A 71,567-nucleotide genomic window follows, 5' to 3' on the forward strand; every position below is an offset into this window, starting at 1 on the left:
AATCATGTTCCCAGTTTCATTTAACAGGGGAAGGGGAGAGAAAAGAGAGGAAAATATAACCAAATATAACTATATATTCATCCTCCCAAATTGGAGAGAAAATTTTCCTTCCCCTCCTCTCCTCTCCCCTCCCCTCACCTCACCTCCCCCTGTTAAATGACTCGGGAACATAGATGAAAGATAAAATGGGTTTAGATATTTCAGGAGTTAGGTTGGACGGTATGGGGTTAGTCCCGGTGCGTCCAGGTTCGGCGACGAGGCACACACCGTGCCGCCCCCACGTCCTCGTCCTCCCCGTTCTCTGCCAGACGTTTGCGACGGTCCATAAAAGGACAAAAACTATCCCTCCCCCTCTCTCACACGCCTATACATACAATATATGCATATACTTTTTAGGTTCATCACCCCATTTTCATACCTCCATCCTCTTTGCTCCATTCTCATGCCCATCCTACATGACGCTTACGTAAGGGACCATCCTCCAAGGGAGGAATATCACCATACCGTGTAGCCTTATGACCGGATGACCGGAACACCTCTTTAAACCGTTTTCTAGTGAGTTGAACCTCACTATTATCATCGTTTTTAGTTGATTAGCTCTTAAAGCATTCATAAACCTTGAGAAAATCACATCGTTTTTACAGGGTTAAAAAAACCTTTGAATTTTCTCACAACCTACAAAATTGTATAAATCACATTAAAAATATTATTTAAGTAGAGAAAGGTTATTGTAAAAGTGGAAATAATTGTACGAAGTGTAGAAAAACTCTTGATTTGTAAGATTAATGGTTGAGATTAAGTGGTCCCCAAATATAGAATTCACATAACTAAAAACAACAGAAACAAGTGGGAAAAAGGATAAAATAGGAAAATCAATATTGTTGACTTATAAACTCGCTTCCTCTTGATTTTCAGACGGCTATAACTTTTTCATACGTTAATAATTTTTATTAAAAATTACACCGTATTAACGAGCATTTCATTCTCTTTAATTCGAGCAACATATTACTATATTTTTCTTTAAAAAAAATTGTAGGATTTTGAATACTCATTACGTGATTTTATATACTCAGTAAGTGACTACGTGATTTTGAATACCCATTACGTGATTACTTGATTTCATTATAGTATTTTATGTGAAACCCCAGTAACTGATTACGTAAGTACGTAACAATAGTTGACTATGTATTATTACGTGACTACATGATTTGAAATACTCATTTCGTGATTACGTAATTTCATTATAGTATTTATGTGAAACCCTACTGAGTGATTACGTAAAAAAACATGTAATATATAATATTTTATTATATATGGCCAAATTGTTTTTCTAGTTAACAGAATTACACATAAAATGACCGAATTGCCCTTCTGATTAGCTGAAAAAATGGATGAAGTTAACTCAGTGGACTAAAATGACAATCATGAAACCTTTTTGGACCCACATGAGAAAAATAAAACCTTTGGACTAAACTGTCAAAATGGCCCAAACTACAGGACCTAAAATGTCATTTAACTCTTTTTTTTTATTCACTTTTTTTACCTATTTAAAAAGTATATTAGTTTTATTTTTACATATTTCGGTCCACTTTTTTGTATTTTTATTTTTTAATAATATAACATTATATTTTTTGTATTTTTGTTGCAAATTATCAAACATCACCAATTTTTGGCAAAAAAATCGTGAAACCTTCTTTAGAGCGATGGGTAAAGATGAATATCGGGACAAAGATTCTATTTCTAGCAAATGGACCGATATAAACCATAAATGTCATCAGTTTCAAGAGATCTTCCAACGCACTAGTGACAACTGGGGAAGCGGACAAAACGATGTGAATATTTTAATAAGAGCGTTGGAAGAACACAATCAGACGAGAGGCGGCTTCACATATTTGAGATGTTGGAAGCTTTTACGAAGAAGTCATAAATGGTCAAACGTACCGACGATGACGTCTAGCGGTAGACGTAAAGCAAAGCGGTCTAAAATATCATCGTCGGTTGACCTGGACACACCCACTTCAAATGCTTGTAACGTCGACTTAAACATTAATTTGGAGGACGACGAGGATTTGGAGTTGCAACGACCACCCGACAGAAGAAGTGCGAAAAATAAGGGGAAAAAGGCGGAGTTCTCTCCATCTAATCCCGACATAATGAAGGAAGATTTCGAAGAGATGAACCAACGCCTACAAGACATTCGAGATCTCGGTCATAGGCGTTTAGAGACTATGCATAAAAGAAACGCTGAAAACAAAAAATTTGTCGCGATACAAGAATCGAGGCAAATGGAGAAAGATATAGAATTTTTGTCTAAACTCATCGACCATCTCGTAGGCGACTCGTTGATCCTAGCGCAAATGCGTCGGCAACAAATCCGTCAAAAATACGGACTTTAGATTATTAGTTTTTTTAATTTTTTTCGGTTTTTTTTAGCATTGTAATTTTTTATTTCTTTTTTCGGTTTTTATTTTTTTAGCAATGTAATTCTTTTTATTTAATGAAATTTTATTAGTTTTGATTTAAAAAAAAATAATAATAATTGGGTAATCATTGATAGGGCATTGTTGCCCATTATCCCACTACACCCGTTTATGAAAACGCCTCATCATGCCCCTTTGCTGACTGGACTGACACGTGTCGCAAAACACCCAAGGTGGGGGCATTATTTGGTTGTACCACTACATATGGTCTAATTTTTGAGTTTTAACTTGTGGATCTCACCCTCACTATGTGTCGAGCAATGCCCCCAACCCAATTCCCTCCATACCCCATAGTCTTAGGGTCTTCACCTTCAAGGGCCCCCAAATTCCTTTTAAGATTTAATGAGTTGCAGTTAAAGAAATAACGATTAATCTATCAGATATAGTCGAACTCCGTTTGTAGTTGTAATCTCCAGTTTTTCATACTAGTTTGCAAAAAAATTCATTTACATTTGATTAGATCATGACTTGATCAAGATAAACACTGTCTTTTGGTTGATTTTTCGAAATTTGGTGAAGGTGATTTAGTTGATTACTTGATTAGTTAGATACTATAATTGTGTTGATGTGTTATGCATATATGCTATTTTTTTTAATACCCTGTCAACTAAAACTTTAGTTTATCGTTGTCGTTCCTAAGCCCGAGTAAAAGAGAAAGGTTCATATAAAAAACTCTAAAAAGGCCCCACCTTTTTAGTTTATTTTGGGTGTAAGGAGTGTATGTCTAAAGAGATTAGACAAACTTTTCTCTCACCCAATCATATTGTGCCATGTATTTCCTCTCTCATTCTTGCCTAAGACTATGGGGTATGGGGCTTGGGTTGGGGGGAAACGCCCAAACTACCACCCCGGGTGGGCTTGGGTTGGGGCGTGGCCCTTGGGGCTTGGGTTTGAAGCCGGGCGTGGGGCGGGCTTCAGATCCGATGTGGCAGCCTCCTATTTGTTGTCCACTGCCATTCATAGCGGGTGTTTGTAATTTTTTTTTAACAAACGGCCAAGCCACGCCCCCAACCCAAGCCCCGTCATACCCCACGGACACGTTACTCACCGATGGGGTGGCTCCAACTCCACGTGTCAACTCATGCCCCCAACCCAAGCCCCACCATACCCCACGGTCTAATGCCCAAAAAAATAAGGGGTGCCTAAATTGAGATTAGGCAAACTAATTTAAAAAAAAGAAAAGTGATTGGGTGACAAGATATGGGCCCACCCTTACCCTTATCCTCTTATTTGCCGCATGCGGCATGTCTTCCCCGAATTTCTCCTTCCTGCGCGGCATGTATGAGACGGGGGTGGGGTTGCCGATCGGCAAAAGAGATTGCCGAACTTTTGCCGAAGGCACCCCGTACACTCTTAAAACGTTAGACCGGCCCTGAGTTCAACCTCTGTTTTTAGTTGAACAGCATTTAAAGCATTCATAAACCTTTACAAAATCACATCGTTTTTACAAAGTTTTTTAAAAAAAACTTTTATTTTTCTCACAACTTACAAACTTGTATAAGTCACATTAAAAATATTATATATGTATACGTGTGTGTGTTTTTATGTGTGTATGTTAGCGGGGAACAAGTAAGAGAAGTCGGACCAAAGTACACAAAACCCATGAACGTGGGTAGCAAACTCAATCGTTTGCAACAATGTCATGGACCTTGCCATCTCATTCCAGACTTCCATAAACTATTACATTATGGATGCCCTTATCTGATTGGTTAGTACAGATATGTGTATTGTTTTATTATTTTTATAATATTTATAAAGTCTCTGGATTTTAAATGAATGATAAATAGGCGTATATACAAACCGAACGTTCCTAAATTGTTTTTGAACTTGTTTGGCGGTAAGTTCGTTTATGCTCGTTTCGTTTATTAAATAAATGAACAAACATGAACAACATTATTTGTTCATTTAATTCATTAAATGAACAAACATGAACATACGTGTTGTTCGTTCATTTATGTTCGTGAACGTCAGTTTATGTTCGTCTATATTTTAATAAATACATATGGGCTTATATTTTTATTTATATAAAAATGAGATTTCTAATATAACTTATCGTAATTAATCAATAATTTATATAAAAAGGTACTTATCGTAATTAATCAATAAGCGAGTTGTTGGGTTTTAAGCGGGTTATCGATTAGGGATGAGCAAATGGTACCCGGTATCGGTACCGAACCGATACCGAATTTACCAAACCGGGTACATTTTTGGTACCGATTTGGTACCGACTTTTGACATTTTCGGTACCGGTATTTACCGGTTTTTATCCTCAAATACCGGTACCGAACCATACCGTACTGGGTATATTCGGTACCGGTACCTACTCTTGAGGATTTTCAGTACACGTACTTTCGGTACCGAGCTTATCCCTATTATCGATAACATGTTTAATGATGAGTATATGAGCATGACAAATAAATAATATAATGTGTCAAAATTAACATTATGATAACTTATCATGTAAAATAGAAATGGAAAAACCAAAAACAAAAATATAAAAGATTTTTTTTCTAAATAGTTAAACGGTTTAGTGAGTCAACCCATTTTTATACAGGTCAACCCGACCCATTTTTAATACGGATCAACCCGAACCCAACCCGTTTTATTAAACAGGTCATGTTAGTCGACCCAAACCTGTTTTTTCGTGTCAGGTTCAGGTCGGATTAATGGGCCGTGTCAAGAATTGTCGCCCCGACATGTTTTTCCTCTAGAAAAAATACATTAAAACTTGTAATATTCCCTTTTTAAAAAAAAATCACCACAAATTCTTAAATGTTCAAAAATACCTTTTGTAAAAATATTAAAAACATAAATGTTCAAGTACAAATTCTTATGTAACATGTTAGACAAACCTCACTTGCAACTATAAGCTGAAATGGTAAAATTAAAACGGTAAAATGTTGAAACATTAAACAACGAAACGGTATAATGTTGAAACAGTAAATATTGAAACAGTATAATGTTGAAACGATATAACGTTATATATTGAAAGTTCGAACCGGGCCGGTCCTTATATAAAAAAAAAATCGTTACGTATAGACCTCGTATAAACCTATAATCAAGAAGCACACAATTAACACTCCAAAAATTCAGTTGTTGCATATAGGACTCGTATAGACCTATACGCAACAAAAGTGTCCAAATAACTTTGTCCACTTCTAATATTTATCAATGAAATTTCTCACTCTATCCAGTGCGAGGCTTATACGTAGCAAAAGTGTCCAAATAAATTGTCCACTTCGAATATATATCAATGAAATTTCTCACTCTATCCATAATCACTAAATGCGTTAAAAGGGCATTTTCCAAAAAGTTCTTTGGGCTATGTTCATGTGCGAAGCAACCAGGGTGCATTCGCAGGGTTGTTCTCTCTTCAATTTCATAAATGTATGCATTTTGATTCAGGTCGTATTCTATGGTTACGATTTTATCATATATGTCTTTTTCATTTCGTCAAAAATCTATTTTATGGTATAGAAGGATTTGGACTAGGCTTTGTGTGAGGTTGTCAGTTGGATTCCCAAGCCCAACCGGGTTTTCGTCCCACCGTGTGTTACGCCAGAGAGTTATGCTCTTGTGGTGGCACAACGACTGTCAAGTGGCAGCCGGCGGTATGGTTTCTCGGGGGAACGCCCCAAAAAAAGCCAAACTTTGAAGCCAGTATGGGTTCGTTTAAGACAACATAGTCTGGTTAAAGTACGACAATACGAGGCTCCGATTTAAAAAGTGGGGTAACCTTATACATAAAGTTTACCATTTAAAAAAATGATAAATTTCATAGAATTGTATGCTTTTTAGACTAGTTAATATCTTTAAAAACTTAATAACTAAGTGTACCAAAGTTCATAACATTTGGCTTGAAGTTCATTATATATACTAATACTAATACTAATAAAAATAGAAGTGAATGAATAGTGCTACTTATTTATGATATTGCCATTTGATATATTAATTAAATAAATAGTGATTTCAACATATACTAATTAAAACAAATGTATTAATTAAAACAAACTAAATCAATAGTGATCTAGGAAATATAAGAATATGGGGTATGGGGCGGGGGTTGTGACGTTGGTTGGGTATAAACGGCCAAGTCACCACCTCGGGTGGGCTTGGGTTTCGGCGTGGCCCCTTAGGCGGGGGTTTCAGCCCGGGCGTTGGGCGGGGCTATCAAGATGACATGGCGTGATCTCATTGGCCAAGACAAGTAGCCGTTTGGGCTATCCGTTTGCCAACGGCTATGTGTTTAAAAAAATCTAGGAAATATTAGAATATGTGGTATGGGGCGGGGGTTGTGTCGTGGGTTGGGTACAAACGCCCAAGTCACCACCCCGGGTGAGCTTGGGTTTCGGTGTGGCCCCTTGGGCGGGGGTTTCAGCCCGGGCGTTGGGCGGGGCTATCAAAATAACATGGTTGGATCTCATTGGCCAAGACAAGTAGCCGTTTGGGCTAGCCGTTTGCCAACAGCTATGTGTTTAAAAAAAAGATTTAGGAAATATTAGAATATGGGGTATGGGGTATGGGGCGGGGGTTGTGGCGTGGGTTGGGTACAAATGCCCAATTCACCACCCCGGGTGGGTTGGGGTTCGGCGTGGCCCCTTGGGCGGGGGTTTCAGCCCGGGCGTTGAGCGGGGCTATCAAGATGACGTTGCGGGATCTCATTGGCCAAGACAAGTAGCCGTTTAGGCTAGCTGTTGGCCAACGGCTATGTGTTTAAAAAAAAGATCTAGGAAATATTAGAATATGGGGTATGGGGCGGGGGTTGTGGCGTGGGTTGGGTACAAACGCCCAAGTCACCACCCCAGGTGGGCTTGGGTTTCGGCGTGGCCCCTTAGGCGGGGGGTTTCAGCCCGAGCGTTGGGCGGGGCTATCAAGATGACATGGCGGGATCTCATTGACCAAGACAAGTAGCCGTTTGTGCTAGCCGTTTGCCAACGGCTATGTGTTTAAAAAAAAATCTAGGAAATATTAGAATATGGGGTATGGGGCTGGGGTTGTGTCGTGGGTTGGGTACAAACGCCCAAGTCACCACCCCGGGTGGGCTTGAGTTTCGGCGTGGCCCCTTGGGCGGGGGTTGTATTTGAGGGTAAAAATCGGTGAATACCGGTGCCGAACCGGTACCGAAAATACGTGACGTTTTAGTTTGAGTTACTTTTTGTTATTTGACATGTTTTGTCATTCTTATAGAACGATTTGGTTTAGCGCGCCGCAACGCGCGCGCATGGTAAACAACTAGTTATAATAACAAATGTATTTAGTAAGATAACTTCTATAGTCAATTTGTTTTAAAATGTAAAAAAAATGATTAATGAGCTTTGTATTTGTATCCGAAACACACACATATTATATTATATATGTATGTGTGTATATATATATGTGTGTGTGAACAAAGACCAATATATAATTTGTGGTTGTGATTGTCAACCTCATGTGGCACATTGTGAGTCAAACCCCTCCATGTTTCGAGATCTTCATTGAAGCAACCATGTGTTCCTTCCCCACTCATTTATTGCTTCTTGTACTTCAATTCTTTTTCTTAATCAATATTGACTTTTTTCTCACTTCATACACATGACCCATCACCTTCTTCATTCTCAACACCTCTTCTTCACAACCCACATTTCTAAAACTCCCCCAATGGATCATCAAAAGTCAACCCTCCAATCAGATCCATCAACTTCCAATTTCCCAATCTTAGCCATTGCAGCCCTATGCATAGTTGCAACTGCTTTCTTATTAGTTTCTTACTACTTCTTTGTCACTAGAGGCTGCTTCAATTGGCAACAAGTCAACCCGTTAAGGCGATTTTCGATGGCCCGAGAACGACCCGTTACTGACCCGTTATCGTCGGCTTATTCGACTCCTCCTTGGCATGTTAGAGGGCTTGATGAATTACTCATCAGAGAGATTCCCATTTGTCAATACACAAAAACTGAAGGGGACAAGAGGAGTTGGTATGAATGTGTTGTTTGTTTGAATGATTTTCAAGAAATGGACACTTTACGGGTTCTTCCGAGCTGCAACCACGCGTTTCATTTGGATTGTATCGATATTTGGCTTCAAAACAACGCGAATTGTCCGCTTTGTAGGTTGAGTATATCGGGTGGTGCAAGATACCCGAAAGATCAGATAATTGCACCAACTTCTTCGCCTCAAGACCCCCAATCGAGCCCGATTGGTGGGGATCAAGATTTCTTGGTGATTGAGTTGGATCAGGATGGAAACGGGTCAAGATCGCATCAATCGAGAGGTCATTCGCCAAGAAAGATTGGTGGGAAAAGGCTTAAAACAAGAAAAACTCATCATGTTTCTATCATGGGTGATGAGAGCATTGATATTAGAGGAAAAGATGATCACTTTTCGATTCAACCTATTCGAAGATCTTTCTCGATGGATTCAGCTATCGACCGCCATGTTTACTTATCGGTTCAAGAGATCTTGCAAAGCAATGGGACTCTCCAAGAACCTATGAACGATGAGGAGGGAAGTACTAGTGGCAGATCAAGACGACATTTTTTCTCGTTTGGGAATGGTCGAGGATCAAGAAACGCGATTCTACCAATCTAGTTTTAGTATTTTGCGTATAGATGAATCGGGTTTTCTTTCTTTTTTTGATTAATTTTACGTTCTTTTTTCGTTCTTTTATCGGGTTTGTATTAGAAAAGATAGCATAATGTAAAAGATTACACTTACACAAAAAGAAAAAGAATTTGGTTATGGTAAAATAGTAGCATGGGTGTAAGAATGATTGCTTATATTACTTTTGGTTGGTAGAAACTTTCATGAATGAAAATCATTGTATTCTATCTACAATATGCTTGAGTGAGAAATGGACTCATGATGGGATGTACTACTTCCATTACATGATGTACAAATTAGTAAAGCATGATTTTTTTTTTGGATTTGACATTTGTTGGAAGAGGGTATGCTTTAGAATGGGAGGAAATATGATTAAGGTGTCTCATGGTCACTTGAGTAATCATCAAGCAACTTTTATCATGGTTGCTGGTCTTTCAAGATTCTTTTGCTTATAAAGACAGTCAACTCCTCTAGATCCATGCCATATCTTAGGTAGAATTTCAATTTTCTAAAAATTAGCCATCTATCTTGGAGTTACCAAAAATGCCCTGATCCTATCTTTGTGGGAGGATGAGTGGGCGGTTTGATAAGAAGTAGGTTGATTTAACTAAGACAAACTACAGATGGCAGTAGGTCAGGTATTGATAACCATAGACTCATCCTCGATTATAAAACCATGCCTCATACCAGTCAGACATGAACTCACTATCCACCATTTGGCGTTTATGATCACAGGTGTCAATATGCCTGTTCATGATCTTATGTGGTAAAAAACCTTACCCATTGAGATGCCCGCTTCCCGATGTTAAACTCACTTAAAAACCCAATTTAAAATATCAAATACTCACCTACACTTCTAAAGATTGTATAAATTTAATAATTTTAAGTTTCTTATATATGTTAGGATTATATAATATATAAATATGTCAGGGATTTGTTGCGGGTAACCCAACAAGTATCATCTAATACAATACCCATCCTAAACCCACGAATTGTTTTAAAACCAAACATATACCCGTCCGAGAAGTTTCGCCTTTTTTTTCTTTCAGGTTCTTTTGTTATCACTTAAACAAAGACGGGTCAAAGAGATTGAAAGTTGTTAACTTCCTTAACTGATTTATTGAAAAATCAGTAGATTTATAAATCAAGTAAAGCAGATCTGGTCTGTTGCTAGGTCAAAGGGTATATACATGAACCATCCATGATATATATTGTATACCAAACATTTAGAGAAAAGACGTGCATAATTCAACTCAATTAAAACAACAGTTGAGTAGTCAATTTGACAATTTCAGTGCATTAATTATCAAAGTAAGTTTTAAGTTATGTTTTGTTTTAAATGGGTCAAATAAAAAATATAGTTAAAAACAGGTGACAGAAGATGAAAAATTGCCCAAACTCTTTTAGGTGCATATGATCTCCAAAATCATTTTATTAAAAGTTATAGAGAATGTTTTAAAAACCGGTTTTTAAATCAAACAGGACTAGGCTAAAAAAATGGTTCAACCGGTTGAACCAGGTTGTATCGAGCGGTTCAACCGTGTTGACTACCTAACTATATAATTTCATAAATTACAACATCAACTCAAAAGCTAATCAAAAAATGCATGATTACATATTAAAAGATGATCCAAAAGTAAATCCATAATAATAAAAAATAATCCAAAAGATAATCGAAAATCATTCAATTTTCCAACAAGCTCTTTTAAATGAAAGTGTACGACATGTTTAAGTCATTTGAGTGTTGAATACATCAAGTTCAAGATCGCGTAAAAGATGAAATTCACTATTATCGTCATCCTCATCAACTAGAGGATAACTATTTTCATTTCATACAATATTAAATAAGAACTTTTAGTTACGAATAATCATAATATATAAAAATTACGTAAGATAAGTAATATATATAATAAAAATAAGTAACAACCCAAACTAAAATAGCCCTGGGCCGGTACCGGTATTACGTTTCAAACCGGTATACCGGATTTTACCACCGGTACAAACCTTATGCCGTTTCATTTGTTTACCGGGGTGTTTCGTACCGGATTTATATCTGAAAATGATAATACCGGTATAACCGGCCGGTATTTACCGGTTTTTAAAACATTGGTTATAGACCGTTAGTTAACATATATATATATAGAGAGAGAGAGAGAGAGAATGTTTGCACGTCAACACAAGCTAACTCAGACCCGTTTAGGCCCGTACTAAAACTTTCTAGTTTTGACCCGTTACTCAAATCTCCTGATCCGCCAATCTTGCAATCTCTACAGAGCAACTCGACCCGTTTAACCCATACTACAAGTTCCTTGTTTTGACCCATTACTCAAACCTCCTGACCCGCCAATCTTGCAATCCCTACATAGCAGTGACGCTGTCTAAAACCGAGTCAAGATATTTAATAACCTTTACGCGCTTCCAATTAGAATCCATATATCAAATTATCTTTAATACATATCCCACAAAGCCAAAAGTTTTCTAGCAACAAAAACTTCTCATCAAAAGTCAAAACCTTATATAAACGGAAGTCAACAGCAAGCTCTCACCAGAAGCGAAATTAATCAAGCAGTAAACTTTCTTCAAAATGCTTCCTTTAATATTCTTATTTGCATTCGATAACCTTTACTCGACCGAAACATTAGACCGTGAGCTTCTTCTCCTAGGATGATTTGCCGGCAACGCCATGTTATCATGGGGCCCACCACAAGCTTTCACCTTTAGTTCGTCAAGAACACGAATCGCTTCTTTGAGTTCGTCTTTTACACTCGGTCCATGCCCTCTCCAACCATCGATCGCCTTTTCCTGAAAGTTGATCGCAAGTGCGTAGCTGCACAAATAGATGAAAAGACCAACAATTGAGTTATACAAACCGAACAAAACACATAGCTAAGAGGTGTTTGGATTTGCTAATCATTATTCGATTATCTACGACTTTAGTCTCTTTTTTATTCACATGAATATTCTTTTTGGTCATTTTATGTATTGAGGTTTCAAATATCGAATTTCAATAATAGGTAGGTCGGTAGGGGTGTAAACAAGCCCAGAGGCTCCAGAGCTACTCGTGATCGGCTCGGTTAAAAGCTCGAACGAGTCGAGCCTTAACGAGCCCGAGCCCGAGCTCGAGCCTGAAATAGAGCTCGTTTAGTTATCGAGCCCGAGCTCGAGCCTGAAATACAAAGCTCGTTTAGGCTCGCGAGCCTATACAAAATTTTAGTTTTTTATATATATAATATAATAATAATAATGATGATAACATTGGTGAGTCGAGCTCAAGCCGAGCTTTGGCATGCTTAATCGCTGTTGAAACGAGCTCGAGCCGAGCTTCTAGCTCATTTGAGGTTGTTCTCGAAATAGCTCGAGCCGAGTCAAGCCGAGCTCGAGCTTTGGGTTTTACTCGCGAGCCCAGCTCGAGCTCAGAGAGGTAGGCTCGAACCGAGCCAAGCTCGAGCTTCATAAAAACATAACGAGCCGAGCTCGAGCCTAGTCGGGCTCGGCTCGTTTACACCCCTATAGGTCGGGTTGGCCAGATCCTTTTTTGTCCAGCTTTTCTAACTTTTATACAAGTAATTAGTCTCGAATATGATCAGAAAATTTATACTATATCAATACTGGGCCAAATAATTTTAGAAGTAAAATGCCATTTTCGTCCCTGAGGTTTGGCCAGTTTTGTGACTTTCGTCCAAAGGTTTGTTTTTTCGTGTCTGGATCCAAAAGGTTTGAAATCTTGTCATTTTCATCGGGCTCGTTAACTCCATCCATTTTTCTCCGTTAAGTCAGGGGTATTTCTGTCATTTTTGTTAACTTAAAAGGGCAATTCGATCTTTATCACTTTATGTAAAAAGATCGAATACTACTGAAAAAGACCGAATTGCCCCTTTAAGTTTAACAAAAAAGACGAAAGTACCCCTGACTTAACGGAGAAAAATGGTAGGAGCTAACGAGCCGGATGAAAATGGCAAGATTTCAAACCTTTTGGATCTGGATGCGGAAAAACAAACCTTTGGACGAAAGTCGCAAAACTTGCCAAACCTTAGGGACGAAATTTGGCATTTTACTCTAATTTTAATAATACGACTTAGAAGGTCCGAGGTTGTATGCATTCAAAAACACTTAACAGCAACTGAATTGAATCAGTAACCTTCACGGGTTGAACTCATGTGACCCTTTTCATTTTTAGCTAAATCTTTTGTGCTTACCGTTTGACCCATTAAAGATAAAACATAACCCGAACCAACCCATTCGTAAACAAATTATTTAAAAAAAACCCGACCTCAAGCTACAGCTTCAAACAACAATAAAAGCATGTCCAAATGTTATCATTTTCAAAACGTAAATTCAAGAAATTTGAACTTACAAACATAAGTTTCATACCTCCCCATTGCGCTATACGCTTTTGAAAGATTTTGACACGCTTCGATTGAGTCAACATGATTCGGACCAAGTGAAGTGTCCATAATATCCTTAGCCAGCGCAAAAACTTGTGCAGCCGATTGAGGTCTATCGAGTTCTAGATAAGCCGCACCTAAATTATTGTAAACATATCCAACTCCAAAATGTTTGGAGCCGAAATTCTCTTTCAATCGCTCAATCGCATCTTCCAAATACGGTATCGATTCTTGTACCTTACCCGTTAACAATAGTAGCCACCCAATTCTAGCCGAAGCACTACCAACCGAATGTTGTTCGTTTGGTATCTTTTCAAGCATATTCTGTGCTTTCTTTAATAAAGAAATCGCAGTCTCGAACTCATTCATCTGTTCATATTGCATCGATATTTCCATATACGCTTCGGATACTTCTAAAGGCGACGACCTTTCCTTTTTCTCTAAAATCCCGCATGACATTTGTAAACACCGTTTGGCTTCGGTGAACTTTTCTTGATGAGATAAAGCTTTCGCCATCGATATGAAAATCATAGCGCGATCTTCACTTTCTTTATCCGTTTGAAGAACAACGGATTTCAAAGTATTGATCGCTTCATCAAACTTCCCTAACGCGATTTGCATGTTCGCCGCATCGATTTCCGCTCTAAGCAAGTCCGAACTAAGCCCCCAGTTTTTCAAAACCTTTTGCGATAACTGATTTTGTTCCAACGCCTTCACGTGCTCTTCCAAACCCGTATAAATCACACCTAACAACCGTCTATCATGCGCCACCTCAACCGAATTACTCCCTAATTGTACCTTATGTATCTCCATCGCCTTCGTACAATACGGCAACGCTTGTTTAAAATCCAAAATCGCAACATACGCTTCCGCCATATCCCTATACGCGTTCCCAAGCTCCCGACTATCATCCTCCAACGTCATTTCCTTAATCTCTAAACATTTTTTCAAATTACCGATCGCGTCTTCTCGCCTACCCATCGCATTCTTTGTGTTGGCCAAATTAAGATGCACAGCATGTAACACATGTTTAATTTCGAACCCGTCACCGACTGTTTCATCTAACTTTGCTAAAATCCTATTGGCTCTATTCAAATACCCTAAACTCTCACTAAACCTATTCAAACTATAACAAACAGAACCTAACAACTGTAAGTTCATAGCAAGAGGCAATAACAAATCACCATTATTATTATTATCATCATTATTATTGTTGTTATCCAAGATTTTTAAACATTTGTTAGCAAAGTCAAAAACTTTATCAGGGTACTCACCTTCTTGATCAAGTTTAAGGCCAATTTTCAAGCAGGCTAAACCGAGCTCATTCTCGTCAAGAATGGGCTCCAATTGGTCAAACGCTTTGATCATTTCGTCAGATGTTTTTGCAGCCTCGAATTCATCAACAAGTTGTGATCTTTCTTTGATTTTTCGTTGTCTTGATGATAATTGGGAAGTGGGTTTTTGTGGGTCGGACAAAGTGGTGTGATTTTGAGTTGGGTTTGTTGAAAAGAGTGAAGATTGGGTTTTTGGGTGTGGGTTGAGATGGGTGTGGGTGTGGGTGTAGATGGTGGGATGTGATGGAAATTGAGTGGTGGAAAAGAGAGGGATTGAAGATTTGGAGAAGAGTTTTTGGAATTGGAAGTGAAGGAGTCTTGATGAAGCTCTTTTCATGGTGTGATGATGTTGGATTGAATATTGTAGCAGAGTGGTATTGGGGGAGAAAACCCTTGTTAAAACCCTAGGAAAGGAAAGAAAGGGTGACGTATCATCAATGTTGTGAAGCGCAAGTCGCTAGTCGGGCACCGCCTAGTGATTAATTGGGATTAATAGAGATTAATCGGGATTAATAGGATTAGAATTTTTAAATATAATTTTACAAATTTATATATATATTTATATATATATATATATATAGGGGGCTGCTAGAATGAAAACCACCCCGAGTTGTAAGAACCGCGAGAACTACACCCCACGGAGCGCCGTTCGCCATGATTTTTTTTTTACAAGTAGATGTGTGTATTATAAACACAGCCGTAAAAAATCATGGCGAACGGCGCTCCGTGGGGTGTAGTTTTTTACACCACAAGTTTGGTATTTTTAATTTTTTTTCTTTTTTCTTTTTTTTTTCACCAAACTTGTGGTGTAAAAAACTACACCCCACGGAGCGCCGTTCGCCATGATTTTTTACGGCTGTGTTTATAATATACACATCTACTTGTAAAAAAAAAATCGTGGCGAACAGCGCTCCGTGGGGTGTAGTTCTCGCGGTTCTTACAACTCGAGGTGGTTTTCATTCTAGCGGCTCCCTATATATATATATAGATAATTTTATACCTTTTATTAATAAATTTACAAGTTTAGGAGATAACTTTATACCTTTTATTAATAAATTTACAAGTTTAGGAACCATATGTAAACTAGTGAAAGATAGAGGGGGTTAAATGTTAAAATACCTAAACTTGAATGTTAAAATAGGTTTATAACTAAAATTTGGGCTTTAAACCATGGGTCAGGTTTCAAAAATTGGGTTTTTTGGGCCCGATTAGTCTGATTTTTACCGATTTTGTCCGACTTTGACCGATTTTGACCATAACCGATTTTTTGACCGACTAGCTTAAATTTAGGCAGTAACCCACGGACTAGAGCCTAGGCGCCGATTAATCGGCCGCCTAGGCCGATTTCTGCAACATTGCGTGTCATCAGAGACCCATCAGGATACATTTAAAAGACAAGTGTTAAAAATGTGTTTAGAATAGGGTTGTTCATGAGCCGAGCCGAGCCGAGCTGAATCGAGCAGACCTATGTTCGTGTTTGGCTCGTTTACAAACCAAACCGAGCGGAGCGGCTCATTTAAAACCGAGCATCAAATCAAGCGGGCATTTTTCGAGCAGTAAAAGTTACGAGCGAGCGTCGAGCGAAGTTTGAGCGATTTGAACAACCGTGTCGCCCAATTTAAATTTGCTGAGAGAGATAGTAACAATGTTGGGTCTCAAGTTTTTATGTTTTTAAAAACATGCACATTTCATGGCATAATATTTTTCTTATGAATAACAATGTTGTGGCTGACGAGACGATAATCATATTGCACGAACAATTACGTTGAGAACAAGAGAGGGTCGACTTAGGGTAACGACATGAAACATTGAGGCGATGAACAGACTGTCGCTTATCGGTTTAAGGTTTAACTTTTAGTTTTGATTTTAATTTTTTATTGGCGTGGTTGGGCTGGTACGTGTAGATATAGTTGTAAATTTGTATATAGTTGACCAAAATCTAATAGATTGGTACATATAAAACTATATTTAAGTATATATGTATGTGTAAGTGTGTGTGTATATATAGGTGTATGTGTGTATATATATATGTATAATTTATATTTGTGTATATACATGTATATAGATGTATGTGTATATGTATATGTATATATATACTAATTAAAATAATAATTCGAGCCGAACCGAGTCAAGCAGACCTTTGCTCATCCATGGCTCGTTTACAAACCGAACCGAGTAGAGCGGCTCGTTTAAACCGAGCGTCAAATCGAACGAGCATTTTCCGAGCAATTTTCGAGCGAGCGACGAGCGATTTGAACGACCCTAGTTTAGAAGAAGAATAGAAGTAATAAAACACAAGTGTTAAAAATATGTTTAGAAGAAGAATATAAGAAAATAAGTAAAAAAGAAGGTTTGTACTTTATATTATAAAGATCCTAAATCAGTATTAACAAAAGTTGCAAATGTATATTAGTTATTGAAACCTTCTTTGGAGCAAAAGTTGAAACGTAGATTGAACAAGTACGTCGTAATGGTATATTCAGAATTTTATAAAAACATTACATTATATTATTAAAATAATGCATAATGATCTCTTTTTGTATGTGTTAAATGAATTATGAGTTATTGAAACTCTTTTTTCTTATATAGCAAGTTAAATTATTGTGTTCATCATTTCAACATTAGATACACGAATTAAGCAAATACTACATGATATTATTTTAGCAAATACTATATGAGTTACTTATACTTATTTGCCTTATATATCTAGCAAATACTAATACACATGCTTTAGTAGTCGGGTTATTGCGTATCGCGACTAACAGACTATAAAAGCGTAACCCCTTAAGACAGAAACGTGTAAGCGAAAACTAAAGTCTTTTCTTACATGTTTTCGACTTTAATTTTGCGGATCAAGTTATATACAATGAAAGAATGTTCAACAGTTTTCCTTACACATATTAGAACCCGAAACACATGATATAGCTAATAACTCCTACATACGGGGTGTTCTTGGCGGGCTTTCAGAATGTTCTTCATAGATATCATCGAAAGGGAGATCAAATTTTCCTCCAATATCATCCATATAAAAAGTCTTCGACAACTCGTTTGACTTCGAAGCCCCCCAGTCAAACGGTCGACCATGTTCTTCAAAGCTCCGGTCCGAGAAATTATCATGGTAGTCGTTGTAATCATCACGGTTGAAATTTGGCGGCTCGACAAAGCTTGTTTGAGGGCCCGGGCCCACCCCTCGTGGACGGTCCCACCAGTGGCTCCTACCCATATTGCCGGAATCATGATGTTGTAGAACACTTCCACGTGACAGAGGAGCAGACGTAGACGCTTCTAGATTACTCTTCATTCGGTCGTCAAAAAAGCTTCCCCAATGGTCATCATACCGGACCGGGTCCCGTCTTATGTCAGGTGGGTCCCACATGTTTGCCATGTTGTCGTCAACGTCATCAACAGGGCCTGATTCGATGTCTTGTGGCCCACGCCAGTGATGGTGAGAAGACGTGTAGTACCAGTCGAGAATGTACGGATGGTTCTTGTGAGCCGGATCCATGAGCCACATACAATCTCGTTGATAAGTAGTTTTCGAAACGTTTGGGCCCGTGTCTCGAGAGAAGTAGCTGTTTGGGTCGCCGTGGGCTGGACAGGTACGGGCCGCCCATTGTGGTAGTCGGTTCAGGCTCATGTAGCCCGGAGTTATACCCTGTTCTTGAAACTTTTGTTCCTTGAACGCCTTGAGTGTTGAAAGAAGTTGTTTTCCGTCTGCACTTGGTTCCCATGAAGGATAGCTACTTTGAAAGCTGCAAAAGATATTTATGAAACAAATCTGTTTACACGATTCTCTTATTTGTCGTAATTAAAAGGGTATTTTCGACATTTACCTTAGAAATGATTTCTCCATTTTCCCTTGGGAACTACGGTAAGTAGTTGATGAGTTATGCGGAGAAGCATACTTGCTATTACCGTGTTTCTGGAAGTCAAATACGCTAAAACTGCAGATATACAATTATCGAGTTATTTATTATATGTTAAGGGTAAAGTTCTTGTACAAATAATCTTAACATACTAAACATACAAATTGAAGGAAAACTCAAAAAGACAAGGTGGCATTTTTGTAATTATCAATAACTGTCAAAGTTACTCTACAAATATACCTAAAAAACCTAACCCCCCCCCCCCCAACCCAAGCTAAAATGCTAAAAACTAAACCCCCAAAAAACCTAAAATAATCTAAAAAATAAAAAAAGCACACAAATTATTTTTATTTTATTTTTTTAACATTTTTTACTAAAAAACGCTACTTTTTTTTTGCTAACAAAATGTAGCGATTTTTTAATAAAAAATGTTAAAAAAAAATTGTGTTTTTTAGGTATTTTTGGTTGAGTTCACATTTGTATAGTAACTTTGATAGTTGGTGGTAATTACAAAAATGCCACCTTGTCTTTTTGAGTTTTCCTTCAATTTGTATGTTTAGTATGTTAAGATTATTCGTATGATCTTTTGCCTATATGTTAATTGGAGATAGAGAAATAAACCACATGATTTTTCTTTTTCTTTTTTTTTTTTGAATTTAATTGAAAGAATGAAAACAAGGATGCGATGAATATGAACCTGCAAACATGACCAACGCCTTCAACGTCAACAGTGAAGTCCGCAATGAACTGCAAAATATCATCAACCCGCTGCACCGTTGACAAATTTTAGTATATTCTTAAACCAATTTAAAATATAATAATTTAACAATTTTATCTACTATAATAACATTTTTATCAATTATTTACTGATAAATTTCTAAAATAATCATATAAAAATAAGGTAAATAAGTCTGTTTTGTTTTCACTTGAATAATATTTTAAACGATTACCACAAACGGGTTACTATGAGTTAAAGTTGAAATAATCAGATAATCATTTAATCATTTTTTATGTAGAAAACAACCAAACACCGCCTTCGTTGGGTCCAAAAGATTCTATAATTTCCTCACTTGAAGGTCATTTTAGACATTTAACAAAAATGGTTAAAACGATCTATTTAAATACCTCAGGTACTACGAATATAAGCAAGAATGGAGTTAGAAAGATCGACGCCATCTCCTCCAGCAACATCTTCCCGGTGTACTACACATCACAAACATACATTGCCACATCAGCATCACACTAGATAAATAATGCATAACATATTATTATAAAAAGTTAAAAACAATATTAATTATGATAATGATGTAGAGCTTTGTACACATTTAAAATAGACTTTAAAATTTGTTGATTTAAGCAAAAAAAAAATCATACCTGAAAAAGAGTTTCAAATTCGACTCGAACAAATTCGGTGTTTTCTTTCCTGCGCCATTTTTTGGGCATATAATGAGTATGTTGAACGGTTAACGACATAGTCCCATGTGGATCAAGAACTAAAAGCTCATCGGAAACAAGAGCTCGACTTATGGCGGTTATTGCTCCAAAAACAGCGGTATACCAAAACAAATTACGACCAAAAATCTGCATTTAAAAAGATCAATACTTTAGTCAAAACGGGTCGGTTTGACTTTTCGGATTATTACATTAACATGTGAGAAAACATTACGTGGCCTTCAAGTAAAGATTCCTCAAGAAACGCGATGATGATCAAGATTGCAGCAAAGCCACCAAAAACGAAAGAAACGAACTTTGCAATGATTGAAAGAACAGGAGACGGGAATTGTTTTAAATAATCTGAGGCGTGTGTAACACTGCTATTGATACGGTGCTTGAACAAATGATCCACCTAAAAAAACGTAAAATTTTAGATATATAACAAGAAGCAGAGGTCGCAAATGGGCGGGTTGAAAACAAATTAAAAACTATTTGGGTCAAAATGGGTAATTTTGGTATAAATTAGGTTGAGGGTTGAGTTTTTTTACTGTAAATTTTAATATATTTAGAGTAAATTGCCAAAATCGTCCCTAAGGTTTGGGCATATTTGCCTGTTTCATCCAAAACAACTTTTTCGTGCATTGCAGTCCTTCATCTTTGGTTTTTTTGCCGTTTTCATCCTTGAGGTTGGCAATTTATTGCGACTTTCGTCCCTCGAAAAATGGTCCTCAGGGATGAAAACGGCAAGATTTCAAACTTTTTGGATGAAAATGGCACGTCAGGGATGAAAGTCGCAAAAGTGGCCAAACCTCAGGGATGAAAATAGCATTTTATTAGCTACTTTTATTTATTTGACCCGTTTGACAAGTTAGAGATATTACATGACGTCAATAAATAACCCAAAAAATGGGAAAAAGATCACCTCGTTGAATTCCCTGAATATCCATTTGGAAAGATTTGACCATCTTCTAGAAGAAGCAGTACTAGGATGTTTATAAAACTGTTCTGCGTGTCTTAGAAATAGATAGACAAGCATAAAGATAACTAGAAATGGAGACAAAAGAAGCATTGCAATCCCAACAACCATTAGCCTTTTCTTTAACGTATCGCGGTCGCTAACAAAGTCCTTTCTAATACAAAAATTTCTGCAAAAGGTCTTATATAACATTAGTATACGCAAAAACAAATATTGTTTTAACTTCACAAGTTAATGAATCATATCAACTAGTAACGTATGCAGTTAAAGCGGTAAAATATCGGATATTGGTCAATGACCGATATTTGAGATATAGGTTATCTCGGTGAGATATCAGTGGGATGTCGATAATTTTAATATCATGCAGAATTTATATATATATAGCAATTTAACACTAACAATTGTAGCAAGTATGAACTGATTAAGACTTAAAACACTAACGGCAACAATAAGAAGAAAGACGAATCGTAGAACTAAGAAGATAGGTACTAATATCAGGTAAATCGTTGATTATATCGGTTATATTGGTCAATACCGCCGATAATAACGGTACCGATATTCTGACTGATATTTGACATGGGGAACGATAACCGATAGAGAGAGAGAGAGAAGGAGATTACGAACCTATCAAACATGCTGTGCAATATGCACCAATTTAAAGTCCACTCAAGGGTCTTGGTTAGCGTTAGGCAATATCGTGTACCATTTGCATCGATCTTGACAGTGGGACCCGCACCCGGGACCCATGAGGAGATCGGGAAGGCTAGCACGCCTTTGTTTAACATTCCAATCAAGTAGTTTTCCTTCCTCATCAATCTCATCACAATATCATGAGCCGAAAGATCCTTCACCACACATAATTGTTGTGATTCTTGAATTCGAACAACTTTTTCAAGAATTGACGCCCATGGCATCGTTTGCATCTCATTGTCAGTCACACCAAGACTTGCAACAAAAAAGAAAAATATAAAACTTCGATTTTAGATCAAGTGATCAACAAAAGTACAAAACCAACCTCTAAATTTAATCTTGTGTAGGGCGGCAAACGAACCAAACATTCAGCGAACAGTTTGTGAACCGTTCGGCAGGAAGTTCGTTTGTGTTCGTTCGTTCATTAAACAAACGAACACGAAATTTCGTTCGTTTAGTTAAATAAACAAACATGAACATATGCTGCGTTCGTTCATTTATGTTCGTGACCGTTCGGTAACGTGTTCGTTTATGTCCGATAGTTCATTACTGTTTTTGGTTTTTATATCTTATTTAAAACTTCAAAATCCCGACAAATAAAACATTTAATAAGTTTCAGTGTATTATATATTTTGTTCATGAACGCCTGTTTGTGTTCGTTTGTTTCCAATTGTGTTCATCAACATTCGTTGCCTAAATTTAACAAACAAACACGCTTATTTCCTTAAAAAACGACCCACGAACAGAAAATTTCGTTCGGTAAGTGTTCATGAACAGTTTGTGAACACATATATTTCTTAACAAACAAATACGAACAAGACTTGTTCGTGTTCGTTTGCAGCCCTAATCATGTGATATCAACACTTAACTACACATTAAGGAATACCTGTTAATGTAGAATTGGCGTATGTCAAGTGTATCCTTCAACTGTACAAAGAACCTTAGAAAGCAAAATATCCAATAAACGAAAGTGATTCCAAGATAACCAAGAATAACAACCTTAAAAGTTGTTAAAGGTGTCAAAGGATGTTCATGAAGAGCTTCTTTAGCAAGATCACACGGTTTTATCCCGGATTCAACTGCATCCATCCCACATTTCGCCCTTCGAAGGCCATCCCAATCAACAAACAATAAAAAGAAGCCCGAAAAACATATGGTAAACGCCAAACTCAAAAGCTCAACGATCCACTTAATAATGATGCACCATAGACCTTTTTCACAATAGTAGCTATAAAGTCTTTCAAAGAACAAATCCAAATCAGCAATCGGTTCGACTTTCAAGCTTTCGCCGTTAAGAAGCCCGGACGGGCTCTCACTACCTTGACTCGGGGCCCGTTGATAATCCGATAACTCGATTTCAGGGGTAACATTGTCAATTGATGTTGCGAAAGATGACTCGCCAAGTAATTTTTGTTTTAAACGGTGGAGAGCAGTGATGCCTTTTGTCCCACCGAACATTGTTTATATTAAGTTATAAATATGCAGGAGCAGGTCGTCCATCCCCCAAAGAAGTTATATATTTTCACCAAGATTCTGAAAACGGGCCAAAAATCACACAAATGCAATAATTGATACCGAACATTCAAAATCATATAAAGAGCACAAAAGATTGACGTTTTTCGATGTTGCAACTTAAAAGCGAGTAGTCGAATTCAAGACAATCAGTTGTTCGGTATTTTTACATTTATCTCAATAACCGGTTTCATTATAGCAACATCTTCCCTGCTCTTCGAACCTGATTATTTGACCCTAAAAGACAAGAAATAAAACATTTTTTAATATATTCGTAATCTTGTTATCGCGTATATTCCTTTATGTTTTTATATAGTAGTGGTACTCATGGGCGAAGGATAGTGTGGGAGGGAGGGGGCGGCCGACCCCCCAAACTTTTCGCTCAGTAGTGGAGAGTATGTAGTTTTCGTATAGAAATTTTTGGGTATATACGTTTTCGACCCCCCGGTCAAAAATCTCAAGCTTCGCCACTGACTGGTACTAACACTTAATGATTGTTGTTTTTAACTATATACAAGCCTCTTTGCAACTACTATCTTTACCACATTCTCACAAAAACAAGAACCAAAGGGCACCCATAAGTTCTTTAATACTACTGGAACATTCAAATTTGGGGAAAATGATCATAAAATCACTAAACAATTCAATCAAGAACACCTATCAAAGATTTGGGGCAAAATCAGCTGTAAACAAATTAAACCCACATCAAAAACTAAACAAATTCCACTTGGGCAACAACAAAACAAGCAAGAAAATTCTACAAAAAACATAAAAATCAAAACTTTAAAGCAGTTTACCTGTAGGAAACCCAAGCGGCAAACGACCGTTTGTTCAAGAAACTCGAAGTGTAAACCCAAGAAAAATACGCAATCGGATGAAACACTGAAACCCCAGAAGTAATCGACTGAAAAGAAACGATTGGAATTAGAAAAGAGAAATCTTGATTGTGATTGCGTGATGAAAAAGATTGAATTTTTATTTTGCCCTTTTGTGTTTTTTTTTTTTTTTATGCTGCAGTTTTCTTTCTTTTAGTCCAAGAAGCTTTTGTTTTGTGTGTGTGTCTCTCTCTCTCTAGAATTTGATTCAACAAACAAGATGACGACGACGACTTGGTGATTATGATTTTGATTATGAATGATGATGATAATTACTCCTGTTTTTTCTGATTTTTAAATGTTAGCCTACAAGGAAAGTAAATAAATGCGAGTGTTTTGGATTAATTTAGGCTTAATGGGCTATAAATTTTGGGCTGATAGAATTGGGCTGGGATATGGATGGATTTAGAGCCAACTTTGGTTTTACAAGCGGTTGCATCATATGACCTTTGGATTTGGTCGGTTTTCTTTGGTGTAGCTGGGTGTATGAACGACATTAATACCTTAGAGGCTTCACCATTATTAGAGAGCTACATTTCTAGAACGGTACCAAATGTTGGTTTTCATGTAAACGGGAACGACTACGAGCATGGCTACTATCTGGACGATGGTATATACCCGGAGTATTTGATTATTGTTAAAACGTTTTCTGCAACTTTCGATGAGAAAAGACAGTATTTTAAAAAACTACAAGAGTCTTCGAGAAAGGACATCGAGAGGTATTTAGGGGTTCTATAACAACGATGGCATTTTATCAGAAATCCTTGTCGTATGTGGCATAATGATAGAATACGAATGACTAGGTATGCTTGCATCATTATGCATAATATGATCATAGGGGATGATGGAAAAGCGATATGCCAAAACTATATACCGTAAGATGAAGTTGAAGGAACCCAAGCAACAATGGAAGAGAGACTTGTAAATGCTCAACTATTGTGATCTAAGGATATACATAACGCGTTGAAGGCGGATTTGGTCGAGCAAGCTTGGGCGATTCGCCCAATGCGACACAATGGTGACGACGAAAAAGATTCCGAGGAAGAAGAAGTTGAGGAATTCGAAGTCGGGAACTTTGAAGACGTAGGTTTGGATGCTGGAGAAAACGAAGAGGAAGAAGGAGAGAACGACGATGGAGACGAAGAATAAATGTATTGTTTTTTTTTTTTTTATTTTAATGTCTTTTTTTATTTTATTGTAACGTTTTTTTATTTAATAGAATGGTTTTTAATTTTAAAAAGTTAGAAATTAATTAATTGAGTAATGATGAGGTAGGGTATTTATGACTACGGACTCTATTGACATAACGTCCCATAAAGCCCCTGTGTGACGTGGCACGACACGTGTCGCATAACGCCCACAAATGGGCTTTATGACTACGGATGGCGTTAGTCCAAGAAGCTTTTGTTTTGTGTGTGTCTCTCTCTCTAGAATTTTTTATTTAACAAACAAGATGACAACGACTTGGTGATTATGATTATGATTATGATTATGAATGATGATGATAATTACTCCTGTTTTTTCTGATTTTTAAATGTTAGCCGCAATGAGAGTAAATAAATGTGAGTGTTTTGGATTAATTTAGGCTTAATGGGCTATAAACTTTGGGCTGGGATATGGATGGATTTAGAGCATTAATTTTGGGTTAGCCAACGGCTAACTAATTGAAGATTATACCAAAATGAGAATATCGAGTATTAATATTAATGCCAACGGTCATCATTTGAAAGCATTATGCATATAGAGAAGGGTTCCAAGCATTTGAAAAACATTTTCATTCATTATCATCTAAATATCTTTTCTCGCCACATCACAATCACAAAGAAGTTGGTTTTCGATAGAAAACTTGTATAGTTCAAGAGCTCATCACTAATACAACAATTATATCGAAGAATATACTCAGGTATATTGCGTTTATTGAATGATTAGTTGGTTTATTATAGATAAACTTGTCTTGTTCTAGAGTTCAGTATTGATACAATAATTATATCAAAAGGGCATACTCAGGTATTTTGCATTTATTGATTGATTTAGGAGTAAATTACTTTTTGAGTCCCTGTGTTATAGTGGTTTTAACTACTTGAGTCCAAAATCAAAAAGTTTAACGCCCTGAGTCCCTAGCCATTTATTTTATAACGTTTTGAGTCCAATTTTTTTTCATTTTATAACGATTCGAGTCCAAAAAATTGGACTCAAAAGGTTAAAAATTGGATTCAAAAGGACTCAAATGGTTAAAGAAAATGCTTATAGGGACTCAGGTCGTTAAACTTTTTGCTTTTGGACTCAACTAGTTAAAACCACTAAAACACAGGGACTCAAAAAGTAATTTACCCTTGATTTAGTTTTTACAATCATCTATAGTAAGATTAGTATACGCTAATTTACTAGTATTTGTGCATACTCAGGTATTTTACGTTTATCGATTGATTTAGTTTTTACAATCATCTATACTAAGTATTAACTACTAAGTATTAACGTACGGTATTCTACTAGTATTAGCATACTCTAATTTACTAGTATTTTCGTATGAATACGTAAATATCTCATTATACAATATTGATTTAATTTATTTTTTCAAGACTTAAAAGCTATTAATTTTTTTTTTTTTAAATCAGGAGGTCTAAAAGCAACTTCTTGTGCCCAAAACATACTTTCCATTCCAACATAAACAAACTCAAAACCCAAGGGTCCAAAACTACACAAACTCAAAACCAAGGGTCCAAAAACAAACCACAAGAACTTACAAACTTACAAACACCACCCCTTCCGCCTCCACGTCTGATTTGGCGCCACCACGTCACCACATTCGCGCCAAAAAACCCTAATTCTCCATCAACATATTTAACTTCATTCCCCATCCCCTCTCATCCCCCACCCAAACCACCTGCAAAAAAATGGATTCATCCGCAGCACCTTCATCAGCTTTCGATTCATTCAAATCCAAAAAACCCTTAAAATCCTCCATCAGCAAACCACATTCATCCGACAAAGCACCCGATCAGAACCCGTTGTTCTTCAAAACCCCCGAAAAAACCCTCACGCGCCGCCAGTCACTCCGATCGGTCAATCAAGTCAAAGAAGCGGCCAAACGGCTTCGGGTTTCAGACCCGGTAGCTTCAGTTGCTCCAAATCCCTCACCGGAAACACCTAACTCGAAATCGAAGACCTTCAAACACCCGAAATCGCTTCCGGAGAAGTAAGTTTTGTTATAAATATTGCTTTTGTCTATTAGAATTAAATATTGATGTGATTGTAATTTGTGATTTTAGGTATGAAATATTGTGTACGTTTTTCGATCGATTGGGGTCTTCTCTACGACTACTCGGGTTGAAACGATCTATGCCGACATTTGCGAACATCAGTAGAATGGTTCGGAGCTTAACCGATAGGTATACGATACGTGTCTGCTATTTACACCTAACATTTTGCTATTTGCACCTATTGATGTGACCATTAAAAAATTTATATTTGTGTTTTTTTCTTTATATAACTTTTTTTGTTAGAAAACGAGTATGGTTTTGCAATGTACTTATTTTTATCTAAGTTTTGATATAAATTTTGTAAAAAACGGAGTGGTATCAAATAAAGACGTTTTATTAGTCGTTATGAAGTTTTATATTCTATTTTTTTATATAATTCGTATCAGAACGTAGATAAAAATAAGCACATCGCCGAAGTTTTACAAGAAAAACACAAATATAAATTCAACTCTTGATGTTTTCAAAACGTGTCATTTCATTCCAAAAAAGCTAACCTAGAAACTTTCGTGACGGGAATGACACTTAACTCCTAGTTTTTTTTTTAATTTTAAAACTAATAATAATAATAAGTGTAGAAAAAATAAAACATTTAGGAGTTTAGGTGTTATTTACTTTCCTAAAGTTTAAGTGTCATTTACGTCCTTTGGGCCTGAAATGGCAAAAGTGGTTGACGTAAATGACACTTAACTATACAAAAATAATTTGTAACGAATTATTATTAGTTTACTGATTGGTTATGGTTTAATTGTTGTGTAGGAGTTTTGGGTATAGTCATTTAGCTCAGATTAAGTTTATATTACCCGAGGCGGTTGAGATTAAGAAGATACTCGTTCGCGATGATCGAACGAGCTGTTTGAAACCGGATCTTTGTATCAGTTTGAATTTTGATATTGTTCATGATGATGAGAATCTGAGATCTGATAGTGGTTATACACTGTTGAGTAAATTGTTTCGGTCCAGGCTTTTGGGTTTCTGTGAATCCAATCCTGAGGTAGTTAGTTATATTCAGTTATTCATATATGTTTTTGAACAGCATTGTTTTTGCATTTTGTGTTAGAATTTAGATTATTGTTTATTGTTTAATGATGCTAGTTTTATTATTAATTAGGGAGATGATGTTCCGGAGGGGGAGTTACCCGAACCGTTTAATAAATCGAACAAATCGTCTTATACAAATCCAGTTCAAAAGGTTAATGTGGATTCAGTTCATGATATTTCGTCAACAGTTTCTGAACATCAGCCAGTGGCAGCATCTATTATGCCTCAATCTTTCAAAAGGCGGTTTTCGAAACAAATTTTGCCCGAAAATGTAGAGCTTGCTGAAACTCGGGTTGACCATGAAGTAGCTTCCGCTGTGAAATCGCTTAACGAGTTACCTGAAACGCCGGTCAAGGGATTTGCGATTGATGGGACTCCGGTTAAGCTTGTTTCGACTCCATTTAGTGACACACCTGCACAAACCGCACGGCCGGTTAGGTGTTTTATGACCCCGGATGAAGAGGGTTCAGTTATGTCTCCTAGTAAGTTAACCAGACGCCCAAGTGGAAAGAGATCGATAACGTTTGATACTCCTGTGAAGAATAGAACTCCACCTGTTAAAAGGGTATCCAATGATGATGACGAGGATGTCCTCTCGGATGATCTTCTAGCATCGGTAACGTCTATAATAACTTATATCACATTATTTGATTAACTGGACTGGATTTTGTACATGTGAAAATAGTATATTGAATTATTTCAGATTAGAGCAAATGAAATGAAAGCATTAGAGGAGAATAATCCAGAAATCTCACAGGCTAAATGGAGGAAACAGATGATTGCAGGGTTACCTAAACTCGTCGACGCCGTTTTGTTTTACTTTCAGTCGGTTAAACGAACTGTTGTTACAAAAGAGGAGCTTATGAACATCATAACTTCAAGCCAGTTGGAAATTGTTGACAGAAGTAAGTCTTTAATTAATTTTAATCTTGTTTTGTATAAAACTTATAAATATTTAATATTGTTTTTACTGTTAATAGGAGAAGCTGAAGAACAACTCAGATTGTTGCAAGAATTTGCTCCTGAATGGATTTATGAGAAAACGGCATCAAGTGGTGATCTTTTGATCTGGTAAGATCACCTTTGTATAAAATAATATTAACTTAAATTCAGTTTTGGTTTTGATGTTGACAAAAAAAATCTTCTTCATTTCCAGTGTTAATAAAATATCAAGCCCGGGATCGATACGCACAAGGCTCTCTAATGCTAACTAACATAACTAACTTAAAGTCGTCGTCGTTGAGGTTTAGGTTTAGGTTTTTTTATATAGGTTTCTATGTACAAACCACTTCTGTGATGTGAATACAGTTTGGAACTCTTCTGAAATCCTATATATGTTCAAATAAAGTCTTATATGATGGTACTCTTTTTAATAATCTGTGTATCATAAAAAAAGAGTCAGGTTCACCCATTCAACCTGAACTTTTTTCAATATATTGATCTGACATGGTTAATACTGAATTGCAAGTTTATGTTCTTGGAAGAAATTAGGATAAGCTTTGATGTTGATAAGTTTATGTTCTTGGACAACAAAACCGGTTTGGAACCAGTTCGTAACTTGACCCGACCCAACCAATCTGAGCCAAATTGATTTCAACCGACCCAACCCACCAGTTTGTACACGGGTTCCCTCTCTCATTGCCCAAACTAGTTTCAAGATTGTAGTGGTGCATACACTAATACTATGGTGTATTAGTGTATGCACCACTACAATCATATTTGAATTAAAACAATGATTATTTGTTTTGACTGATTCTAAACACACTCCCCCTCCTGATTATACCCCCTTGTGAGAGGAAAATTGTCGGTCCCACGCGGGCCCCACCTGTAAGTATGTGAGAGGAGGGGGGTGAAAAAAAGTAATTAGGGGGGTGTAGAAAGTAGCACCCGTTGTTTTCCATACTATGATTAAAGAATTTGAAGCAAAAACTAGGAATTGTACATGTACATGGTTGTTGCACTCAAATCTATTTAGAGAAGCGCCTAGAAGAATCAAACATTTGATCGAGAGGACCATAGCGATGGCAGGATCGATAGATGGTTCTACCACCAAAGCAAAAACATCTCCCTCAAGTGCTACCCCTCCTTTGGCTTCTTTCCTCCTAATTTCAGCAACACACCATGCATGACTTTTGAGCATATGATCCTTGGATCTCATAGATCACATTTCTTTTGTCCCTACTATTTAACATATTCTTATTGTGTTAATTACTAGCCAAGCTTTTTTCTTATTATGCTATTTTCTTTTCGACGATGGTACATGCGATTGTAATTGATTTATCCCTTTCTCTCATATCTCTCTTTGTTGTTGCCACCGTCAAATCTTGGCTAGCGGGCCAAGTAGTGGTGCAATATCAAGACGACACACTTGAAACTTAATGTCGCCTTGAAGCATTGAAGAGTAAGCTAAGAACCCTCTTATTTCATTGTAAGCAAACTCAGTTACATATGTGTAACCATCAACATGTTGACATTGAGACTTAAAGATTAACAAATGTTGACATCAGAGCCGTTCCTTCGTTTTCGGAGGCCCTAAGCAAACTACAAAGTGGAGGCCCAATTTCGTTATTGACTAACATTAGAGGTGCAAAAATCGGGTTTTTCTAATACCCAATTTCGGGAACCAAACCGTGTTTCGGTATGATCGGCTATTAGAAAATCGGGTTTTTAGATACCTAGACATTAATACCCTATTTTCTATTTTTTACACAATATAAATCCATTTTAATTTTTAATTTTCTTTGTATTTGATAACAATACTTGAAATAATTACAGTATCACAACTTTATTTAATTAATATATCTTAGTGTTTCGTTTAATGTCACTAGAAGGATGCGCCAAAAGGAAAAAAAAAATATATTGCTTATGAGTCTTTCGTTTAATGTCACCTGAAAGATGCACCAAAAGGAAAAAAAAATATATTTTGCTTATGGGATTCGAGCTAGGGTCTTTACAAGACAAGGGCAGGACTAATACCACTACACCAGCAAAGTTAATAGATCTATAGAATCAAAAAAAAGTATATATTATATATCATTTTTATATTAAATGGAGGCCCTAAAAGTTTGGAGGCCCTAGGACCGAGCCTAGGTTTTGATAAGCATTGGGCCGGCCCTGGTTGACATTAGTCTTGAGATAAAACTTTCATATATGAAAGAAACGTTGAAATACAAACTTCTAAGCTTGAACTTTAGAACTAAAATCGAATATGATAATAGAAGTTTTGGTTCTTGAACTAGAGAACTGAAATTGAATATGATAATAGAAGTTTTGGTTCTTGAACTAAATATAAACTCGTCAAGCTAGACTAATACCAAAAATACTAAGTGATGGACTGACGGATGATATGTAAAGCATCTTCGATGCATCCACGTTCAGTCAGTCACAAACACCCCAGGTTAGTAGCCACGTCAGATTTTCACCAATATTTCAAAGACACTCGTTTCTCTCCAATGTTACGTCCACATTCAAACACCTTTGTTGCCAACAGTGGTTTCATCCGTCCAAGTTTGGAATTCCAAATGACCAAGCAAACGTATGCTTCCGGACAGTTCCTCCAATGGTGGCATCCGTCCACCTAAACATCTAGTTTTGATACATACTCGTCCGGGATGCACCATTGTAGGTGATGTTAGAAGTCCAATGGTTTTTTTTCCTGAACGTGAGTAATGTTAGGAGCGGCCCTAGGGGTGGGCGGGGAGGACTTTCGAAGGGCACGTTATTTAAAAAAAAACCCGATATGTATATGTAAATTTTTTTAATTGGGTATACTCATACAAACAAACACCAACATAGGCTCACTTACAAAACTATTTTTATGATTTTGATTAGTTGTTAGCCCATTGACATTAGGTTTAGACCTTTAGTGAGCCCAATACCCAATTTCGTTAAGGCTTAAGGGTGCGTTTTTTCGAGCTTGAACATGGTACACGAATTCTTAAGACCGGCCCTGAGTAATATCTAAAGTTGTGAAATCTTGGTAAATGGAGATTGATTTCCCATCTTTTATTGACGGATTCACTTTTTTTCTACATGGTATTTGTTAAAAACTTATATGTAATTTATATATTAACTTGATTTTTATACATATTTGATAGCAGAGATTTCCATCTTGTTGGGTTTGTTGCTTGAATATTTAAGCCCGAGCACGACCTATATATTTATCAGTGTTGTGTCAGACCTACGTAAAATATTGTTGTATTCGGGTTGACCCGTTTAATGTTCATTTGCGAATATAAATAAAATTTGTTGACTTAGTAACAGTTTAAACAACCAATTAACTCAAATGATAATTTTTAACTCATGTCTTTTAATTGTTCAAGTTTTCTTATATCTCATTCCGGATTAACAAACTTGGTTTATATATTTAACTCGAGACCAGAGGAATCAAATGCAAATAATTAGAAAATGAGTAGTCAAAGCTAATGAATAAAGTTTTGAAAAATAAGAGATCATAAACATACAGGAAATTAATTTCATATTTGAAAAGTCAATTGTGAGAGAAAAATAATCATAAGACAAAATTATCAATGCTACATGTTAGATTAACTTTTTTTATAAAATATATATATTTTAAGGCCCAATTTTCACTATACTCTTTTTAGGATTCTCAAGGCTGGCCTGATCGCTGTAAATGTATGTGTTGTTCGGACAATGTATGGGTTAGCATAGCAAGTTCACTTGTGGTGGGCCAACTCGCTTTTCCGCTAATCTCACATAGAGCTATTCAAAAAGCTGAGGGCTCACGGCTCATCTGAAAAAAAACTCATTTAAAATTGGCTAACTTGTAAACGAAATGTGCCAGAGCTTAAGTAACCCCGGTTTATTGGCTCACTCGTCAGGCTCGATCAGCTTAGTTTAGCTCGCTCAAAATTAACTCTAAAATTTAATAAAGAATTTAAATAAAAAATGAAAAATATATATATATATATATATATATATATATTATTTTTTAGTACTATACAATCCTCTGAAGAATAAAAGGCCACCTGTCATAAGCACATCCACTACATGATGGTGGTGATCCAGAAGGAGAACCTTTATGTTTCATGGTCAAACTTTATGACACTTTGATTATTATATTATAAAAACCTTCAAAACCCAATCTAACATTTTTGCTTCACCACTTTACCTCCATTTTTGCATCAAGTATATCTTTGAAGATATGAGACAAAGAGAACTGTTGGAATTTAGATCACCCCAACATCTATCTTCATCTTTAGGCACCAATAATTGGGGTGGATCATCTCCTTTGTTAGCTAGAGACATACCCAAAGAATCACTAGAACAAAGCTATATCAACTTCACCACCACCAGAACACATGATGAAATCTTTCCTACCCATCAACATATGTTCACAAACTTACCTAAAGATCAAAGTCATAGTCATAGTCATAGTCATAGTCAAAGTCAAACCCACAAACCGTTTCGTAAGGGATTCTTGTTAAAGATGATATGGCCCGATAAGGAAAACAAAGCACCCGATGCTAAACCCAAGAAAAGAAGATGGTTGCCCAAGCTTGACCCCAAAGGGAGATGGCCACAAGGTTGGTGATGCAAATTTGACCATGGGTGTCGGCCACTAGCGATTGATTAATTGGGATTAATCGAAATTAGTCGGATTGAGATTTTTATATGTATTTTTTAGTTTTACACAAGGTTGTAAAAAGCGTTAGGCGCTAGTCGGGATTAATCAGGATTAACTGGATTGGGATTTTTATTTGTAATTTTAGTTTTATGTATACATAATTACATATACATATTTTTATAGGTAAACATTTTAATTAGACAGGTTTTAACCCCTCTTCAACTCATTTTTCAAATATACAATAATAATTGCTAGAATTTACATGGTTTGATTGGAAACTGGCTAGAATTTACAGGTTTTGGCCGGAATCGCCGAGTTTTGGCCGGTCGACTACCGATTAATGAAAAATTACTCAGTTACCGGCCGACGCGATTAATCGCCGACTAGTCACGATTTTTACAACACTGGTTTTATATATGCATACACAATTTTATATGTATTTTTTTAAGTAAACATGTTTTAACCCCTCGTTGACCCATTTTTTAAGTAACTGGAGGGAATTTATAAGGTTTGGCCGGAATAGGACCACCGTTGACCGCCTCGCGATTAATCGGTCATTACTCGGTGAACCTCTGATTAGTGATTAATCAGCGACTAATCAGATCCTAGACGGGATTTTTACGACCACAACGGGTCAGCGATACAACAATGAATATGTACTATATAATGGTGTTCTTGCTAATTAAACTGAAATAATCATAGTTTATATATATTATTAAATGAGTTTACTTGCTAATGATTCACTTTATTTGTAACTAACATTACACTCCCAACAATTGCTTTATAAGCTACATTTCTACAACTTAAAGTAGGAAAGGCATGAGGTACCATCTAGTCCTTTTGATCTATAGCAAGACATGTATTCTTTAGGGGTTGTCTCCCTGTATATCGGCCCACACTCTTCTGATATCAGCTCCTTTATGGGCCCATAGGGCTTACAGTCATTAGCAGTACTTGGATAAAAGAAACATGCGGAAGATATTCGCGGCCCGATAGGCGCAGCCAGCACTCTATGTTCCACGCTCTTAAACTTGTCGTTGCTAACGAGCTACACACATTGAAAGAACTATTATAAATGGGTCGATTCAAGTTATTTTTTATTTAAAAAAAAAAGATCCGGTTATGTTTTATCTCAAACATGTCGAACACATGCAATGTGTGATTTTAACTCATAAAACCTCATAAATTACTCTACTCTAAAAACTATATTATTATTGAAAAAATATAATTTTTTTTGTAATCATATCCGACACACTTGACACACTGATTAGTTACATAAGTTCAAAACTTTTGGAGAAAAAGTGTTTCGGGCCAACTAGACCCGTCCAAAAATTTACCGTCTTGACCTATTACACAACTTCTTTGACCCACCCATTTTTCCACCTTCGGTAAAAGCCATATGTTTACACAAATACAATAATAAAAAACTTAAGCGAATAGTCAAAATACTAGAGGTGGCAATTTCAATCAATCTATTAGCTTATAAACAGGTCGATTCATGTTATGTTTTATTTATAACACGCCAGTCAAAAAAAAAAATAAATAAGAATAAATAAAAGTTAGTTAAAACTAAAACGGGTCAAATGGCACAAGAAAGACATTGGTTACTTATAAAAAATGGGGAATTAGCCTGTAATAATCCTACCTAGACCTTATTGGCCAATAATAATCCCACCTCAGAATATACCCCCCACCAGTCCCACCTTTCACCTATTTTTCCTACAATGGTCCCCCGTTAAAAAAACTTAACGGAGTTAAACTTTTTTTCAAATTACAAACAGATTTTTTAGGGCTTTTGATCAGAACGATGATACGAGTCCATTGATGTAAAACTTACTTCGAAATGGTGCTCCAAGTGACTCGATTTTGGTTAATTGAAAATTTAAACACCCGAATTGAAGCACCGTTTTCATAGTTTGGAGCACCGTTTCGAGGCAAGTTTTACATCAACGGACTCGTATCGTCGTTCTAATCAAAAGCCCTAAAAAATCTGTTTGTAATTTGGAAAAAAGCTTAACTCCGTTAAGTTTTTTTAACGGGGGACCATTGTAGGAAAAATAGGTGAAAGGTGGGACTGGTGGGAGGAATATTCTGAGGTGGGGTTATTAGTGGCCAATAAGGTCTAGGTGGGATTATTACAGGCCAATTTCCCATAAAAAATTAAAACTTATGGACAAAAAGTCTTTTTGGGCTGCCATAACCAGTCCAAAAAAAAAATATTTGTTTTCACTCATAACCCAACCACATTTTGGCACCTCTAGCAAGAAGCCAAAAACTATATTCATGCTTGCATTTACCTGCATAAGATCGCCAATATTTACTATGAGTGCCCCTTTGACCGGTTTCACATCCACCCATTGACCGTTTCGAAAAACCTGAAGACCACCGATACTATCTTGAAGAAGAATGGTCAGGAACGACGGGTCTGAGTGCTTTGTGGCTCCTAGAGTCAAGTCGGGCTCAGGACAAGGGGGATAGTAATGGCACAAGAGTGTGGCGGTTTTCATGCAATCCATGCTTTCTAGGTGCTTACTGTCGAGTCCTAAAGCGTCTGATAGTAACTCTGCTAGTGTGTTTTTTAGACTTATGATCCGTTCCATGTAGTTTTGTATCGCTCTCCTGCAAACCGCTAAAAGTGTATGTAAATATGTGTGTGCAAGATTACCAAAACGTCAGGTGTCATCATTTTTGACCCGTTACCATCTTATTACATTAAACAGAAAAAAAATGAGTAAAATGCCATTTTCGTCCCTGAGGTTTGGTCTGTTTTACAACTTTCGTCCAAAGGTTTGTTTTTCCGCGTCTGGATCCGGAAGGTTTGAAATCATGCCATTTTCATCCGGCTCGTTAACTCCATCCGTTTTTCTCCGTTAAATCAGGGGTATTTTCTACTTTATGTGCAGATTGTACAAGCATTTAGCATAATGTACAAGTATTCAAAACCCTTTTAGTTAACAAAAAAGACGGAAATACCCCTGACTTAACAAAGAAAAATGGATGGAGTTAACGAGCCAAATGAAAATGGCATGATTTCAACCCTTTTGGATCCAAATGCAGAAAAACAAACTTTTGGACGAAAGTCGCAAAACTGGCCAAACCTCAGGGACGAAAATGGCATTTTACTCTACAAAAAATGAAGTTGCTTTAAATCTTTAATCAAACTTTTTGAAAAGTTGATGGTGCTCCTGGTCTAAAAAAGCCCTGTAATCTTGAGCCAAATTTGATCAAAGTTGAACACATTTTCATGCAATTCGCCCGTAACCGAGTAATACCTGGAAACTTGCGGCATCGCATTAGGATCAAGTGCACCATCAGCATGGTGACAAGAAACCGTGTCCCTCCAATTAAACGCTTTCGACTCATAAAGACTACCGTTAGAGTAAAACCTAACATGTTGCTCGTACTCACGCGAGTACCACTTCATCTTCACCTCATTGGGTTGCTCATGAAACCTTCGCACGCCTTCTATCATTTCATCCAGAACGCTAACCGGAATCCCATGGTTAACCAGTTGAAAAATCCCCCATTGTTCTGACGCTTCCCGAATTTCACCAACTTTGACTTCTTTGACTTCTTTTCCTCCTTCAAAGCCTTTAAGATCTATCACCGGGACTTGAAGGTCTAGATCGCTTGCTCCAGAAGACGGGCTTTTTAGTAAATTCTCCGGTGGGTGGATGAATATATTCGGGATTTTCAAAATCCTGGAGTCTAGGACTCCTTTGACTCCAGCTTTCGTTTGGTCAAATTCGGCTTTTGCTCTATGAAACTCTTGGCTATCAACGTCGGTTAGTCTCGTGCTCGACATGGTTATTAGTTATGACCAGGAGAGTAAAAAAGATAGAGAAAATGATTGCTCTACATGACAATGAAGTGCCAAGATGACACACTCACACATAGTCACCTGCAGATATAATCTGAAAACTGATAACAACGAAGGGGCCCGCGTTCTTGGCTTTGCAAGGCCGAGTTTGGACTCATCTACGAGCGTGAAATCACAATCTTTTTTTGGCTGGATTGTGTAAGCTAGGAGGAGGTGATGGTGACTTTGTATTTGTGTCCAAACACTATTTGTTTGTATACTCATAGATGAATCATTCGTCATTCGTCATTCACACGTGAACACACAGATTAAGTAACAAGTCAAAACAGGTTCGGGTCAAAACAAGTAATGATTCAGACGACTCGGGTTAGGCCAACCCGTAAACATGTTCTTTTCTTGTCGTGAGTATTACAACGACAATCAAATTTTGGTAATAAAACAATTTGACGGATTTTGCAGATACCGAATACATTTCAAGTCACTTTCAAGTTTCAACCCGTTTAACGGGTTCAACTCATTTCCATTTTAACAGTCTTTAAATGCTTCAAGCATCCAAACTCTAACCAAAAAGACTCATATCCAATTCAATACTCAACTAAAACAAGTGTTGAAATTAAATGTTTTAATTCAGTGGCTTACATACTATAAAAAGACAGTGACAGAAGCATAGTTCATCATGATCATACAAAACTAGAAAAGATTAATGCTTTTCGTATCTAGATTGTATCGCGATCATTTCATCTTGGCCTCAGTGAACAGAACATGACGATTGACACGCGGATCATACTTTCTGAACTCTAACTTGGTTTGTATCTTCCTCGGATTCTTCTTCTTCACGTAGAAAAAGCCGGTCCCTGCTGCAGAAACCAGCCTTATGAGAATTGTTGCACTCTTCTTCTTCTCCCCCATTTTTCAATCTAAAGACACCAAACAATGAGCACAATCAAGCATCTGAACGGGCCGTGTAACAACCCAAGCCGCTCGTGAGTTGTGAGCTACCCGAGACTGGCTTGTTAAAAGCTCAAATCGAGCTGAGCTTAAATGAGCTGAGCCTGAGCCCGAACCTAAAAATAAGGTTGTTAAATAAACGAGCCCAGTCCCAAGCTTAACTTGCCGAGCTCAATCCGGCTCGGAAGCCTATTATTTATATAATTTTTATTTAGTATATTAAATACACATTTATATAATTATTATTATTGTTATATATAATGTTTTGATAAAAATAACTAAATAATATATATTATGTTATATATAAAAATTATAATTAACATTAACATATATATATAAAGAATAACAATAAATATATATAAATAAATTAATTAATAAATAATAAACAAGCAAACCCAAAGCTAGAAATAAGAGTTAAATGTCATTTTAGTCCCTGTGGTTTGGGTCGTTTTGTCAGTTTAGTCCAAAGTTTTCATTTTTCGTCTGTGGGTCCAAAAAGCTTTCACTGTTGCCATTTTAGTCCACTGGGTTAACTTCATTCATTATTTCTGCTAACGATAAAGGCAATTCAGTCATTTTATACGACCGAATTGCACTTCTAGTTCACAGAATTACATATAAAATGACCAGATTGCCCTCGTTAACAGAAAAAAATGAATGAAGTTAACCCAGTAGACTAAAATGGCAAAGATGAAACCTTTTTGGATCCACAGACGAAAAATGAAACCTTTGGACTAAACTGACAAAATGACCCAAACCACAAGGATTAAAATGACGTTTAACTCTAGAAATAATAAACCCCTAATTTGAATTGATATTGCAGTTTTCTTAACTCAACTCATTTTGATCCAAAATCTGTAATTTCAATCCCTATAACCTTCAATTGAATACATACAAATTACCCAAATGCAAACAAATTACAATCTATGTATTTGTATAAAATGAATGTTACTGTATAGAAAATTACCGTCACCGGCTCCGGCGAAGTGGTCGTGTATTTTTGCAAATGCGATGATAGTACGGGTTGTGGTTTGCAAGCCCTAGCTAGCTGTCCCTAAACTATATGGTAACTTTCACTCAAGTCCCTCAACTTTATGGTAAAAAACAAATGTGCAATAATGTTTTTAAATATGGATTATAATAATGATGTGTCTAAGCTACGTGTTTAAGTTATTTTATAAATCGTGGTTGATTTTTACAACGATAGGTCTATAGAGAATGAATGAATTGTGCGAATACAAACGTGTCTCTAACACATTACAACGACATGTTTAAATGCTAGAACCAATTGTAAATTGACACAACTATACCATCTCTTAATCTCATTGTGTAACATCTCAGATATTTTTATCAAATCATAAAGCAATACGTGTTCGAAAACTCTTCATGTATTCTAGATATGTTGGAGGATAGAGACAAAATATATAAAAATGGAGTTTGGAATCAAGTCAAGGGACTAATAATATAAAAGTGCCAAAATTCTGTCTTGGAGGTCCCTTACGGTCCGCCTGGGGTTCAAAACTGTTTTACGTGTCAAGGGACAAGTGGCAGAGCTTTGACCAAAAGTTTTGGGGGGCGGAAAGTTATGGGGTCAATTTTTTCTCTTATTGCTATGTTTCGGGTTATATGTTCGGGTCGGATATTTGATTCGGGTCAGGTCAAACAATAATAACTTCAAATAAAACTATATAATCTTCATTCATTCAAATGAGGCGTTTTTTACACGCTAAATATTGTTTAACAAAAATAAAGATCAAATATTTATAATAATGCGAGATAAATTTGAAGTACCCCGACAAAAAATACAACTCAGCCCAAAGATCTTTAAAATAAATGGTAAGTACCTTTATGACCTTTAAGATAATAAAGAACCATTAACTTTTATTTATATATAAAGTAGTAACAACCTTTACTTAAAGTTTAGCCCGTTCTTCATAATTTTTTTAACTCTATGCAAAAATATGTATAAATATTTTTGACAATAAACCTAGTAGGGGCATGAGATTTTTAGGCAAAATAATTGGCGGGAACATACCTATATAATTTTAAAATTTTCAGATGAAAAATCGGAAATATTACATTTCTAGAGTAAAGTTCCTCTACAAATAACTTTAACGTACTAAACGTACGATTAGCATGAAAGAGGCAAAAAACGCGGTGACATTTTCTTAATTATTTGCTCTTAGAGTAATTATCAAAGTTACTCTACAAATGATCCTGTAGAGTAATTTTGATCTTGTAGAGTAATTTTGTAAAATGTTCTTGTAGAGTAATTTTGATCTTGTAAAGTAATTTTATAAAATGTTCTTGTAGAGTAATTTTGATCAAAAAACTATACTTCCCCAAAAAAAACCTCCAAAATCTAAAAAAACCTAACCCCCCCCCCCTACAAAAAAAAAAAAAAAAAAAAACTAACAAAAACCTAACCCCCCACCCCCGAAAACCTAAAAAAAAACCTAACCCTCCCCCCCCCACACACACACACACACTAAATGCTAAAAACTAAACCATAAAGCTGAACACCAATGCTAATTTTTTCTTTTTCAAAATTACTCTACAAGATCAAAATTACTCTACATGATCATTTTACAATATTACTATACAAGATCAAAATTACTCTTCAGGATGATTTGTAGAGTAATTTTGAATTGTATGTTGTTTGATAAACTTGCAGAGTAATTTTGATTCACTTGTAGAGTAATTTGATGCAGAGTAATTTTTATATACTTGTAGAGTAATTTTGATAATTACCCTACAAAATCAAAAATAAAACTCCTATTTCGTCTTTCATTTTTCAATAATTTTCTCATCGCCAACTGGCATCTTGTTTGAGAGGCACATCCAAAAAAACTCAATCTTAATGGGTCCATTGAACGCAAAGAGATCTTTTTGTTTCTATTTTTGGTTAGAATACTCCAAATGTGATTTGACATGAGATGTAATTTCTGTTCAGGTACAGGTTAAGTCGAGTTTAAACTCATCTAAATTCATGAATCGTTTAATAATTTATGGAAGCATCCAAAGCCTTCATATGTTCAATAATAGAAGCCAATGTTAAATCTAGCTCGAAGACAAAAGAGACTAAGGTAAAAACAAAGACGCATTATAATTTTATTTTGGCATTTTCAATTCTGATCTTAAGAATTAGAATGATGCATCTTCTGTTCACATGCTAAAGTATTGTAGTCTAAAGCATGTTAGACTAGTACTTGGTTAATTATGGGTGTTGACAGAGACTAATTAACTCTAAACATTCAAATGTGTATGAACACAAAAAAGAATTTGTGTACAGACAAAATTGAGGGAGAATTTTCATTCATTATAAGGAAAAGACATGTAACTTTTGAATAGTTTGTTCGAAAAGTTAATGAGGAGAACTCATTGTCTAGGCTTATTCCAGATGTTAAATTAGAATTATTCTAAGTTGGTGACAAAATTATGACAGTGGCATGTGTTGCTTTGGTCAGCTCGGAAGCTTATGTAAGTTAATGCAATATGAGTTGAATTCACTGATACAATGAGGTTGATGTTGTTCGATCATATGTGTCTAAATGTCTTCATAAGTGAAGTTACGAAATGTTGATAAAATGGCAAGAAATGTGGGGGGGTCCATTTAGAAACAACCCTATAAGGGTATGTAGAAATGGTTTTCATTACCCAATCTGGATGATATCCTATAACACTTAAATGTGGGGGTGTCTTGCATTTGTATCATAAACGTTTGGCAATAAGAATTTTGTAATCCAATCTAACATTGCAAACAAACGACTAAGTGGAGGACACAAAGGTTGTAGTGCATAATAGAGATGTGTTTGCCATAAATGATACGTGTATCTTAGAAAGACATATATTATAACCAGATTCAGATGGCCACTGAGGTTATAGTATTAGAAGATGACAATAGGCAAAATTAACTTGCGAGTTAAGAACACATCATGACAACTGATCTCAAATAAGTAAAGTTATTTGTAGTGACTAGATGATGCGTGTCAGTGTGTATATATAATTTAGGTGTATATTTTAAGCCCTTTTTACACTTTTTAGCCAATTTTTAAATTTATAAAACACGATATTTACTAACACTAAACACACATATGGGCAAGTGCACCCATCGTGGACGTAGTATAGTGTTGGTAAGATACCGAGGTCGTCCAAGGACACAAGAGCTTTTAGTACCGGTTTATCCTCAACGTCTAATCAAATCAAAATGTTAGAAAAAGATTTTTAAACTAGAAAAATAAAACTAACTAAAATGCTGAAAAAGAAAATAAAAGTAAAAACAGATAGACAAGATGAATCACTTGGATCCGACTCGTGTGTAGTGTAACCTTTGATTATTTTCGCACTTTTGCACTTGTTTAAGAGATTATCTTAGTTATTGTAGTAGGCCCCTGTTTTGAAGGCGACGTTACGCTCAACCCAGTAGTTTGAGTCAGCAATGATACAATCCTAAAGGGTTGGATTATTGAAAGATAATTAATTAAGTTATTAATGCATAATGTGGTAGGCCCCTCTTTTGTAGGCGACGTTACCCTCGGCTAAGTAGTCTGAGTCAGCAAGGATACAGTCCTAAGTAGCCAGGTTAAAGTTTTAATAGTAGTTTAACTTATGAGGGGGTCAAAGAGTTTGGACCCCCGCCATCCAATACCGTTGGGTATTGAAGGAGGTCCTACTAAATTTGACCCAGGTCCTTTGCAGGATCTATACACTGAACAATGGCAAGACTCTTACCAAACCGTTCCCTTAACCCCCGACCAGGTAGCCAACATACCTCCATATAGACCGTGGAGATATGAATGGTGAAAATCTTTTATTTTATATAGACAGTAAAATAATGCCAAGACACCACGGACAAACGATAAGGAAGAATCACCTTCAACATAAGAAACTAGTAATTAAAGTCATTAATACAAAACCAATTAAAAAGTGCAAAAGATTAAAAATAAAAAGTATTACACTAGACACTTGTCTTCACCAAGTGATGTAAGAGACTTAGGCAAACATGGCCTTTGATTGTCAAGAACTCTTACGATCAATCTTGGATCCCGAGACGACTCACACACTCTATGATGGATAATGGATGACGGTGGTGGATGATGGTGTTGTGACGGCCCCGTGTCCATCCGAGTCTCTCTCTTCATTAATTGCAATTCGCAATTTCATTAAATGCGTCTGCAAAAGTTGACCACGCCCCCGTGTCCGCTGAGCACGGCCCCGTGGTGGGCAGTAGAAGCTTCTATCACCTTGTCTTTTCTGCTGACACTTGGGCACGCCCCCGTGCTCACTGAGCACGGGGCGTGTTCAGCCTTCTGTCTTCTTGTTTTGCTTTTGGGAAGATGCTGTCGGGAGGTTGGGCATGCCACGTTTGTTCCTTTTCTTGTATTTATGTTAGATTTAGTTGTCTTTTTGTTTCTTTTGTTCATTTGAGCTCATTTAATCCTGAAAATACGAAAGGAAGACAAAAGCACACTTTTTCCAACATTAGTACTAAAAAAGGGTTAGTTTTATGCCACAATTGATGTAATTTATATGTTGCATTTTGCGCACATCAAATACCCCCACACTTGAATCTTTGCTTGTCCTCAAGCAAAACTCTTTATAATGTGGCTTTTTCACTAAATGGAATGGGTAGAAGAGAAGGTTTTTTGGACTTGTCATAGAGTATCGGGATTTCCAAGATTCTTTATTTAAGTTTTATTTTTATTTATTTACAATCCTATTCGTCATGATTTATTAAAAATGTTTCATAAGATAAATTACTTATCAGGGCATAACATGCCTTTTTTTTTAAATTCCATTTATATACAAGTTCACATACCTCACGGGGGATCACTCAACACTCGGCCGAAGGTGTATTTTTAGTGAATCACTCGAGAGTGGCATGGAACTTACTCCTACCATAGGCTTGCCAAGCAATCAATTCTCCTCCTTTTTAACTATATACCTTTGTAAATATCAAGAGGACTTTTTGGGTGAAGGGTTAGGCTTGGGCTAAAGGTGGGTGGTTGGGTTAGTGGTTAGTAAAAGGGAGAAAAGCGTAAAAAGCATCGGTTTTTTAAAGACTTTTTATTTTTCACAGTTTTATTTTTATTTTGATGAACCATTTCTTTCAAACAAGGTTAATTTTGATGAACTTGTTTGTTTATTTGGTTTCATCAACTATTTTTTTTAGGAAAGTTATAAGAAAAACCGAGCTTTGTTACTAAAAGAAAGGGTAAAAAATAAAAAGGTTTAGGTGGGTAAAAAGGGTGATTGTTTTGGGTTAAGAAATGAAAAGGTTTAGGCTCAAAGAGGTTAACTAGGGGGATTTTGGGTAGGTGGTAAAAAAAATGAAAAATAATGGTGTAGAAAGAAAAAAGGGTTAGTCCTAATGCCTCCATCATTTACTTACTCGGGTTTAAGTTGGTAAGGACCGGGAATGCATTGTCGTGGCAAGTTCTAGAGTCGTACAAACCAAGCGGCTATTCACACAAGAAACGAAAAATGAGCATTTAGTGTAAAGATATGTATTTGTATGCTCAATAAAGGCTCAAAACTCACTTTTGTGGGAATGGGTTTTTATGTGATCAAGTATATATAATCAAATTTTAACTAAGCTTGTCATGCCGTTTCATAATTTTCTTATGTTGGTTCTTTTTATCACGACGCTATCGGTTGTAAACTTGTAAAAAATATAACCTTGTTAGAACTTGAAATTCCCAACTTAAACTTAGACAAGTAAAAAAAATGAAAAATTTTTTTGAAAAAAAAATTGGGGTGATTAGCAGTTCCAATAGAGTTTTGTGTAAGGCTTGTTAATTAGGACTTGCAAGATTCAAAGTTTTAGCATCCCCCCCACATTTAAATTACACATTGTCCTCAATGTGTCCCAAAAATAAGCTTTTAGGTTGATTGAATGTGTAAAAGGGTGTTAAAAGCAAAATTTTATGTTACTGGCACTCTGGACACGACCCCGTGGTCACCGGGCACGACCCTGTGTTCAGGTGCCAGTGACAAAATTTAGGAAAGAGGAACAGAAGCCTGGACACGGGGGCGTGTTCAGTGAACACGGCCCGTGTCCAGTTACCTGAACTGGGCAATTGCTGTAGATTGTGTAGCACGGGGCCGTGTTGGGCGGACACGGCCCATGCTGAACTTGTTGTAATGAAGAATTTTTTGTCGGATGCCCTGTTTTCGTGCATGGGGTGATGTTTTTCGTTTCCCTTGTTATCCTTGACCATCCCGAGTGTGTTTCATTTATTACCGCACCATTAAACATTAAAACCATCATTTCATTGAAGTCATAGAGAGAAATACATAATCCTAGGAAGTTAATATTTTAGCTAAGCGAGCACAAGACAAACGACAGACGAGTTCAAAGACATCGAGACGAGTGTATTGTCATCTACACAAACGACAGACGAGTTCAAAGACATCGATGTCTACTCAGAGCTAGTAGGCTAAGTGCATTTCATGAGCGAAGGTTTAAAGGGTAACACCTACCTATCGTATGCAAACTCAATTGTCGAGGTTCAATTGGAAATTTTAAGTGTTTTGAACGATCTCCATTCAATTCATGTGGGGGATTGTTGGAAAATTAGTGAATGGATATTTAGTTAATTTATAACTGAGTGAAATTATAATTACTAATTAAACTCTTCATATGGTAAAACACTTGAGAAGAGTTTGAATGATGACATTTGATGAGTTTGATTAGAGTTTAAGTCTATAATTATCGAGATTCTTAACTCTTCATATGGTGAAACTCTTGAGTAGAGTTTTATTGATGACATTTGATGAGTTTTATTAGAATTCAAGTATATAAATATTGAGACTCTTAACTCTTAAAAAAACTCTTGGATATTTAAAAGTAGGCTATGTGCCTAACTTGATGAGATTAGAAGTATACAAGAGGAGATACAAGAAAAATAGATGAATATATTGAGAGTTCTTGAAAAGAAGAAAATACTTGAAGACCCATGTGTTGGCTACTTATAGAGATATGTTTTCTCTATTCGATTTCATCACCTTCATGTCATTATTTTCCATAAGTTCAAACACTACAATTATCCGGTGTAACCTCGGGCGCGTGAACCATCTTTGGCAGTACATACTGCTTCGGCTGTTGTACCCTAGGAAACAGTCGTGTCGTCTTTAGAAGAGGCGTGAAATCTGTTTTAAGGGAATCGTGTTGAACACGTGCCTCAACCAAAATCGTCAACGTTTTAGTGTGCTCTTTGTTGCAGTCAATGAATATTTTTCAACACTCAAGATGATGAATACTCGAGTCTAGGATGTTAACAAATGCGCGTGAAGGACCCACAAGAGATGCAGCTTCAATCAAGATTGGTATATAAAATTATATTTATATTCTTTTTATTTAGTTATTGCAACCAGTATTGTACTATGATATTTCCTACGAAGAATGAGAGTATCGCTATTATATATTTTGTAATTATATTTTATAAAAAGTGAACCTACTTCCTACACAATATTATATCTAAAAATATCATATGCACAATCACACATCCTCGTATGTACCTCAAACCAACATTGATTTGTATTTGAAAATGCTACATGTAGTCACAACAAACCAGTGTGTATTGATGAACGAAGCGATATTTACAGGGTGGTACGGTTTGATCTTGTGGGGCGGCAAGGAGGAGATCATCATAATAAAATAATAAGTTTATTTTATTTATTCAGTTTAATGAGTCATGTTTATCTCTAGCTTATTTTTAGGATTAGTATTCTAGTATAATTGGTTAACTTAGATTTATCTTGTAAGGGTCTATATAAACCCATCTAGGTTTATGTTTAGTCAAGTTTTAGTTCGTCTATTACCTTGTACGTGTCTTTTATTTTCTGATAATAAAAAGAGTCGCATAATTAGTTTGTGCAGATCTGTTCGTCAAGATCATCATATTTGTTCGTCAAGATCATAAGAAGTTGTTCAAAGATTGGTTTGTATCACTTGTGAAAGTTTAACAAGTGGTATCAGAGCCTGAGTTATACATCTTGAAGGTGAACCTGTAGCAGCCGTTTCTGAAGAAGTTGTATCCATGGCAGATCTCTCGTTCGTCGCAGGAATCAAGCGTTTGAATCAAACTAATTATCGTGTTTGGTCTACATGTGTCATGTCCTATCTCTAAGGACAGGACCTGTGGGAAGTTACTATTGGAACGGAAACGCAAGTGCCAAGGAATGATACCGGAGGTGCAATCGGGAAGTGGCGAATCAAGGTTGGAAAGGCAATGTTTGTGCTGAAAACAACAGTTGAGGAAGAGATGTTGGATCACTTCCAAGATTCAGAAACTCCTAAGCAAGTTTGGGATATCTTGCAGAGATTATTTTCTAAAAAGAATGACACCCGACTATAATTTCTCGAAAATGAGTTGCTATCGATTAAGCAGAAAGAGATGCAAATCTCTCAATACTATCACAAGGTGAAGACGTTATGTAGGGAAATCGCTGAGTTGGATCCCCAGTCGAGAATCGGGGAGGCAAGAATGAAGCGGATAATTATATACGGTTTAAGGCCTGAATTTCAGACGTTTGTCGCTGCTATTCAAGGTTGGCCAACCCAACCGACATTATCAGAGTTTGAAAACTTATTATCTAGATAAGAATCCCTTGCCAAACAGATGGCAAATCTGTCCATATCCACAGTACCGACGAAACACGAAAGTGAGGCTCTTTATGCAGCCAAAGAAAAGGGAAAATACAAGTCAAGTGGCAACCATCAGAAGAAACAAAGCTGGGATCGGTTAAACAACAATTATAAGAGGAATCAGACCAATGATAAAAATAAGAAAGAAGAAAGTGACATTAGTAAGAGCAACAATAACCGAAACTTCAAGAAACAACCATCCTTTAAATGTTACAACTGCGGGAAACAAGGTCACCTAGCCAGAAATTACCGATCAGAAAAGGTTGAGGAAGGGAATGCCGCTACCACGCAAAACCGAGTTGAAGAAGGTTGGGATGCAGAAGCAAATTTTGCAAACATTGAGATCGTTCACGCGTTAACGGTGACTATGGAACCCTCGGTTAACTATATTAACGATTGGATAGTCGATTCAGGCTGCTCTAATCACTTAACGGGAGACAAAAAGAGATTAAAGAACCCCATCAAGTATGGGGGTAACCAGGTAGTGGTAATTGCTGATGACTCGAAGCATGCAATAGCCCATGTTGGTGATGTGATATTTATACCCGAAAAGAATGACGAAGAACTGGTTATGCAGAATGTGTTTCACGTGCCAGGTATGAAAAAGAATCTTCTTTCTGTTCCACAGATTACGAGTACAGGACGATATGTGTTATTTAGACCGAATGATATGTGTATTTTTGACAAACTTGAAACTAAATCTAAGCCTGTAATCCGCGGGAGAAAGCATGATTCCGTGTAGGTTTTGTCTGCCGGAACGTCATATGTTGACAAGGTAAAGAAAAACCAGAATGCGGATTTGTGGGATCAAAGATTGAGTCATGTAGGGTACGATAAACTCAAGTTAATTATTACGAAAAAGATGCTTGCTGGTGTACCAGAATTAGAAGTCAAGACTGATGTAGTATGTGGGGGTTGTCAATACGGAAAGGCTTATAAGTTACCATTCTCAAAATCAGCTCATCATGCGTCAGTCCCTCTCGAGCTATACCGAAGTGTTCGGTCCTGTGAAACAGTCTACAATGAAAGGTATGCGATATATGATTACCTTTATTGATGACTATTCAAAATATTTGTGGGTTTATTTTATGAAGGAAAAGTCTGAAGCTTTTGATCGATTCAAAGAGTTTAAGTTAGAAGCTGAATGAGAGACAAAGAGAAATATTGAATGCTTACGATCCGAAAATGGTGGCGAGTATACATCCAAGGAGTTCTCTATATTTATAAAAGAGAATAAAATTAAACGACAATTAACCTGTGCCAATACCCCCGAACAAAATGGAGTATCGGAAAGAAAGAACCGACATTTGACTGACATGTGTGGTAGTATGATGCATAGCAAAAATATTCCAGGAAGATTTTGGGCCGAGGCAATGAGAACTGCAGCATATGTAAGCAATCGGTTACCTCAACAAGCTATGGGTTATGAAAGTCCCTATGAAAGACTCTTCAAAGTTCAACCGACAGTAAGTTATTTCCGAATATTTGGTTGTGTCTGCTATGTATTTATCCCAGTTCATTTGAGAAACAAGTTAGAAAAGAAAGCAACAAGGTGCATCTTCGTTGGTTATGATAGCGAGAAAAAGGGGTGGCGATGTTGTGAACCAAGTTCCGGTAGAATATATGTATCAAGGGATGTAATCTTCGATGAGAATTCTACGTGGTGGTCTCCGAATCAAGAGATGTTACCTGATACACAGGAATTAAAACAAGAGTATGATGAATACGTCACACTCCATATGAACACCTTTGATCAAGATGAACAAGAGGACGAGTTGACTGAACCAGAAGCTGAAACGACGACACCCAGGCGTGGGCCGTGGCAGACCGGCTCATCGAATAACCACTCAAACTCACAGCAATCAGGTCATGGTGTGTCAACCATTGCTGAAACAGAACAACAAACAAGTCGAAGATCTGAACGAGTACGAAGACCACATCCCAAGTATGCGAACGTAGCTTTACTTGCTGATCAAGAAGTTGAACCTGAAATTGTGGAGCAGGCTCTATTGATTCCTAAATGGGAAAAGGCTATGGAAGAAGAGTTGGGGGCCTTACTACAGAACGAGACCTGGAGTTTAGTACCAAAACCTAATGAAACAAAGCTTATTTCTTGTAAATGGGTTTTTAAAATCAAAAGGCGAGCTGATGGGTCAATCGAGAGATACAAGGCACGTTTGGTTGCCAGGGGTTTTTCACAACAATATGGGATTGATTATGATGACACGTTTAGTCCCGTAGCTAAATTCACATTGGTCCGTGTAATTTTAGCTATATCAGCAAGTAAGGGTTGGGATTTATGGCAAATGGATGTTAGCAACGCGTTTCTATATGGTGACTTGGACCGTGTAATTTATATGGATCAACCGGGAGGTTTTGTTAGTCAAGAATTTCCGGGGCATGTTTGTCAATTGAAGAAAGCAATATACGGGTTGAAACAGTCACCTAGGGCGTGGTTCGGAAAGATTGGTGAATTTTTAGAATTGAATGGTTTTGTTCCTACACATGCTGACACAAGTGTTTTTGTTCGTACAGAAGGTGATAAACGGCTATTGTTCTTGTTTATGTGGATGACTTAATTATAACTGGTGATTTGATATATGTGGTGAATCAACTTAAGTCCAACTTATGCACTCGGTTCTTCATGAAAGATTTGGGAAGGTTGAAACATTTTCTAGGTTTAGAACTAGAATATGAACCTGATGGTGTAGTCTTGCATCAGCACAAGTATGTTGTTGATTTATTAGTAAAGTTTGGGATGGAGAGTTGCAAGCCTATAAAAGTACCTATGGAACAAAATTTAGTACTTCGAGCTGACGAAGGAAAAGAGTTAGAAGATGTTACAATGTACAGGCAGATTGTTGGAAGCCTTATTTATCTTACTCTTACACGACCCGATATATATGCTGTGGGAATTTTGAGCATGTTTGTCCAAGCTCCACGAAAAACACATCTCGAAGCTGCTAGACTTGTGTTACGGTATATAAAAACCACTCCGTGTTATGGAGTTAGGTTCAAGAGGGAGCCCAATATTGAGTTAATTGGGTTTTGTGATGCCGATTATGCTCGAGATCTGACAACAAGACGAAGCGTAACTGGGTATGTGTTCCTGATTGGTTCAGGGGCTGTCACATGGTGTAGCAAAAGACAGCCAACGATGTCTCTTTCAACAACCGAGGCTGAATATCGAGCAGCAGCGATGGCTGCACAAGAGTGTGTCTGGTTGGTTCGATTATTGAAGGAACTGAATCAAAAAGTTGGGGAAAAAGTAACCATGTTTGGAGATAATATTTCCTCAATATTTCTAGCTGAAAATCCGACTTTTCATGCGAGAACAAAACATATAGAAATCCATTATCACTTTATACGCGAGAAGGTGTTGAATGGAGAAATCGACTTTAAGTATGTGAATACGTTTGATCAAGCTGCAGATATGTTTACTAAAAGTCTGATGAAAGATAAGTTGATGAAGTTTTGTACTCTTCTAGGAATGAAGAAAGCAAATATCGAGAGGGAGTGATGAACGAAACGATATTTACAGGGTGGTACGGTCTGATCTCGTGGGGCGGCAAGGAGGAGATCATAATAATAAAATAATAAGTTTATTTTATTTATTCAGTTTAATGAGTCATGTTTATCTCTAGCTTATTTTTAGGATTAGTATTCTAGTATAATTGGTTAACTTAGATTTATCGTGTAAGGGTCTATATAAACACATCTAGGTTTATGTTTAGTCAAGTTTTAGTTCGTCTATTACCTTGTACGTGTCTTTTATTTTCTGATAATAAAAAGAGTCGCATAATTAGTTTGTGCAGATCTGTTCGTCAAGATCATCATATTTGTTCGTCAAGATCATAAGAAGTTGTTCAAAGATTGGTTTGTATCACTTGTGAAAGTTTAACATGTATTTCCTTATATTAACGAAAGGACTCGCAACCCATAAGGATGTCGCCTGGGAGCCCAAGCTAAAATTCCATATGCTCCATATGCAACTCGATAAATATCCTCTTACAATTCCATTTCAACACATAACAAACTAATGTTGTACATGACTGATTTCATACCTTCCCTCAAGAACTGTCTTTCTTTCTAATTCCTTTTTGGATCATGAAATCGACATTTTCAACATGTATCTTTTAACAAATTTTTAGATTTTGAAAGTCATATGGACACTAGACTACAGGCAATGGTAAAGCAAATGGGTGACAAAATTAATGAAGAGATTTGGTAATCCTTCCAACAATCCACCATCATAGTTTATGTTTATTATATTGTGGTTGAACTAATTGTAAACGTTATTTGATGTATTGGATTTTTTTTATATAGGAATTGGTGTATTGGATTCGATTTTGTATTATATTTTTTCTGCACTTTTAGCAGAAAAATCTATAACTTTTTTGTTTGTATTTTTTTGTCGTAATTTAGTCAGAAATGTTTGATAGGAGTTTCTTCAGAAGTGTTTTGTCGAAAACACTTTTGGTCGACAAGTAATCGAAAATTCGTTTGATAGGGAATTGGGCGGATTTTTTTGTTCAAAGTTGACGGAAGACGTTTTGATTGGAAAAAGATATTTCCTACTAAATTCCGTTCGAAATCATGATTAACTAAAATGACTTGCATACAAAAGCCCCTCAAACCATTTTTCAAAAACTAAACTCTTCATGTTCAATTTGTGATTTTCCTGATTAAAAACACCTAATGGGCTCATTCCACCACTAATGAACTTATTATATGTAATAATATGTCCAATAAAATTGCAAACCTCAAACTTGATTTTAATGCATAATGAGTACACTACATGGTGGTCACCACCAATTTTGAAGTTTGTATTATACTATGTATATGTGACCCCATATGTCCAACAGTGTACAGTGACTCATACCATTAAACAAATACATCCATGAGACATATAAACAAAGTGTTGGAGCTTTTTTATGAAATGGTAGCCCAAAATGAGGAGGGGACGAGCCACGAAACCTTCTATCCGTGGTACATACAACCTCATATATGTTCTCCCTTTTTTGTACAACCTCAAGAAACCCTCTCTCCATGGTTTATAATTATATTACAACCATTATTAATGTCTACTACCTTCTTACAACATGACATACATGTTATGTTGGGGATACACATACATGCATATGTATGTTATGGCATTAGTTCAACATTTGTGACAACATTTTTTTGTACGGACTACCAAATTTTATAAGTATGGTTGCATATGATAACAAAAGCTCTTAGTTTGTTTATATATTTTTATTCTTTTAATATTTCTACACTTAAATACAGTCTAATCTCACTATTGCAAGAATATGAGAAGAAGAAAGGACGAAAGATGATTTTTTAAGGAACTATTAAAAACTATTTAAATAATTCACTCTAGTCAAAAAAAGTTACCTTAGAGGCTGTTTGATGAACTTCTAAATGGTTAAATGCTGAGCCAGTAAGAGTCCTGAATCATTAAGCTTGAACCAGTAAGAGGTTTGAACCATTAAGGCAAGTGTCTGACCAATTCAGATTATAGGTCTTAACCATTAAGAAATAGTATAATACTTAACTATTCAGAGGCAAATATCTGAACCATCCAAATATCCACTCGTGAAACAGTCTAAATTATTAAGTGTTGAACCAGTAAGATGTCTGAACCATTAAGTGTCCTATTAAGAACTAAACAAATAGCCCGTAGTTGATGTATATTCAGAATATAGATACCACGTCTAAATGAATAAAACGTTTCTTGATAATCATTGATGAATAAACAAATACGAACTCAAACACTTAACTTTTAACTTTTAATAAATCAATCATTTTATTAATTCTTTTTCTTTGAATAGGTCGACAGCTAGCATAGAAAAGTTCAAATTTAGGATTCAATGCTTCCATAAAGCAAGGATTTAACACCCCGTCAAACATTCCTCTAGATGTAGTTATACGACTTGTCTTTGTCAATATATATGTTTTAGACAAGAAGTAGTCACATGCTATATCTCTCTCTTTTCCTTACCTGCATAATCTTGTGCTAGCGTCCATGTCAAGTTAAGGGTTAGCGTATTATATTATCACCGATAAATAAATAACTTAACACATGTCAAGTTAAGGGTTAGCGTATTGTATTTCTATTTTTTTGAGTTTTAGGGGATTCTATGTTGGTGATCACTGACAATAATGTCGATCATGATTTTCTGTCAGTGATATGTATTTTAAAAGTTTGTTTGGTTTGTGGTTTAAGCGTAAACTTAAGACTCTTGTATGCAATATAGATAATAATCCATAGCTAAAATGTTTCCGATACTCTAAATGCTTGATCTGGAAAACAATATCATACATACTAACATTCCAGTTTCAAACATATGTAACCTAACACATACATTTACCATGACGTTTGCAACGCGTAATCATCTGTTTACCTTACAAGAGTGTCTTAAATCTCCTTTTATCATGTATCTTAGTGACTTTCTATGTTCTTACTTGAATGAACAAAAGATAACAAATGAAGCTTGAAGAGATGATGAAATCTTAATAGGTAACAAAGGTGCTAACCAACATAGGAATGTCGTATTATCTTCGATTTCATGATGGATGAAAATTCTTAACTACTATATGTAATAAAAACTAGTGGTGGCACTTTTTGACACAATCATAACACAACATGAAAAAAAAAAAAAAGGTTTTGGGTCGGCTAACACAACCTGTTTTCTTAAACCGATAACAGGTTAACTCAAACACTTAGTTTATAATATTGGGCCAGCTCAAACACCACCCGTTAAAAAGTTGATTGATCTGTTAAAGTGTTCATGTCTTAAGTTAATTTTGTTTAAATTTTTATATAACTATTAACCGTTAAAGTGAAATTCATTTCTCCTTTTTTAACTTTTTATCTACTTTTTGCTTCAAACAATTCCATTTTATTAATTCTAACCGCCCACTTTTCAATTATTTTCGTTTGCTAATTCTAATCTCGAGCTAAATATAGAAACTCAAGTTTATTAATTGGGAAGGAGAGATAAATACACAAAAACACTTAAAATAATACAAATTATAAAACAAAAGTTAGAATAAATATATTAATTGTACGAGCCATTTTGGTCCCTGAGGTTTGTTTACTTTTGCCACTTTAGTCTAAAACTCAAACTTTTTGCATCTGGGTCCCTGTGGTTTCGGTTTTATTGCCATTTTGGTCCAAAAATGAAATCAGGTCATATTTGTCTTATAAAATCCTGCAATTTTGTCATTTTCCTCAGGGGCAAATCGGGTCATATTTGTCTTATAAAATATCGTATTTATTTATAAAAAAAGAAATGATCATTTTCCCCCTGCGGAAAACTAACAAAATAACAGGATTTTATAAGACAAATATGATCTGATTTCATTTTTGGACCAAAATGGCAGTAAAACTGAAACCACAGAAACCCAGATGCAAAAAGTTTGAGTTTTGGACTAAAGTGACAAAATTGACCAAACCAAAGGGTCCAAATTGGCAGTTTACTCTAATTGTATTTAATCAAGTGGTCATTATAATTATTTATATATTATATTAGACCAAAATATTAAATTATACCTTATTATAATATTAGTTGGTAATTGTTAATGGATCATATTACCGTTACTAAGTTACTAACTAATAAAGGGTTTCCCCTTGGATGTATTTAAGGAGATTATTAGGGAGATTAAAGGGTTAAGACTCTATATAAAACATCAAGAATCCCCCCCCCTCTTTCTCTCTCCAAAACTAACAAGTTCATCATCTCAAGAACTCATAATTCCCATCAATAATATACACCCTCAACGGGAACCAAATCATGCTAACAATCATGTCTACCTCGATGTCTGCATCAATAACTGGATTACTGCTAGCCTAAATACTATAACAGGTCCACAATTTATATGTTTTCCATTATGTACATACATAAGTGATCAACATCATATTGATCGAATTAGTTAGTTTTTTAAACTGTTAGTAAGCCACTAACTATTACTCTTATTTGATAATAAAGGTCGACCCGAAGCACTACCAGAACACAACACCATTTTAAGTGGGTTTGACACGACAAAAATAAGTATATGAATCGGGTTAGGGTTGACAAATTCAACCTGAAACCTCACATGATTTAGACCCTTGATTAAAACCGAAAACACACCATCACAAATATCGTATGTGGTGGGGGGGGGGGGGGATATTCCACGGTCCTCCCAACCGCCGAGGTGATCCCACCTCGCAGACTGCCACCCAGCAAGCCTGAGTCTGGGGGTAAATCCGCTACCGTAGGGGCATTGGGAACGAGCAAGACTCGAACCCGCCACCTCCAGGTTAGAATGCGGGCTGGTGGCCATTGGGCTGACACCCAATGGTTTATCGTATGTGTATATATTGTGTGTGTTGCTTTCATATACATATGATAGAACGGTAACATAATTAACAATATGAAGAAATTACATCCCTATTTTATGGTTTGGACTTTGAACAATGGCCTCCCATTCAAACTACAACCTTCTAATATAAATATTCAGTTTGGCTTATAAGTATAAATTATTATTTAATAAATTAAATAACTGTTCTAAGCAGCAAACCTTGAAAATGAGAGTTTCTAAGTTTGTCCCTTCCATATCAATCAATGGTATATATTAGTTGCTAACATTTTTGTCGTTTGTACAAGAAATGCTGATTCTACTTCGGCTTTCAGTGCTTCGAGAGCTTCATTGCAATGTCGTTTCTTGACTTAATTATGAAAAAGATTTTTCTTTAATAAAAAATTACATTCTGGTGTCTTTATAAACTCTTTATTTTTAATAAAAAAAAGTTACATTCTAGTGTTTTTATAAACTCTTTATTAGTTTGACCATATTAGCTTTTTTAGAGCATTCATATCGCCAAGACCGGTGATGTGGTCCTGATTTCGGATAAGGTAGGGCGGACGAGGAGGGCGTTGGAGATGGTGACCGGGATGATCAGCCAGGGCGTTGGTCGATCCGGTAGAGCAAATGAGGGTTTGGGGTGGAGGTGTGGAACCCCCTTGTTTAAATAAAAACAACCTTAAAATTGTTTTATTTCTATAAAATAAAACCTAAAATAACTTAAACTAAAAACAAATATAAAATATAAAAATAATACAAACTAAAAAAACAAATTTATTAAAATTAAAAACATTACACAAACCACATATTTAAACTTAAACACACCAGATAATTAAACCTAAACAAGACGTGATAATTAAATCTAAACAAACCAGATAACTAAACATAAACAAAGCAGATAATTGAACTTAATCATTAACCCCTAAACTATCGAAGTCGGCATCTGGAGGCGGAGCAAGTTGTATGCGGGGATGGTTTCTTATTAATTGTCAGGCTACCATATGAAAGAAACTTCTAATGTGTATGTTTTTGTGTTCCCGACAAGCCCGGGCAAACGCTTGTGCCTCCGTTATGCCGTCACATTGAGCCATCATGTGGTTGAAAAATGCATGAAATGCGCGAACCTCCCCGAACAGAATATGAAACCTTGACAAAGTGACGTACGAAAAGCGATTGGTCTCCTACATGTTGACAGAATCCTTCAAATATGGGTTCTTTAATTGATCTGGCTACTCGTCTCTTATCGAATAAGTTCACCCAATAGTTGACCAGAGCCATCTTCTTCTTCGGTCAAAGGGTTTCTTGCTATTTTTTTTTTATAAATCTTTGTAGAGAATTATTAGTTGAGAAGTGCACATGTTGCTTGAAATACAAATTGAATTTATAGTTAGTAAAAACTAGCCGTTGCAAAAGTAGCCTTCTGAAAAAAAAAGCCGTTGTAAGAAATAAATATTCTTTTTTTACTATTTTATTTGAATTTGTTATTAAAGAAAAATATTAGATAACGAAATAAATGAATATAAAAAAACTAATAAATAAATTACATTGTTATGAATTTTAATTTTTATATATTTTAATAAAAAATAAGTAATACAATTAAGTAAATAAATTAAAAGTAGATTATAAATAATTTAAATAAAATGAAAAGTTGGTGATAAGGTGAATAATGAGGTGGTGGTTTAAAATGATTTAGTGTTGTGATAAAAAAATAGGATTTGGAACGGTGGTGGTTTAGTCTGAATTTGTACCACCATTTAGCGTTGTGTTTGCTCTAACGGAACTCTTATATATAATTATCGAACAAACTTTAAATTTCATAGTACACATGAATTTATAAAATTTATTCTCCTTAACCAAATTTAGTTTACTCAGAATTTACTACTTATACATTTTGAAGTTGAGGGAATACGGCCAGGCAGCTTGTCTGGTACTTCCCTGTTGGACCTTCCCATTTTTAATTTAATTTTATTCCCAGTATAAAATTATAGTTTCGTCCTTTGTTTAAAATTACGGTTTTGCCTCTAATTCTAAATAAAATTATATTTTTGCCCTGGATCAAAATTTACGTTTTTGCCCTTAGTTAAAAAACTCATTTCTAATTCTACTCCCAGTTTAAATTTACGGTTTCGCCCTCCGTCTAAAATTACGCTTTTGCCCCCCTCTCAAAATAAAAATATGTTTTTGCCCCTAGCTCAAAATTACGATTTTGCCCCCAACTCAAAATTACGTTTTTGCCCACAATTCAAAATAAAATTATGTTTTTTTCCCATAGCTCAAAATTATGATTTTGCCCTCAGTTTAAAATTATGATTTTGCCCCCGATTCAAAATATTTTTACGATTTTGCCCCCTGTTCAAAATTATGATTTTGCTCCCATTTCAAAAATTACGATTTCTCACCCAGTTAAAAATTATAATCTTGCCATCGTTTTGCTTTTTTTTTATGCAAAACTATAGTACTGTTTTATTTTGATTGGTTGACTCAATGTAACTTTTATTGTGTCAAGCAGTTGTCTAACACTCGCTCATTGGTCGTGATAAATTAGTATTTTACCCTCAGCTCAACTGTTATTGTTTTAATTTTTTAGCAAAACTATGGTAGTGTTTTCGTTTAATTGGTTGTGTCGATGTATTTTTTTTTTAAATCGTGTTATAAGTAGTATGTACAAGTAACCTAAATATAGGGATGGCAATGGGTCGGGTTTAGGTAATCCCAAACCCAAACCCGGTTAGATAAGCTTGTCCCAAACCCGTCCCAAAACCCGTCGGGTTTCTAGCGGGTAAATACCCATCGGGTATCGGGTATACCCGCGGGTTTCGGGTAAACCCGTTAATTTAAAAAGATTACTCGTTGGGTTTACTCATCTCAAAACCCATTGGGTATCTGTCGGGTAATTACTAACCGTTACATTTTGTATTGTCATTACAAAAATATATATCAAATAACTACAATGTATACGGAATAGAATACCTATATGTGTAAAAAATGGATGTATCATATATATATATATATATACATATTTAATAATATAAAAGAAATTATATGGAGTATACAATCGGGTAAACGGGTACACTTTATCGGGTAATTGGGTCGGGTAAACGGGTATATCACTAAATCCCAAACCCGTCCCAAACCCGCGAAAAAAATAAAAGCTATTCCAAACCCGTCCCAAACCCGATTACCCAACCCCAAACCCGTCCCAAATGTGTTGGGTTTCGGGTTTACCCAGCGGGTTCGGGTTTGATTGCGATCCCTACCTAAATACATTCATACATGTTATGAAACTAAGAAATATTTGATTTAACGCCCTGCAATGCGGGCGGGCATAGGTGTAATTTTTATTCGTCCAGGCATGCCTGGTACACGCTCATTTGTCCTAAAAATTACAATTTTGCTCACAATTTAAAATTATAGTCTTTCCATCGTTTTAGTTTTTTTTAGTAAAAGTATGGTAGTGTTTTTGTTTTAATTGGTTGACTCGATGCAATTTATTTTTGAGATCGTGTTATGAGTAGTATGTACAAGTAACCAAAACACCGACATACATGTCATTAGAGAGAAATATTCAGCTTATTGCCCCGCAACGCGGGCGGGGCAAAAACTAGTTATTAACAAAAGAGTAAAGTAAAAGAGAAAATATAATTTGAAAATCATAACGGAAAAACAATTAAAAAATTATAAGTTACAAAAATTGGTTAAATGAATTCTATAACGTTAAAACTACATCAATTGAACCACACTAAGGCTACCTGGTATACTCTAACACCCATAGGTGTTAATCTTATTTGGCATCCGTTAACACCTGTTAAACCGCTCCTGAAGGGTGTTAAGAGACATTAAAAGCTTCACGTGTTAAGAAGTTAACTAGGTGAGAGAGGGAGTGAATCAAGCATTGCAAAATTTGCACACACACACACAACAACATGCTATATATATGTATTTTAATTAATTTTAAGGGGCGTTAATGTGGTTAAACCATTTCCTTAGTGTGCGGTGAAGTGAAAGAGAGTCAAGTAGGTGATGTGGTGCCTACGTGTAGTTAAGGGACATGGAAGTATACCCCATAGCCTAATAAATTGAGTCTTCTCTATGTTTCAACCAAAGATAGCCCATTACCTTAACATCTTCAATTACCATTTGTCCATTTGAAATTTCAGGTTTGATCTCAATACTCAATATTATCTTTTCTTTTTAATATCGGTCTCTTTTGCTTCATTCGAACGATTACACCTTTTTTACAATTAAAAAAAAAAAAAAAACCATTTGTGTGACCGAACTTCCAAAAGCCACCATTCTTGAAAAACTTAGAGTGTAAGGAGTGGTTAAACACTTTGGAGTGGTAAACCAAAAAACCGACTAATTAGAGCGCGCCATGTCAATCAGTCAAAAATGTTTAAACTTTGCTAAAAAGTGTTGGCAATGGTTTAAACATTTGATGAAGTGGTAAACTTTTTAAATAAAAAAAAGGAAAAAAATGTGATTGGTTGAGATTGGAATGGACCCCACCCCAAACCCCCCTCTCTCTTTCCTTTCTCCTTTCCCGCATCGGTAAAGCCTTACCGATTTCACCTCCATTTCGTCAACATTGCATGCGGCAAATGGGTTGGCATTGGTTTGCCACCCATTGCCGATTCGGTGAACTATCTTTGCCACCCCCACTCCTTATCCCCTTAGTCTATAGTTTATTTTAAGTTGTGATAAGACATTACGATTTAATGATAACCAAAACATCGATCTTTGTGTCAAAACCCATATGTTATGTTGGGAGAAAAAGCAAGTTAATTAAAAAGTATATTGCGTATAAAAAGTTTTTAACAAAAAACTTACTCCTAACTACTCTTAAACCTACACCTTGCAGAATTTAACTGAACTTCCAAAAGCCACCGTTCTTGCAAAAATTTAGTTCATTTTACGTTGTGACAAGACATTATGATTTAATGATAACCAAAACATCAATCTTTGTGTCAACCCATATGTTATGTTTGTAGAAAAAGCGAGCAATTACAAAGCATATTGTATATAAAGTTTTTTTTAAAGATAAATTAACATCTTCTAAACACTCATAAAATTGCACCTTGCAACAAAAATGATTTGTTTAGGCGGTGAAAATGAAGATTATAAGCGGTTTTGTGATCGCCTAAACAAATGTCGCAGGAAAAAATGTTTAATTAATTTCAGCGGTTAAAAAGCCGCTCAAAATAATACAAATTCCGCCCAAAAAAAAACAGGCCAATAATTTATGATTTTGTGTATTTGAGCGGTGGTTTAACCGCCCAGAAAAAATAATTATGTTATCAATTAAAATAATTAAAATAATAGGAGAGCTCAAAATAATGCTATATGTTAGCTCAAAATAATGGCTATATGTTAGCTCAAAATAATGGGTAAGGAGAGCTCAAAATAATAGCTGCTCTGCTATATACGAGAAAATAATGACTAAATAAAAAATGTTGGCTCAAAATAGTAGATAAAGGATACACACCCAGAACTAAAACAATCAAAACTAAAACAATCAAAACTCAGCAAACATCATAGAACCTCTTGATTACATAATAACTTCCAAAGTTTACAAAAGTTGTTCTAAACATAATAACTTCCAAAGTTGTTCAAATAACTACACTAACCTAACCCATCTTCCAAAGTAGTTCAAATGACTACACTAACCTAACCCATCATGGTGTATTCAACCAACCTACACTCTTACTCTTAAAAAACCGCGTCATGATGTTTTCAACCAACATGTCGATTTCCTCTTGTGTTACGCTTGTTGTCTCGGTCCAAATCTAAAAAGAAATCAAATATTATATATTAGTTAACCCGAAACACCAAAAATAAACATAAAACCTGAATAATACAACCTTAAACTCGGATCATAACCCCAACATACTAAAGTCAAGATAGGTAAATTCCAAAAGTAATACTTACATTGTTTGGAAAACGAAATCGCTTCTTTAAAACAAACTGGACCATAAACCAAATCACATGAACCCACACTCCCAAGACCCGTCTTGTTGCTTACACTGCATTTTAAATTTAATAGAAAAAATCAATTACTAAAATAATCACTTAATTTTGTATAACATAAGAGTTAATACTGATAACATACTTGAACCATGGTCCATGTAAGTCCACTCCCAAAAGAAGATTCTATGCTCTCGAAAGAGGATAATCATCTTTATCCTTGTTGGCCTTAACCGAAATCGTATCCAAAATCCAAACACTTCGTTCCTTGGGAGAAACGATAAACAAAACCCAATGGGCGCTAGAAAAAAGAAAGGTATAAAGTAGTGTAATAAAATAAAGAAAATTAACTTGAATACACTAAAAAACAACAACATATATATTACCTATAAAAAAAGGGTGCAAGAAAATATTTTGTGCCCTTTTTAAGTTTGTAGACACTTAACAAGTGTTCTTTTACACTTGCAAAATTTTCCTCGCACTCTTTTCCAGTTATTTGGTGGATATTGAAGTAGGCAACTTTAGGGTCTTCTGGAGCTATTTTATAAAATACTGCGTTATGCAAATATCTGATATCAAACAAGAAAAAAATTACAAGGTTAAAAATTCAGCTGTGTTAAAAAATAAATTTATTGTACGAAATAAAAATAATAAGAAAAAACTTACATTTGACACCAATGTAAAAAGCTAGCCTCAAGCAACCCGTTCGCCAAAAACTGTAACATCCCCTCATATTCGATGGATTCAACTTCGATATCAAACAAAGTCTTGGGGTACATCTCCTTAGGCACATTAATCTCAATGCTCATCTTTCCATTAAAGAGATCCTTTAATCGTGCAGCCCATAACTTAATATTTTCAGGCCGCTCATTTTCTATCTTCAACAAGGCATTTTGTATTTTTTGTTCAGCCTTTAACAACTTTGGAGCGGGAGGTTCTTCATCGAACTACATAATTAAACAAACGCTTTTAAGAGTATATATACACACATACACACACATATAACATGTTCGAGTTGTTGATTACCATCTTATTGAGTCGTTCGGGCATGTGTACATCATGTTGATCGGGAAAAAATGCGCCAGAAACAAACTACATTAATTGAAAAACTAATTATTTGTGCATTGTTTATATATATACTATGTATCACCCGGGAACATCCCGGGTTAGGAAAATTTAGTTTTCAATAATAAAATGTACATAAACAATATCCTCGTTAGTATCTTATATATAGATATATATATAATGAGAATTTGAGTTGTTGATTACCTCGTCATCAAAATTTTCTATAGTAGTCGGATCAATATGATAATGTTGAGTTTGATTTAGTTCATCAGGTTGCTCAAACTACAACAAACAAAATTGTTGCAATATAATATAAAATAAAATTAATATAAAATATATATTACCCGGACCAAAGTAACCAAACCACTAACCTATGGCTCATAACATGTGACGTCCTCCAATTGTTGTGTCAAGTCTTGGTTTTAGGGAGTTGTCTCTGTGTTCAAAAGCTACAATTTAACAAAACATACATTATTTTCTTTCATTTGTCAAATATGTGAGAATCATATGATTGTATTAGGAGCCCATCCATCAGATGGGTAAAAATCTCTAGTCACCTACAATCTTTTTAATGGCTAATGATTTTTAATTATACTAAAATAGTCTTTTAGTATTTTCTAACATTTCTGATTTACCATCTCATCTGCTATTACATTTACAATCACAATTAGACCTTTGAATTACCCTTAAAACCTAATTCAAAAAAAAAAAAAACTTCTAAAATCGCTAAAAGACTCATGACAATAAAACCGAACTAAACCTAACGAAATGTTACGTAAACCCGAAATAAACCTAATTCAAAACAACACACTTACTAATTGTCTGAAACAATCAAAAAACATGAAACTATTGATGTGTGCGAGGTGTTATATATATTAGGTATATATTTTAAGCCCTTCTACACTTTTTAGCCAAGTTTTAAATTTATAAAACACGATATTTACTAACACTAAACACACATATGGGCAAGTGCACCCATCGTGGACGTAGTATAGTGTTGGTAAGATACCGAGGTCGTCCAAGGACACAAGAGCTTTTAGTACCGGTTTATTCTCAACGTCTAATCAAACCAAAATGTTAGAAAAAGATTTTTTAATTAAGAAAATAAAACAAACTAAAATGCTGAAAATAAAAATAAAAACAGATAGACAAGATGAATCACTTGGATCCAACTCGTGTGTTAGTGTAACCTTTGATTATTTTCGCACTTTTGCACTTATTTAAGAGATTATCTTAGTTATTGTAGTAGGCCCCTCTTTTGAAGGCGACATTACCCTCAACCCAGTAGTTTGAGTCAGCAAGGATACAATCCTAAAGGGTCGGATTATTGAAAGATAATTAATTAAGTTATTAATGCATAATGTGGTAGGCCCCTCTTTTGAAGGTGACGTTACCCTCAACTAAGTAGTCTGAGTCAGCAGGTATACAGTCCTAAGTAGCTGGGTTAAAGTTTTAATAGTAATTAACTTATGAGGGGATCAAAGAGTTTGGACCCCCGCCATCCAATACCTTTGGGTATTGAAGGAGGTCCTACTAAATTTCACCCAGGTCCCTTGCAGGATCACTAAACGCTGAACAATGGCAAGACTCTTACCAAACCGTTCCCTTAACCCCTGACCAGGTAGCCAACATACCTCCATATAGGCCGTGGAGATATGAATGGTGAAAATCTTTTATTTTATATAGACAGTAAAATAATGACAAGACACCACGGACAAACGATAAGGAAGAATCACCTTCAACATAAAAACTAGTAATTAAAGTTATTAATACAAAACCAATTAAAAAGTGCAAAAGATTAAAAATAAAAAGTATTACACTAAACACTTGTCTTCACCAAGTGATATAAGAGACTTAGGCAAACATGGCCTTTGATTGTCAAGAACTCTTACGATCAATCTTGGATCCCGAGATGACTAACACACTCTATGATAGACAATGGATGATGGTGGTGGATGATGGTGTTATGGTGGTGGTGGGGGGTGGGTGAAGTGTGAGAGAGGTGGTGTGCCAAGGGATGAGTTGAAATGTCTCCAAGCACTCCTATTTATAGGCTGAACAGAAGCTCGGGCATGGCCCCGTGCCCGCTGGGCACGGCCTTGTGTCCATCCTTGTCTCTCTCCTCATTAATTGTAATTCGCAATTACAATAAATGCGCCTGCTGGAGTCTGATCATGCCCCCGTGTCCACTGGGCACGGCCCCGTGGTGGGCAATAGAAGCTTCTAAAGGTTTGTCTTTTCTGCTGCTTCTTGGGCACGGCCCCGTGCTCGCTGAGCACGGGGCGTGTTCAGTCTTCTGTTTTTTTGGTTTTGCTTGGGAAGATGCTGTTGTGGGGTCGGGCATTCCACTTTAGCTCCTTTTCTTGTATTTATGTTGGATTTTGCTGTCTTTTTACTTCTTTTGTTAATTTGAGCTCATTTAATCTTGAAAATACAAAAGGAAGACAAAAACACACTTTTTCCAACATTAGTACTAAAAAAGGGTTAGTTTTATGCCACATTTGATATAATTTATATGTTGCATTTTGCGCATATCAAATACCCCCACACTTGAATCTTTGCTTGTCCTCAAGCAAAACTCTTTATAATGTGGCTTTATTCACTCCCAAATGGAATGGGTAGAAGAGAAGGTTTTTTGGGCTTGTCATAGAGTGTCGGGATTTCCAAGATTCTTTATTGAGGTTTTATTTTTATTTATTTACAATCCTATTCGGCATGATTTATTAAGAACAGTACTTAAGATAAATTACTTATTCGGGCACAACGTACCTTTAAAATCTTATTTATATACAAGTTCACATCCTCACGGGAGATCACTCAACACTCGGCCGAAGGTGTATTTTTAGTGAATCACTCGAGAGCGGCATGGAACTTACTTCTACCATAAGCTTGCCAAGCAATCAATCCTCCTCCTTTTTAACTATATACCTTTGTAAATATCAAGTGGACTTTATGGGTTTTTGGCTTGGGCTAAAGGTGGGTAGTTGGGTTAGTGGTTAGTAAAAGGGCAAAAGGCGTAACAAACGTCGGTTTGAAAGACTTTTTTATTTTTCATATTTTTATTTTATTTCGATGGATTGTTCAAACAAAGAGATTTGATAAACTTTGTTTGTTTGTTTGGCTTCATCGAAATATAAATATATATATATATTTTAAAGTCATAAGAGAACCGAACGTTGTTACTAAAAAAAAATAAAAAAGGTTTAGGTGGGTAAAAAGGGTTGTTTTGGGTTAAGAAATGAAAAGGTTTAGGCTCAAAGGGGTTAACTAGGGGGATTTTGGGTAGGTGGTAAAAAAAAGAAAAAAAATGGTATAGAATGAAAAAGGGTTAGTCCTAATGCCTCCATCATTTACTTACTCGGGTTTAAGTTGGTAAGGACCGGGAATGTATTGTTGTGACAAGTTCTAGAGTCGTATGAACCAAGCGGCTATTCACACAAGAAACGAAAAATGAGCATTTAGTGTAAAGATATATATATTTGAATGCTCGTTAAAGGCTCAAAACTCACTTTTGTGGGAAAAGGTTTTTTTTATGTGATCAAGTATATAATCAAATTTTAACTAAGTTTGTCATGCCTCTTTATAATTTTCTTATGTTGGTTCTTTTTATCACGACGCTATCGGTTGTAAATTTGTAAAAATATAACCTTGTTAAGTCTTGAATTCCCAACTTAAACTTAGACAAGTAAAAAAATGAAAATTTTTGGAAAAAATTTGGGGTGATTAGCGGTTCCAATAGAGTTTTGTGTAAGGCTTGTTATCAGGACTTGCAAAATTCAAGGTTTTAGCATCCCCCCCACACTTAAATTACACATTGTCCTCAATGTGTCCTAAAAATAAGTTTTTAGGTTGATTGAATGTGTAAAATGGTGTTTAAAGCAAAATTTTATGTTACTGGCAGTCTGGACACGGCCCCGTGTTCAGGTGCCAGTGACAAAATTTTAAGAAAAGAAACAGAAGCCTGGGCACGGGGTCGTGTCCAGTTACCTGAACTGGGCGATTTGCTGCAGATGTGCAGCACGGGGCCGTGTTGGGTGGACACGGCCCGTGCTGAACCTACTGTAATGGGAGATCGTTGTCGGATTGCTCTGTTTTAGTGCATGGGGCGATTTTCTCGTTTCCCTTGTTATCCTTCACCATCCAGGGTGTGTTTTATTTTTTATAACACCATCCAAACCATCATTTCATTAATAATCATAGAGAGGATTACATAGTCCTAAAAGTTAAAAATAAATAAGAAATAAAAAGTCCTAAATTAGATAGATTTAGTGAAACATAAAGTTATCATAAGGAGTCCTATTCCCTTGTTAAGAACCAAAATTTCGGGAATTCATTCTCGGTAATGTAGTAGGACTTCTTAGCCGGGTGTTATCTCCCTAGATGCTTTTAAAGCCATTCTTCTATTTCTCTTGGGAGAAAGAAGGTGGCTTCGTTTTCCTCAACATCTTGCGGAGGAGGGGTAGCGCCAACCGGAACTCCTTGTAATATGTCCCTAGGAGGCCCCGGGTGCACGGCATACCACTCAGCTGGTATGATAACTTCAGGCACCACGTTCCATGCCCTTTGGGTTATTATAGGTACCAAAGGGGGAGATGCGAGAATGTTCAACCTCTGGTGCAAGAGGTTAACTTCTCGGAGACACCCTTCCAGTCCCACCGTTAGATGGTTAATGCGGTCGACCAAGGCTTCTTCCACCCCCGTCATTTCATCTATAGCTTCTCTTAGGGCGTAAACATAGTTTACAAGAGAGTCTTCCGCCGTAGATGACCTCCTTCCGTTTCGGTTGTTCCTTGCGTGTGATGCAGACGTTCCGCTTGTTCTGCTTGCCATTCTGAGAGGAAAGACCGTAACGAGCTCAAATTTTTGTAAAACAGTACCTCGAACACGGCCCCGTGTTCATTGAGCACGACCCCGTGTCCAGATGTCTGTAAGCCTTTATATTAAGAAATCTTGCAGTTTTTAAATTATTTTACTGGTTTATATGCAAAGTTAAGCACAAATAATTTAAAACAAAGTTTGCATGACTTATTTTAGACAAGATTTCTTGAATAAGATCTTACAAACACTTCATTAAAGGTTGGAATCATGAAGTTCCCAACTCTAATGGAGGTGTGTAAAAAATAGAGGAAGAAGGTAATGGACAAAAGTGGAAAAGACAAGATGGTTCTTGAGAACCTTCTTTTAGAACATACCTAGGATAGTATGAGTGAAGATCTCAGGAATCTCTGTCTTTTGAAGTGGTCCAAATGAGCAGGAATCATGCTACATTTATAGAAAACGACAGCACGTTGGACACGGGCCCCGTGTCGGCTGGACACGACCCCGTGTGCAGACAGAATCCTGACACACTTTTGTCCGTATTCTGATAAAATCAGAAAAGAATCTTTTGGTGGACACGGGGGCGTGTTGGCCGGACACGGCCCCGTGTCAAAGGGCTGATTAGGAAGGTTGTCTTTTGTTTTTAAGGAACTTATCCGGATCGGGTGGTTCCTTACTGGACGGAACAACCCCAAAGTGCCTAAGATACCTTAATTGACCTAGGTTAAGATGAGAACGCAAGAGGTTGTCGGTGAGGGTGATTCCTATGCTATATGTAGGTGGACAAGTCCAACCCTTTTTCGGGCTCTCGTTAAAGAAGGTGTATGCCGAATCGCTCAGGTCTATGTATGCATCGAACGAAGTCGATGGGGAGTCCTTCACGGCACAATCGACATGAGGACGACTATCATCCAAGTCTTTGCTAGAGTCGAAGGTATTATCGGGATCAACGAGGTTGTTTGAATGCGATCCCAACGCTTCTTCTTGGTTATTGTCTTGAGATGAATTTAGAAAATCCATCCTAAGTTCCTTTAACCAATCAAGAATCAGATCTTCTAGTTGAAATAGTTCATCAAGAAGCATTTCTCCTAAAATATCTAGTTGGGCACCTTCGAGGGAGAGATAAGGATTATTTTTACTTTCGCCCCTCTTAAGGATACAGGGAAACGATGGGTCTATATAGTGGGGCTTATAGTTTAGAAAATAACATTCTAATTCTTTATGTCCGCCTCCACATAATTGACACAACGTACCATAAGAGTGCCGAAAGTAAAAAAAATCATCATCACTCATTTTTGTGTCAGAATTTACCAACCGTCAGGATCTTACGGTTCTGTTTTCAGTAACTGAATCTTGGGCACGGGGGCGTGTTGAGTGGGCACGGCCCGTGTTCAGCTTACTGTCTGACTTAAAGCAGGATTGCCAGTTCCAAAGATTGGGCACGGGGCGTGTTCAGCGGGCACGACCCGTGCTGAGTTCTGCAGAAGCTGAAAAATTTAAGAAAATCTAAAAAAAATTAAAAAGAAAATAAAAAAAAATGATTAGGCCGTTGATTCCTAAATTTCTTAAAATCCTTGTGTCCCCGGCAACGGCGCCAAAAACTTGATGTGTGCGAGGTGTTATATATATTAGGTATATATTTTAAGCCCTTTTACACTTTTTAGCCAAGTTTTAAATTTATAAAACACGATATTTACTAACACTAAACACACATATGGGCAAGTGCACCCATCGTGGACGTAGTATAGTGTTGGTAAGATACCGAGGTCGTCCAAGGACACAAGAGCTTTTAGTACCGGTTTATCCTCAACGTCTAATCAAACCAAAATGTTAGAAAAAGATTTTTAAATTAAGAAAATAAAACAAACTAAAATGCTGAAAATAAAAATAAAAACAGATAGACAAGATGAATCACTTGGATCCAACTCGTGTGTTAGTGTAACCTTTGATTATTTTCGCACTTTTGCACTTATTTAAGAGATTATCTTAGTTATTGTAGTAGGCCCCCCTTTTGAAGGTGACGTTACCCTCAACCCAGTAGTTTGAGTCAGCAAGGATACAATCCTAAAGGGTCGGATTATTGAAAGATAAGTAATTAAGTTATTAATGCATAATGTGGTAGGCCCCTCTTTTGAAGGTGACGTTACCCTCAGCTAAGTAGTCTGAGTCAGTAGGGATATAGTCCTAAGTAGCTGGGTTAAAGTTTTAATAATAGTTAACTTATAAGGGGATCAAAGAGTTTGGACCCCCGCCATCCAATACCTTTGGGTATTGAAGGAGGTCCTACTAAATTTCACCCAGGTCCCTTGAAGGATCTCTAAACGCTGAACAATGGCAAGACTCTTACCAAACCGTTCCCTTAACCCCCGACCAGGTAGCCAACATACCTCCATATAGACCGTGGAGATATGAATGGTGAAAATATTTTATTTTATATAGACAGTAAAATAATGCCAAGACACCACGGACAAACGATAAGGAAGAATCACCTTCAACATAAGAAACTAGTAATTAAAGTCATTAATACAAAACCAATTAAAAAGTGCAAAAGATTAAAAATAAAAAGTATTACACTAAACACTTGTCTTCACCAAGTGATGTAAGAGACTTAGGCAAACATGGCCTTTGATTGTCAAGAACTCTTACGATCAATCTTGGATCCCGAGACGACTCACACATTCTATGATGGACAATGGATGATGGTGGTGGATGATGTGTTATGGTGGTGGTGGGTGGTGGGTGAAGTGTGAGAGAGGTGGTGTGCCAAGGGATGAGTTGAAATGTCTCCAAGCACTCCTATTTATAGGCTGAACAGAAGCTCGGGCATGGCCACGTGCCCGCTGGGTACGGCCCCGTGTCCATCCTTGTCTCTCTCCTCATTAATTGTAATTCGCAATTACAATAAATGTGCCTGCAGGAGTCTGACCATGCCCCCGTG

At 36.3% G+C, this 71,567-nt stretch overlaps 7 protein-coding genes and 1 long non-coding RNA gene across 9 annotated transcripts; 3 read left to right on the forward strand and 5 right to left on the reverse strand.

The window, feature by feature from the left end:
* The first annotated feature begins 1,703 nt into the window (after positions 1-1,703).
* LOC110880569 lies at positions 1,704-2,396 on the forward strand. The gene has a single exon (XM_022129067.1). The coding sequence runs from the start codon at positions 1,704-1,706 to the stop codon at positions 2,394-2,396; it is 693 nt and encodes a 230-aa protein (XP_021984759.1).
* Positions 2,397-7,903: 5,507 nt separating this feature from the next.
* On the forward strand, positions 7,904-9,205 carry LOC110884009 (RING-H2 finger protein ATL1). The gene has a single exon (XM_022131684.2). It carries the CDS (start codon positions 8,052-8,054, stop codon positions 9,045-9,047), a length of 996 nt encoding a protein of 331 aa, XP_021987376.1. The 5' UTR covers positions 7,904-8,051; the 3' UTR covers positions 9,048-9,205.
* Positions 9,206-11,454: 2,249 nt separating this feature from the next.
* On the reverse strand, positions 11,455-15,200 carry LOC110884010 (protein KINESIN LIGHT CHAIN-RELATED 1). Its single transcript, XM_022131685.2, has 2 exons — positions 13,431-15,200; positions 11,455-11,886 (listed from the first exon to the last, which is right to left on the reverse strand). The coding sequence occupies exons 1-2, from the start codon at positions 15,113-15,115 to the stop codon at positions 11,682-11,684; spliced, it is 1,890 nt and encodes a 629-aa protein (XP_021987377.1). The 5' UTR covers positions 15,116-15,200; the 3' UTR covers positions 11,455-11,681.
* Positions 15,201-17,530: 2,330 nt separating this feature from the next.
* Positions 17,531-24,396, reverse strand: LOC110884011 (autophagy-related protein 9). Of its 2 annotated transcripts, none has more exons than XM_022131687.2 (10): positions 24,054-24,396; positions 22,631-23,277; positions 21,679-21,999; positions 21,001-21,223; positions 20,311-20,490; positions 20,019-20,225; positions 19,770-19,847; positions 19,342-19,412; positions 18,612-18,722; positions 17,531-18,530 (listed from the first exon to the last, which is right to left on the reverse strand). In XM_022131687.2, exons 2-10 carry the CDS (start codon positions 23,200-23,202, stop codon positions 17,714-17,716), a joined length of 2,580 nt encoding a protein of 859 aa, XP_021987379.1. In that variant the 5' UTR covers positions 23,203-23,277; positions 24,054-24,396; the 3' UTR covers positions 17,531-17,713. The 2 variants fall into 2 exon arrangements, with proteins under 2 accessions (XP_021987379.1, XP_021987380.1); XM_022131688.2 differs by having other exon boundaries at positions 22,631-23,493; positions 24,054-24,315.
* A 2,548-nt stretch (positions 24,397-26,944) lies between these two features.
* On the forward strand, positions 26,945-29,805 carry LOC110884012 (CDT1-like protein a, chloroplastic). Its single transcript, XM_022131689.2, has 7 exons — positions 26,945-27,327; positions 27,401-27,520; positions 28,148-28,382; positions 28,500-29,045; positions 29,133-29,334; positions 29,410-29,500; positions 29,586-29,805. The coding sequence occupies exons 1-7, from the start codon at positions 27,026-27,028 to the stop codon at positions 29,641-29,643; spliced, it is 1,554 nt and encodes a 517-aa protein (XP_021987381.1). The 5' UTR covers positions 26,945-27,025; the 3' UTR covers positions 29,644-29,805.
* A 4,899-nt stretch (positions 29,806-34,704) lies between these two features.
* Positions 34,705-38,052, reverse strand: LOC110884013 (1-aminocyclopropane-1-carboxylate oxidase homolog 1). The gene is made up of 3 exons (XM_022131690.2): positions 37,289-38,052; positions 36,314-36,635; positions 34,705-35,064 (listed from the first exon to the last, which is right to left on the reverse strand). Exons 1-3 carry the CDS (start codon positions 37,819-37,821, stop codon positions 34,813-34,815), a joined length of 1,107 nt encoding a protein of 368 aa, XP_021987382.1. The 5' UTR covers positions 37,822-38,052; the 3' UTR covers positions 34,705-34,812.
* A 344-nt stretch (positions 38,053-38,396) lies between these two features.
* On the reverse strand, positions 38,397-39,906 carry LOC118483367 (50S ribosomal protein L33-like). Its single transcript, XM_035979100.1, has 2 exons — positions 39,752-39,906; positions 38,397-38,753 (listed from the first exon to the last, which is right to left on the reverse strand). The coding sequence occupies exon 2, from the start codon at positions 38,743-38,745 to the stop codon at positions 38,569-38,571; it is 177 nt and encodes a 58-aa protein (XP_035834993.1). The 5' UTR covers positions 38,746-38,753; positions 39,752-39,906; the 3' UTR covers positions 38,397-38,568.
* A 22,398-nt stretch (positions 39,907-62,304) lies between these two features.
* On the reverse strand, positions 62,305-63,682 carry LOC110880739. Its single transcript, XR_002559437.2, has 5 exons — positions 63,413-63,682; positions 63,133-63,315; positions 62,892-63,047; positions 62,711-62,805; positions 62,305-62,568 (listed from the first exon to the last, which is right to left on the reverse strand). It is a non-coding gene; the product is annotated as an uncharacterized LOC110880739 (long non-coding RNA).
* Between the last annotated feature and the right edge of the window lie 7,885 nt (positions 63,683-71,567).

Source organism: Helianthus annuus, chromosome 10, assembly GCF_002127325.2.
Source record: "Helianthus annuus cultivar XRQ/B chromosome 10, HanXRQr2.0-SUNRISE, whole genome shotgun sequence".
Taxonomy (NCBI): Eukaryota; Viridiplantae; Streptophyta; class Magnoliopsida; order Asterales; family Asteraceae; genus Helianthus; species Helianthus annuus.

Bases quoted from the DNA above. Each gene is read 5' to 3' on its own strand.
- LOC110880569 (XM_022129067.1), top strand. From the start codon at position 1,704: ATGGGTAAAGATGAATATCGGGACAAAGATTCTATTTCTAGCAAATGG.
- LOC110884009 (XM_022131684.2), top strand. From the start codon at position 8,052: ATGACCCATCACCTTCTTCATTCTCAACACCTCTTCTTCACAACCCAC.
- LOC110884010 (XM_022131685.2), bottom strand. From the start codon at position 15,115: ATGAAAAGAGCTTCATCAAGACTCCTTCACTTCCAATTCCAAAAACTC. The intron at 11,887-13,430 runs GTATGAAACTTA...CTATTTGTGCAG, and splicing joins GCGTATAGCGCAATGGGGAG to CTACGCACTTGCGATCAACT.
- LOC110884011 (XM_022131687.2), bottom strand. From the start codon at position 23,202: ATGTTCGGTGGGACAAAAGGCATCACTGCTCTCCACCGTTTAAAACAA. The intron at 21,224-21,678 runs GTTCGTAATCTC...GACCTTTTGCAG, and splicing joins TTGCACAGCATGTTTGATAG to AAATTTTTGTATTAGAAAGG. The intron at 18,723-19,341 runs GTTCATATTCAT...GTATATCTGCAG, and splicing joins GGCGTTGGTCATGTTTGCAG to TTTTAGCGTATTTGACTTCC.
- LOC110884012 (XM_022131689.2), top strand. From the start codon at position 27,026: ATGGATTCATCCGCAGCACCTTCATCAGCTTTCGATTCATTCAAATCC. The intron at 27,521-28,147 runs GTATACGATACG...ATTGTTGTGTAG, and splicing joins GTTCGGAGCTTAACCGATAG to GAGTTTTGGGTATAGTCATT. The intron at 28,383-28,499 runs GTAGTTAGTTAT...ATTATTAATTAG, and splicing joins TCTGTGAATCCAATCCTGAG to GGAGATGATGTTCCGGAGGG.
- LOC110884013 (XM_022131690.2), bottom strand. From the start codon at position 37,821: ATGTCGAGCACGAGACTAACCGACGTTGATAGCCAAGAGTTTCATAGA. The intron at 36,636-37,288 runs GTATTACTCGGT...AGCGGTTTGCAG, and splicing joins GCGATGCCGCAAGTTTCCAG to GAGAGCGATACAAAACTACA. The intron at 35,065-36,313 runs GTAAATGCAAGC...CAATGTGTGTAG, and splicing joins ATATTGGCGATCTTATGCAG to CTCGTTAGCAACGACAAGTT.
- LOC118483367 (XM_035979100.1), bottom strand. From the start codon at position 38,745: ATGGGGGAGAAGAAGAAGAGTGCAACAATTCTCATAAGGCTGGTTTCT.